Source organism: Balaenoptera physalus (genome assembly GCF_965194825.1).
Source record: "Balaenoptera physalus genome assembly, chromosome: 4".
NCBI lineage: Eukaryota > Metazoa > Chordata > Mammalia > Artiodactyla > Balaenopteridae > Balaenoptera > Balaenoptera physalus.
The window spans coordinates 79967597-80022994 of NC_138891.1; the positions used below are offsets into that span (position 1 = coordinate 79967597).

At 44.7% G+C, this 55398-nt stretch overlaps 1 protein-coding gene and 1 long non-coding RNA gene across 2 annotated transcripts; one reads left to right on the forward strand and one right to left on the reverse strand.

Annotated features, from left to right (window-relative positions):
• The first annotated feature begins 4032 nt into the window (after window positions 1–4032).
• On the forward strand, window positions 4033–54765 carry FSTL1 (follistatin like 1). The gene is made up of 11 exons (XM_082460704.1): window positions 4033–4180; window positions 4342–4398; window positions 37358–37462; window positions 39983–40112; window positions 40950–40982; window positions 42250–42380; window positions 45760–45878; window positions 47197–47309; window positions 47633–47743; window positions 48668–48744; window positions 52085–54765. The coding sequence occupies exons 1-11, from the start codon at window positions 4178–4180 to the stop codon at window positions 52127–52129; spliced, it is 924 nt and encodes a 307-aa protein (XP_082316830.1). The 5' UTR covers window positions 4033–4177; the 3' UTR covers window positions 52130–54765.
• On the reverse strand, window positions 30282–36674 carry LOC309660239. Its single transcript, XR_014263298.1, has 2 exons — window positions 30765–36674; window positions 30282–30473 (listed from the first exon to the last, which is right to left on the reverse strand). It is a non-coding gene; the product is annotated as an uncharacterized lncRNA (long non-coding RNA).
• Window positions 54766–55398: the final 633 nt, after the last annotated feature.

A 55398-nucleotide genomic window follows, 5' to 3' on the forward strand; every position in this document is an offset into this window, starting at 1 on the left:
TCTTGGCTTGGTCCCAGCATTCATTCCTGCTTTTCCTGTCAACATTACCCTTATTTTCTTTGGGGTGGGTCCTCATTGGCTTAACTTAGCCCAGCCCAGCCTCCAATCAAAGTGACTGGTATGGAGATGTCAAGAAATTCAATTTAGGCTTTCTTTTTTAAAAAGTGAACCCTAAGATTTTGTAGCAGCTCCCAAAAGAGGCTCTCTCCCTCACCCAGATGGGGTAGTCCAAGGGCATGATGAGGCTGGCACTGCAGCCAGTTTACCACCCTGAGAGCATAAACTGGAACTCCCAGAAGCCACCATATGGAACCCAGGGATGAAATAAGATTGCTGAAGGTAAAGACGAGAGATGGCAAGAAGCAGGATCCTTGCTGACCTTATTTGCGGTCCGGATGAAGGCTTTCCTGAAGCCAGACTTACCCTTGGATCTCTCAGCTACTAGGTGAATAAATTCTGTTTAACTGCATAAGCAATTTAAGTTGGCCTCTCTGTCATCTGCAACCAAAAAATTCCTCACTGATACAGCTATCAACTCCTTTGTTTTGTTGTTATCGTTGTCGGTTCATTTTGTTTTGTTTTGTGTTTATTATAGAGAGTCAAGTTAACCATACTCTGTAGCACAAAATTACCATCAGTATCTGCAAGGTCCGTCCATTGAATTATTCCCCTAGCAGCACACATTAATTATAAGCTTATGTACCAGGCACTGTTCTAAGTAATTTACATATATTAACACATATAATCTGCAGAACAACCCTACGGAATTTGTATTATTATTATCCCCATTTTACAAATGAGGAAACTGAGACCAGAGGTAAGTAACTTGCCCAAGGTTACTCAGTAAGTAATAAAGCCAAGATTTACTACCAAGGCAAATTTGAACCAAGGTAACCTGGCTCCTAAACCCATGCTCTTAATCACACAGTATACCAGAAAGGCTACACTATGCACATACTAACATTTGGCATTGTCCAACTCTCTAATTTTTGCCACTGTAATGAGTGTAAAGTAATATTTACCATTTCTTATGTAACTTTGGACAAGTTACTTAAACTCTCTGTGTCTAAGTTTCCTTACCTGTAAAATGGAGGTAATAAAATAATACTGATTTTATAGGGTTGTTGTGTAGTTTAAATAATGCCAGTGACTGTGAGCATCTTTTCTCTACTTGTTGGCCATTCAGGATTCCTTTTTTTTGAGAAACTGCTTGTTCATACCCTTTGACCATTTTTCTACTGAGTTTCCTGTCTTTTTCTTATTGATTTGCAGGGGTCACATATATATTGCAGTTATGTCCATTTTAGATATTACACATCTCCTTCTAATCTATCACTTTTCTGTGGTGCCCTTGTTTAACAGGAATCTTTAATTTTGATATAATCAAATTGATCAATTGTGTTCCAAATGTGGAGAGAATGAAGACATGAAAAACAATGTTTATGCCCTCAGCAACTTAAAATCTGGCTGAAGAATCAGGACTAACAACTATATGAACAAGTGTCAGACACCGTATAACAATATGCAATAAGATGCCAAGTTGCAAGTCTATGTAATCAACTGTTAACCTCGGAAAAGTACCCCAATTCTTCTGAGCTTCAGTTTCCTTACTTGGAAAGTGGACACAATAAAAAAATACTTTTCAGTTTGTTGTGATAATTAAATAAAATAAGACCTGGCTCTTGCGGTTAGTACCTGGCATATAATACCAACTGCAATTCAGATGCAAAGCAGATTAATGAAATAATAATGGCTACCATTTACGGAGGGCTGCTACCTGCCTGGCACTTTCTATAAGATACCATATTTAAATTTCACAACCCCCTGCAAGGCATTATTGTCAGATGCAGAAACCTAGGTTCAGAGAGCTTAAGTAATCTGACAAAGTCACACAGCCAGTAAAAGGTGGCAACAAGACTGAAAGCCAGGTTCATTTGACCTCAAACCTCATGTGCTTTCCACTATGCCAAGTTATTGCCAGAAAAGGTACTAGAAAAGCAATGAAACTTTACTTGGATCCTGAAATTTATTTTAAAAAGACAGAATTTGAATAGACAAAAGGAAGAAGGAGGAGAGGAGACCATGCCAGATTCTGAGAGGGTGCAGTGCATGTGCCAGGGATGAAAAGTATTGTGAGTTCTTACAGGGCAGAAGCAAAACTTGTGCAACATAGTGCCCTTCAGTCCCAGCACAGAGATTGGGACAGGGTAGCTGGTGGGGGAATGCCTATTCCCTACTTCTCTTACTTCCATAACGAGGAAGCAGGAGTGCATTTTCTGACTGGGAAGCTTGAAGGAGGAACTAGGGATGTGTCCCTCTGACCCCTCAAGTTTGGGAAGCAGGCCTGCCCCAGGAAGCATGTATTTTCTGCTTTTCCAGAAACTGTAAAACTGCAGTCAGTTTTATACAAGCAGACTTTCCAACCCTGTTTGTGACTGGTGGGGTATATTCCATTCTGGGGTGAAGTACAAGCAGGCCCTTGTCCCTGCAGATCTAAAGCCACTGCCACCATTCCAGTTTTTACCAGGGACAAGGCTGACATTTTGCTTTCCACCAGTCTGACTCCTGCAGCTATCTCAATGGATTCTGAACTTGCATGGGCAATATGGGTGTTATTTGAAGCCCCCTAAGGCCACAACCGTCGGCACTCAACAAACCATGGTAAAAGAGTGAATGTGATAAGTTCAGAGGACAATGAGAAGATGGCCTGATTTGAGCAGAGGACATATAAGTAGCTTAAGTAAGGTTAGATGGATGACTTACAAGAAAGGCTTTTGGATTTGACGTGGGAAGAGTGCTTAAGTTTCTGAGCAGGGGAAGAGCATGAGGAAGACAGTGTTTATGTAGAGAGAATACGGCAGTGCGCTGCAGTGGCGACTGGGGGGGAGAACTTGGAGCTGGAGGGAACCAGAGGTGGTTTCTATAATTCCTAAGTGAGGGAGGATGAAGGTCTGGCCTAGGGAAGTGGAAATGTGAACGGGGGTGAAAGGATGAAAAGGAGATCTCAAAGGAAAAACTGCCAGGATATGGTCACAACTGGGGTCTGAGAAGTAGAGATAACGTTTTTGAGGGAGCACTCTGAAAGAGGTAGATGAGCAGGCCCAGAGCTGGTGAGCACGTTAAATCTGAGGTGTCAAGTTGGTCTGCTCTCCGCACCAGGGACACCGGGCGCACGGTAGGAAAAACGCTACAGTGGGAGCAGTTTGCGGAGTCAACACTGTCAAAGACGCCGCACACATTTGAGGACCTCTGGGAAGAAGTTGGTGGAGATGTGAAGTATGAACATAGAGGGTGCCCGGGATGACCGGGGTGGGAGTAGGGACACAGGTGAAGCTGGGAGGAGGAGAGCAGGGGGACACCGGTCGCTCCTGGGCTTGAGGGAAGGACGGGATGAGGCTGCAGGCAAACGCTGGAATCAGGATCTTCTCAGCAGAGGAGGATGGCCTCCACCTCCCCCCTCCCCCCAGGAAATCCGCAGTTGAACCCAAAGCAGCTTTCCTCAGGCTGGCTGGTCTTCTGGGCCCTGCGCCCCCTTCCGCGCGCTCTGGCGACAGTGATGCCCTGGACCCGGAGCTGCGGGGGTCCCTCTGCACCTCTGGCCCTCTCTCTATCAGCCGTAGGGGGCGACTTCGGCTCCCCACGCCGCAGGGCCTTTCCTCCCAGGTTCCCGCCCCAGGGCGAGCCAGGGCCCCCAGCATTACCGCCCCACCTGGCCACCGCCGCAGCCCGCACTCGCAGCCTGCCCGAGCTGCAGCAAGCCAGCGGCCCCTCCCGGGGGTGGGGTTTCGGCTCCCCACACCCACACCCCCTCCGCCTTTGTTGCAGTGTCCCCCAGGACCACCCCCTCTGTGCCTTGGCCTCCACGTCCTGGGGGCTAAACTAGGGGCCTGGGTTTCGGGAAAGGGGTTCGGCGGCGCCAGGACGCCCGCGGGCTCCAGGACGTAGCGAGGGGCTGGGAAGAGGGAGCGGAACCTTGAGCCGCGGGGGCCGCTGCTGCAGAAAGGGGAGGAGAATGGGGAGGAGCTGGGGGGCAGGCTGTCGGGGAAGGAGGGGTCTTAAGGGGCGGCGAGGCCAGGTCGGATTTCCTCTGAGGCTGGCGATCCGCGAAGCTCCCACCTTCCCTTAGAGCTCGCTGCAGCCGCCTGCCCCCGCGCCCTCCGGACACCGGAACGGGACCATGGTGAGAGCGGGGTGCGCTGCGCGGAGCCGAGCGCACTGGCCCGACCCCTCTGGGCTGCCGAGGGTGGCCGGGCGGAGGGAGCGAGCCTCCGAGGCACGAGGAAGTTTCCGGGGTCGACACGGGGCCCGGTGCCTTCACTCTCGCTCTTGTCTTTTCCGCAGATGTGGACACGCTGGCTCGCGCTCGCGCTGGTGGCGGTCGCCTGGGTCCACGCCGAGGTAGGTGAGCCTGTGAGGAGGTCCGAACTCAGGCGCCGGGGCCACTAGGGTCTGCGCGTCGCGCCGGCGGTGCGTGCGTCCCGGGGATGCTCTCCCCGGGTAGGACTGGGAGTTTCCATCTGCCGGGTGAGGGGGGGCGTTCGGAGCAGAAATGCTGCTTACGAAACTTAAACCTTAAAATCAGGAAAAGTAGTTTGGGCCGTGAGCGGGAGCCCCCCCGCGGCTACTATGGAGAGAGAGTGGGGAGGGGGAGAGAGGACGAGCAGGGCGGATTGGGATGCAGGCGGCAGCAAGAGCAGGAGCCGAGTTCAAAAAGGCGCCTGAGTTCTTTCCTTCACTTAAGAGGAAATTGAGAATAGTTGGAGACTTTTCCCTTCCGAGTCTGTCTCCTGGGGGAGGGGGTTCGGGGGATCTCGGGAGATTCTTCTTTTAGGGCGGGGTAATTTTTTTCTCTTTTATAAAGTAAAATGATGATTCTCTGGGTTTGTTTTTTTTTTTTCTTTTTTTGTAAAGTGCCCTCGGATTTTGCGTTATTATCAGAGCCAAATAACGGCCTTTTAAAATCTCAATTTTTTTCTTAAACTGGCGTTGCGCAAGTATGAGTGATCCATTGCTCTGCTCCTTGAGGGTTCTGCGTTTCCAGTCAAAGTATTTCAGCGCCTTTTGGGTAATGTTTTCTTTTCAACTCCAGTGACCTTCCTGAGACACTACAAACAAACCAACAAACCCTTCGCTCACAAGCCCCTCCATTAACTCAAAGGTTTATGGACAGAAAATAAACAATTCTAAATTCCCTGGGCTCTAGTCTCCAGAAAAGTGAGGTCAGAAACCAAACATTTGATAATTATGGCAGGAAATGTGGAAGGAATTAAAAAGCATGAGGGAGAAGAAATGGAATGTACATTACAAAAGAAATAGCTCCCTGGTGGGTGGTTATTCTCCCTCTTTGAATTTTTTTTCTTCATATTACAGTTTAGCCCCACCCTTAGCATCACAGCTTGACTGCCCAGAAAAGTCATAAAAGCCTGCAAGGTCTTCACGATTAAAAAAAAATACACATTATACTGAACTCTCATTTAATTCACTACCACACTTTTGGTTGATCTGGAAACACGTGCTGTTTTTACTCACAATGAAATAAAAATAGCTAATATTTTTTGGATATCTACTTTGTGTTGTAATAAAACTCCATTTGAGTGATGGGGAAACTAAGTCAGAAAGGTCACGTAATTTATCTAGTTTCCTAAGTTGTTAAATGGTAGAAGTGGGATTTGAACACAGTCAGGCATCGCACCCCAGGCTCTTAACCACTGTCTCACACAAGGACTTCATATTTGCCATGTACTTCTTATATAGCAGACATTGGTTGGGCTGCATGCCTCATTTCTTTTAAAGCTTCCCAGAACCTTGTAGGGTCAGTTTTGTTATCCACAATTTACAGAGGAAGAAACAGGTTCCGGAGACTGGGTAACCTGCCCAAGGTCTCACAGCTAGTTCTCAGGAAGGATCTGAACCCAGCTCCTTCCACTGGTGGAGCTCATCTTGAACTCCAGATCTGCTTCTAATGCATTTTGTTCTCCAGGGTTTGAGTTTGAGGGAGGATCCTTCACTGGCTGATTTAGTCCTGGCTGAGAAACAGCCTTCCATCCTTGCTGTTGCCCTCAAAAGGCAGCTGTAGTCCATTGATGGATGAGGTGAATCCCTGGTTTGTTTTACTGCAGGTTTAGGAATTGCCAGCTAGTGTGTGAAATCGCTCTGTGAACTGGAATGCACATTTGAGGAGTGAGGATGCCATAGGTTCACTCGCCACAAGGCTCTGTAGCCCAAGGTCTGGGATCTATTCTCCCAAGCTGTTTGTACTACACGCCCTCCCCCCCCAACCCCCCAGTGCATTGCAGGGAAAAGCTTAGCCCTCATAGGAAGTTCCCCCAGCAGCAATTTCCTGCTTGAGGTGGAAGAGCAGAAAGTACTCTCACAGAATTCCCAAGGCAAAATCGTGGGGAAGGAGGCAAAATCAAGAAGTGCTGAGGCATGAAAACGGAGGAAGTGGTGCAGAAAGAAGGCTGTGAACTCAGGGTATGTGAGGAGTAGGTATGATGTAGCTTTCATTTCATGACTCCAGATTATTAAGGATTATTTTTTTTATCAGTACAATCTCTTGGTATCTGGCCCTGGTAACATTTGGCAAGTTTTTAATCAATGTTTTAATAATAGTAAATGAAAAGGTAAATTAGCCCTAGCAATTTGGATATTACTTTAAGCATTTTATCGTGTAGTTAATGGTGCTTTTGCAGTGGAATATTTTTCCTTGTTAGCTGCAACAACATGTAGCAAACAAAGCGAAGTAATGGTATTTACTGTTTTTATTGACATGAATCCACTTTAGTAGACTTTAGGGCTGAAATCGTACAAATATTGTTGAACTTTTAAAATGAAATTTGAAAAACAGAGTTTTCTTGGTGCTTTTTGATTTAATACAAGCGCAAGGATTCAATTCGGCATATTTTTAAAGTATGTGATTGCACAACAAATTATGTTGATAGTTGAAGAAGCCAAGCCTTTGGAATAGTAGTAGACCTCTAGAATCAGGTGTCCCTAGCTTGAGAAAAGGTGGTTGTCATCATTATTAGTGCCAGTCTGTAAATCCTGTTTGGTTAGATTCAAGAAACTATTAACAAATCTCATTAAGGAAAGTGTTATATTTTTAATGTTTTCCATGGTCTCTTGGCACCTCAGGGTTGATTTTTTGACTGCTTCCTCTCTTTCTTTCTTTTTGTCTTAATACTTAGGCAGCCTCCATCAAAATTCCATCCCATCCACTTGAGCTCACAGCCATGAACTCTTTAGAGTCTGCTTGAAAGAGGGTGTTGGCATGTCTCTTGATGAGCATATATTAGTATCTGCTATGGACGAGGAATGGGGGCTTGCAGCGGCAGAGCAAGCTACCTTGTTTCAGAATCTTTTGGGAGGGGGCTGTGTGGGCCTGCTCACTCTTCCCTCACCCATCCCCCTCCCATTGAGAATTCACTGAGAGGTGTGGATAGTGGAGGCTGGGAAAGGTTGACATGTGCCCTTGAGTCTCAGGAGGTGGGTATGAGTCTACTCTAACACCACAGGCTGGAGGGGACCCTGTGGCCCAACTGCCTGCTTCCAAAAGGCAGCGTTGGCAAGTGCCCAAGTACACTCCACTCTCTGTTGGTGGTTATCTCTGCTGGCACTCTGATTTCCAACATTCCAAGTCTATAAATTCATCATGATAAGTCACAAGTACAGGAGACTGATTCACAAATCAGAACACTCATTCCAGTAAGGGAATACTTAACCTATGAACTGTGAGTGCATCACTTAAGATAATAGCAGCAAGAACAATAACAATTATACAGCTAGGCAAGAAGATTATTAGGGCATTGTCCCTCTGAAGCCAGGTTTCATAACCTCATTTATACCCTGTTATCAACATACAGTTAAGCAACCACTAGGGGTATTACTGGCAGATGTGGGGTCTCCTCTTTATTCTTTACAATTATTCTAATAGCGGATTCAGGAAGGTCTAGAGTGTGACTTTCCCATTTTCCCTTGATTTTCTCCACATCCTCTGACTGCTTCTTGAAGCTACAGCAAAAACTAGGATTTTAATATCCATCTTGTACATTAACCACTAAAATAATCTCTTGTTTGTTTATCCTTTGGCAAATAAACCCCTTGCTGTGATTCTGGAGACCATTGTTAGAAACTGGGATGTTAAAACATGGCAGTGACTCTGCTGAATAGCCAGAACAGATGGACAGGCACCCTGCACATTGAGGCCCTGGATATTGAAAATGTCTTTAGCAAGGACACGTCACAATTCCCGTAGACGTCTCTGGATTGGGTAATGGAAAGCAGGAGTCCATTCTCAGGCTCAGAGGAATGAGTTTGGGAAGAGCTGTGAGGTGGGGGCATGGGCTGCATGAATGTAATGTCCCAAAGAAGAAGATAAAGTCTTCAAAGTCAGTGAGGCAGGAAGACACATGTTTCCAGGAGAACAGGGAAAGGGTGAGCTGTAAATGCCAGTGGTCACACATAGAGAATTGAAAATGTCATGGTGTCTTTTTCCTGCTCCTTTTCAAATAAATGGACATCCAGACAGAAATTTCTAGTAGCCACAAATAGTATTAGCTTAAGGACACCAGATATTATAGGACTGAAAAACAACTTATACTTAGATGGGTTCATTTTGTAAGCTACGTGACTGATGTCCTGCAGGTCAAATGCATACTTTTCTCTAAGGTTCCATCTTCTGTCACTTGTGACTTTGGCATGAGGTGCTTTCTCCAAGAGTGAGTCATTAACAGCACAGGCCTTCCCTTCACGGTGCCCATCAGTCAGTATTCCCTGATGTAGGCTGAGCGTGCCCTACACAGGGCAGAGTCATGGATGAAGTGCAAGACATGGTCTCTGCCCTCAGGTTGCTTACAATCTAATGGTGGGCTGTTAGATTTAAACTGTGGCAGCTGTAATGTATAATATTATAACTACATGATGAACAACTATCATTATTATTATTGCTTTTTTTTACATTAACAGAGGACTTCCCCTGATTTTTAAAGTTATTTTACATTAGTACAATGCACAAATCTTTAATGTATAGTTTGATGAACTTTTGCATATGAATATACCCATGTAGCCACCACCCAATCAAGACTGAGGGAGTTGGTACAGTAAGGAGGCTATGAACTCAGGGTGTGTGGAAACAGTTAAAATGAAAAAAAGTGAGGTATAGATATGATCAAGGTTACATTTCATCACTTGATGATCATTATCATTTAATTAGTCCAGTCTCTTAATGTCTGTCCCAACTAACATTTGGCAAGCTTTTAATTCATGTTTTAACAATAATGAACCTTTAATAATTCATGAAAAGGTAAATGAACCCTCTCCATATGAGACTTGCACTTTGGATATTATTTTAAGCATTTTTAACTTGTAGTTAACAGTGCTTGCAGTAGAAAATTGTTTTCCTTGTTAGCTACAAAAACATAGCAAACACAGTTAAATACAGTCTTTATTGACATGAATTCATTTTAGCAAACTTTGTATAGCTGACTTGACTGTTTTGCTGATGGATATTTCAGGGCTCCATATAATCTACACTGAGAAACCAAATCAAGGAAAGAAACTCAAATAATTCTATTTGACCACTTTACCCTGGTCATTATTACTTTTAAAGGGACTCTACATAAGATGCCTATCACATTATTTATGAAAGCTAAAAACTTAAAACCTACTACATACCTAACAAGAGGAGAAGAGTTAAGAGTTAACAGCAATGTATGCCACTAAAAGTTATGTTTACAAAAAATTTAAGGCTCTGGCAAATGATTATCATTTAAATAAAAAAGCAGAACACCCCCCCCACTCCAATGCCTATCCTCACAACTATGTAAAAATTTATAGAGAAGTATGACAAAATGTCTTAAAATCCATCATGAGGATTCTTGTGACATCTCACCTTTTTCGAGAGGAATTTATCCTTCTAATATATGCTATTTTATTTAAGTAAAAAAGTGTTATTTTCTGATAAAATATGGAAATTAAATATGTTCATAAAAAGCTCAGAGAATATAGAAAAAACTAGAGCAATGAATAAAGTTGCCCATAATTCTACCACCTAAAGATAAACTAGCCCTTCATCCTCCTTTCAGAGAAATTATCAAAGTCAATTAAAAGATGTATGTGATATGCCTACTAGACACTGTAAGCAATGAAAATTAGTGCCTCCCAACACTCTGATAAATCACCTGCAGAGATGGAACAAACATGGTGTGCATGTCACCACTACCCTCTCCCTTACCCATGGCAGACCTTACTAATCAATCATAGAATTCTTCCTTCTGAGCCTGGAGGAGGTTAGAAAATCCTTCTCAGCAATGCTCTAGACAGCCACTAGCAGTTACTCTGTGTGTGTAACTGTGTGAGATAAAAGACATTTGCCTTTTCTGCTGGAAAAGTCAATCCAATTTGACAGACATTGGTATATCTTCAGCCAGAATTAAGATGATTAGAAGACAGAGATTGGGACTATGAAACAACAACAACATGGGGTAATAGGTGCTGGAGCTAGGGTAGCAAATGGATGAAAATGTCGAGAAAACAGCAGTTTGTTCCTGGCTCAAGCTTCTAAGTTCTTTAGATGAGTTCGAACACCTTAAACACGTAAGCCAAACTCTCTAATATTGGCCATCAACAAAAGTATGAGAATTTTCTTGGCTCTTCTGCTGGAGTAAATAGTTGTTCTTGCTAAGGCTCTAAGAGCTGCTGCTGTCCTAGATAACAGCTTCTGCATTAGCAGCCGCCTGGCAAGAAACTGCTAATGGAAAGCTCTTTGGGTAGTTGGAGGACAGAATATATCCTGTAAATCTGCATCTTCTGCTGTGGTTGGAGGATTTCCATGTAATCTCTTTGCAGACTTTTTATATGCTCATTTGGAAGCCATCACTAGTAAGCTCTTCCCAGGATTGTCTGAATTTATGACCTTTAAAATGTTTCCTGTATAACCCCAGACACTTTGTGACCAACTAAGCTGTTGCCAAAACAAGTCATGTGACACATGGCAAAAGCATGATATGTTGCAGGCCCGGTTTATACATATGTGTGGCATGGGAGATTGGCTTGAATTGGCTTGAGGTAGGGAAAATGTCTTTTACTACTTTTTATCGTAGTCAAGATTTAAAATCCTGTGTCTGAGGCAAAATTTGTCTTATTCCACAGTCTGTCATTCTGTCCCTCAGTGATAGTAAATGAATGTAATTTATTGATCTACAGCAGTGCTAGTTACACCAGTCACTCTGCACATATACTGCTATTAAGAATAGTGTGGGCTTCCCTGGTGGCACAGTGCTTGAGAATCTGCCTGCCAATGCAGGGGACACGGGTTCGAGCCCTGGTCTGGGAAGATCTCACATGCCGCGGAGCAACTAGGCCCGTGAGCCACAACTACTGAGCCTGCGCGTCTGGAGCCTGTGCTCCGCAACAAGAGAGGCCACGATAGTGAGAGGCCCGCGCACCGCAATGAAGAGTGGCCCCCGCTTGCCACAACTAGAGGAAGCCCTCGCACAGAAACGAAGGCCCAACACAGCCCAAAAAATTAAATAAATAAATAAATAATAATTAAAGGTGCTAATAATTTTAAAAAAAAAGAATAGTGTGGAACTAAAAGCAGTACCATATTGGTCCCTATCCTGAAGTAGCTGCTACCACCATAGCTACTGTACAGCTCAAATGGACCTAGCCATTAGGGGGCCAAATCTATGGCATTCACAGAAATTACCACCCCCTTCCTCACCTCTTGCTGCTGGTGCAGAAATCCCTGACATGCAGCTGTGGGATGGATGCCTTCTCAGAATTTGAGAGGCTCCGTGGGAGCTGCTGGGGCCATTTTCAGGCTGTTCACCGTGACCACTTCACCAGTCTGTCCAGTAGGTGGCAGCTTTTTGTGTGGAACTTCATCTGAAATTGTGTCTGTTCCTGGAGTGTTAGCGCTTTTCTCTTATTTCGTGTTTTCATGTCACTCAGGCCTTCTACTGAGTTCCTTTCTTCATTCTCTTCTCTTGTTCTCATATCTGGGTGTTTCCAAGTGTTATCTTTTACGTGGACCGCGTTACAGAACTTTCTTATTATTAAGAAGAACATAATGAAAGAGTCCTTGATTTAGAAGTCCTGCTCTTCCCCTTTCTTGCTAATGTTACCTTTTTAAAGTCACCTAATTAATATCTCTGACTTGCAGCTTCAGTTAAGAGCAAGGGCTTTGGGGTAATGAATAGGTTTGAATTCTGGCCATGTCGAGCTGTGAAACCATGAGCAAGTTACTTTACCTCCCTGAGCTTACTTTCTTCATTTGTAAAATGAATAATGGCTAGACGTCTCTCTTGCCTATCAATCCAATTAGATAATAGAAAAGCCTCTTCTCCTCATAGCACACAGTCAACACCAAACACTTGCAAAAAAGAAGTGCATCTTAAGAGTCCCTACTGGGCACTGATAAAGAATGTTTTTAACTCTAATGATTTCAACAAGAGAATTCTCAATTTACACATTAACATTCACTAGGCATTGTCTGTATTTGTACAACCTGTGCACTGGCTCAGGTTGTTGTTCTGTTCACTGATTTATTGTTGAGAGGAAGTATAGCATAATGGTTTAGCACTCAGGCCTTGAAGCTACGTTACCTGAGTTTAAATCCTAGCGTAGCCCTTATTAGCCCTGTGAACTTGGGGAACTTACTTAACCTCTCTGGGTCTGTTTCCTCATCTATAAAATGGGCTTAATATGGAGTATTTACCCCGTAAGTTAGTTGTGAGAATCAAGTAAGCTATTCCATGTAAAGCAATTAGAAGAGTGGTTTGGCACACAGAGTACAGTAAATGTTAGCTATTATTATCAAGCTTGTGGCATCTCTACTTATTGGAAGAGCTCCAAAAGCTATGGTTTGTGTGTGTGTGTGTGTGTTTGCACACTCGCATGTGCTCATGGCTGGCAGAACTCCCCTTGCTTCCTTTATTCTCTCCAGAGATTAAGGATCACCTTTTAAAAGACAACTAGAATATTTATTTCAGTGGATGCTTTGACGCCCAGAATTCATATCAGAACCCTTGCCTCTACTGAGCCAATCTTGCCTTCAAACTTCCAGCATTTCCTCTGTGAAGCCACAGCTCTGTCATTCCTCCGGGAAAAAAGTTAAGGACTCACTGAGCACCTTCCATGCACAGGCAGTGCATGTTGTAAGCCAGCATAGGTTTTCCCTGAAGACTGAGTGAACAAGGCAGAGAACTGGAAGGGGAAGAAGAGTGAGAAAAGGCAAAAAAGAGAGGTGATAAAACTCCTCTGGATTCAGTTTTTCTCCTGTGCCCACCCTTCTTACACATGGAGGTGGCCACCAGATATCTTGGATTTTTTGTGGGCTTTTTCATTTGCATATATTCTTGCTGTAGTCCCCGTAGCACGGCCTGTTCCCGTACCACAAATACTCAATTTGGGGTTTAGAAAATATGATCAGGCAAAGGAATAGAACGCTTTGCTTTCACTGTTTGAAAAATAAATACCTTCTCTCAAAGACAGGGTAGGAAGTGTTCCTGGAGCAGGCTGATTTGTCCGTTTGGAAACCAAGGCAGTGCTTCGGGTGTTTTGCACACAAACTTGAGTCCTCTGCTGGGCGCTGCTGTGTCTGGCAGCCAGCCCTGACTGCAGCCTCACGTGGCCACCAATTCCCAGGCCCCGGAGCCTGGTCTCTTTATTGCTCCCTGTGTTGCTCTCTTCATCTTTTCCCTCTACCTTCTTGTCTTTCCTTTTCTTTCTCATCTCCTTCCTCCACCATAACAGAGAGGTCATCGTGGAGTGTTTGGGCTGCATTTTCGGAGCTGCCAAAACATGCACAGAGCACCAGGTTCACATTTCATGCAGAGAGAAAGCTGCACAAAATCTTGATGCCATTATTTTGCTTCACCCATCTGGGACAAAGTAACAGTTCTCCAGGTAAACTCAAGGAAGTAAAGGTTTCCTGTTGTCTGTCAGGGACTGAGTTAATGCTGGTGACTAAGACACAGACCTGTCCCCAAGGGGCTTGCAGTCCACTGGGGGAGGCAGACAGGACGGAGTGACCCAGCATTGTAAGTGCTAGGACAGGGCTGACAACCTAACCCAGCACTGGGGGTTGTGGGAAGGCCTCAGAGAGGGTGTGCCCCCAAGCTGAGCCCCAAATATGAGTGGTGTTAGCCAGACAACAGCAGGGAGAGGGAAAGAGCCTTATCTAACTCTCACAACATGATGCTGTTACTATAATCTTCATTTATCAGTGAAGAAACCATGGCTCAGAAGATTCAGTTAGTTACCCCAAATCAGTCACCTAGTAAATCGTAAAGCCAGGATACAAACCCAGGACTTCCAACTCTCAAGGAAGGCAAATACTCTGTGTTCAAGTGTGCTTAAGGTCCAATGAGTCTTATTTCTGAAAGTGACTTTGAAAACAAAGCAAAGACCTTTTCTCTAGGTTATATGGACTCAAAAACAGCTGCACAGGCTCTGTCATTTAACTCTTCATGCTCTATCAGCTGCAAGTGCCTGGATCAATACTTGAGGCCTGGTCATGGTCATTCTGGCCACATCGACATGGGCATGGCCTCAACTTGGTTCGGGTCCAGGTGCTTCTTTGACCCACATTGAAGTACAGTATAGTTGTTCCATCAGAGCACTTGCCTCATAATGGTCAGTGACTCAGGAGCTGCTTTAAAACAGTTTCTTTGTCCTTCAGATGTATTCACAACAATTCCACATTGAATAAGACCAAACTGCAAGACAGCTCTAAGACTCCAGCTGAGTGTCTGGGTATGGTTGTTCAGACTGTCGACTGCACAAAAGTGGCTGGCCAAGGGGGCCAGCTGGGCTGACTCCATCCTGCACCCTGCTTACCAGTCTCTGTGCCCTATCCTGGGCCTTGTCTGCCCACCCAGAGGGAGAACCACCTTTTTTCTAACTGATGTGCAGAGCTTCCCAGACCCCACATTTTCTCTCAGATATAAGATGCTTATTCGACTGTGGTGGCCATTTCTCCTCTGTACATTTTGTAAATTGATATCATTCAGAGTCTTAGAAAGCTTTCATAACAGGCCTCCATCAAAAGCCAGTTCTGTATTTTTGTGGATTTTCCTCATGGATTACCTAAGATGATACAAATGGAAATTTTTAAAAATCTGTCCTTTTACAACCAAAAATGTGCTACTTTTGGCTCTTGCCCAACTCAATCTAGTTTGGGAACTATGATTCCCCAGGAATTGAGAAAAGCATTCCTAGCTTCCCCCGGATTGCTGGATTAGCACAGCTTCTCTCAGCCCACAGCTGAATTCCAGCCCCGAGGAAGAAACGTCTTAGACAGAGTGAACTCCCAGCCTGGAGCCTGTCAGGGGTTGTGTCATGTGTTTGCATTAGCTGAATAAAAAGCAAGCAGGCTTTCTGGCCTTACTCCCCCTCCTCCCCACACCCCCCTCTGGAGAGGCCGGTTAAAGTCTAGACAGTGTCTGCTTGGCAGTGAGCCTTTTCAGCACAGTCTGCACAGTTGTGCAGCTCTGACTTGGGTTGCCTCTCTTCACTCATTCCCTCCCCCCTCGCCCCCGTTTTCTTAGTTAGCCTTAAACTGTCTCAGGGGACTGGCATGAGCCACACATGTAAGAAGCAGGTGAATGGATTTATGAGACCGTCAGCATTCAGCTGTCCTGAGAGGTTCAGAGTTGAGAAAATATCAGCAGTGCTGGCTGCAGCTGTGGATGAGTTTACAGAGATTCCCTGATGTGAGTCAGCTTCCAACAAGCCTCCATTGATTGGCCAGAGATGGGCTGGAGGGAACCCAGGACAGACAGTGGCACCCAGGTAATGAGCCTCGTGCCGTCCTTGGTGGAGTGAACTTGGGCAAGTCCCTGGGCCCCTCATCTGCAAAATATGGGGGTTAGAGTAGGGGAGCTCTCAAACCCAGCTCTGAAATCCTATCCATATAAAAGGAGGCAGACATTTTAGGTTGGATTGTCAAAGTATTCTACTTAATGGAGTTAGGATGTTTGATTAGCTCTTGTCTTAATTGACGGCCCAAGGAGGAGCAGTTTGAAAGAGAAGCTGGCCCAGGAATGGGAAAAGAGAATGAGTAAAAGCAGGAGGCATTTTGTGTCCCTTGCTTTCTCCTGTGTGCATTGAATGAAATATAAACGGTACATCAGGTGGCACCCGAACAGTCTTCATGCCCAGAAATCCCAGTTGCTGTCTATTCTACAGAAAGGAATCACTTGATTTTTCCACTTTAGAAAGCAGCTAATCCACAACACCGGGCAAGAAATGAAGGATGCTGGGTCTTCTTGGGGTTGAGCAAGGAATCTTTTTTTTAAAAAAGAAGACAACCCAAGATTCCAAAACGTGCAACTGGAGCTTTTACTGAACTTACAAAAAAACAAAAACAAAACTTTCTTCTGACCTTTGTAAATGTTCACATTTTCTTTTCAAAATAATGATGCAATATTGAAACAGCTTACAAAAATCATTGTCTGAAAGCATTGCATGGACCGTATTTTGTTTTCCAGAACTCTTCTTGCCTTCTCACCATGTTGCCTGGCCCATGAGCAGGATCCTGGGTTTCCTCAACAGGAATTGATGAAGTTCCTGCCCTGGTCCTCATGCCTTCTCTCTAAATCTGTTCAGGGCTCTTGTTACAGCTGAGGGCACTGCTCTTTGGCCTTGACCTCAGTGGTTAAATCAAGTGACTTGAGAGGGTGAATGCAGTAAGGAAGCAGAGGCCAATGCAGATGTTTTAGTCCTGTTTAATGCTTGGTACCTTAACTGCACTCTAGTTCCCGAATCCCACTAGACAATCCCAGTATGCTAAATTGTGCTGACTTTTGGTTCTGAATGGGGGGCCAGCCCAGTGCTGTCTGTGGCTTTCCTAATAAGGCCACTTGTACAGTGTCAGAATTGAATTCAAATTGGCTGTGCTCTAGGGTAGACTATATACACAGACACACCCATAAATTTTACTACTTAATTGACTTAAGTTTCACTACTTGGAGAATGTGACCATCTACTTATAGCTCAAATACACTCCCCTCACAAAAACAAATTCCTGTGGAAACTAAAGAAGAGAAGCATATATGTTATTAAATTTCCCTTAATTTGATTGTTGTGTTTAATCTAGTTTGGTACTTCTGTTATAATGTCCTGATTTCTTTCTGAGCCTAGTGATATAGATCAGTGCTTATTTTTGTGGTTGTGAAGTTTGCTTGTTAACTTAATCAGTGTATATCATTCATTCATTCATTCATTCATTCCCTACCTCATTCCAAGAATAAGAAGTATGTTTTTCTTCTCAAATTCTATGGCTAGCATGTCCTACTAGTTTTTGTTAGGGTCACGCTAAATAGACATATTTTCCATTTTGGAGAAGGGCTCAAGTTTATGGCATAACAGTTGCAACAGAGAAAAATAAAATGGATGGAGAACTTAAAATTCCTGATGACTCACCAGGATACCTGGCTCATCTAGATTTTAATGTGAAATTGACACACTAGTGTGGAATTTCTATTAGAGCAGCTAAAACTTTTGAAGCAGAATTCCAGATGCTCGCACTGAGCCCAGACTCAGACATACCAGAGTTCCCGTCATTGTCAGGGTCCCTATCAGGAGGACCCAGGTGTGGCTTCTGGGGGGCCCAACCCAGCTCACAAAACCTGCTTGGGAATGGTGGCAGAATTCACAAATGCTCAGAACGTTCAGCTTCACTTTTCCAAGGGCATTCCCATCTTTGGGTCTTCACCGTATGCTATGATTACAGTGCTACATACAATTAATTGGGGCAGGCTGAGGTCTACATCAGAAGCAGGAAATTCACCTGGCTTCTCCTTAGCGTCCTTAGGATCTTTCAGGAATCTGTTCATTTGTGCTTTGTCCCCCCTACCCCTCCTCTAGCCTTCTGTCCTTGGCATTTCCTATTTTCTTTCGTTTCTTAGCCTGTGTGGCCTTGGCCTTGCCAGCAGCCACATGCAGAGAAGCAGACTTCCTAGTTTAGCTCTTTATTTTAAGGGTAAAGCCTTTCACTTTATGCATTAATTGGTGTCTGTATCATGTTCAACAAAAGAGTAATTTTCTGCGTGGCATCAAGGGCTGGCTAATAATCAAAGAAAACCCCAGCACAAGGATATCCACTTCAGGTATGAGTTTGTTTGGGATTTCTCAATTTCCTTTCCTGGGGGATGGGACGAGAAGGGAGAATGGCATTGGGAAGTGTTTTGAGCAGAGGCCAGACATTCAAGTCTTTGCTAAATGTTGGGTAAAATAAATTCAGTACTCACTGCAGACTTATTTCTTAATAAAATTTTCTAAGCTGTCTGTGGACTGTATTGTTTAAAGGGCAGTTAAAAAGTTAACGGTTTTCTCTCTGAGAAATACAACTGGAAAAGAGTCTTTGTGTTTTTCTTTATTTTCTATAAAAGAACAGGTATAATATAACCTGGATGATAATAAGAAACTGTATTTTTTTTGTTTGTTAGATGCCCTATCTAGGCTTTCTCTTTTTTTACATAAAAATAAAGAAACCATGAAGGTGATATGAAATCCTGTAAGAACAACCAACGCTTGAGGATTATTAACCCTGCTGTGTTGGTCATTTGACAGCTTAGGTGATTGCATTTTCCCTCTAAATTCCCTTTACACATCTGATCAAACAGAACGCTCTTCACTTCTTGCCTAAGTTGCTTCATGGAATTGCTGTGTGAATTAGAGAGCAAGCTGGGTTCCTCCCCGGGGGCTATAGTTCAGTTGGTGATTGGGTTATTTTTCTAAGTAATGCTATCATTATTTGGCCTAGGGTAAATGGCATTGTCATTTAGTGACCATAATTACTCATGTTACAGTGGCCTGGAGTGCAAAGAACTCCTCATTCCCCAATGATCTGTTTAACTCCAGGAAAGTCTTCTCTCTAACCAGGTTGGGGAAGCGAGTGTGTGTGTGTGTGTGTGTGTGTGTGTGTGTGGCTTCCATGCAGCTGAGGACTATTATGGTCTCTACATTACCAGTCTGTGGATTTACATGTGACAACAGCCATATTCAGAAAGTCATGACATTCTCTTTGAGGGAGAGACAAAGGATTCTAAGGCCAGGGGTGTTCAAAGCATGGAACTCTCCTAAAACAGTTTCTTGTTTAGAAATGGGTGGAGTAAATAGGAAGAAGGAAAGTAGTGTTGGGGAAGACTACAGGCAGAGGGGGGAGGCTGTGGTGGGAGTGGGAGACTCTCACCGTTAGCTGTAGTTGGGTAAGTAAAGGAAGAAGGGGTGATAAAGTGAAGAATATCTGTTTTTTTATCTTAAATGCTTTGTGAGGAAATACTGTGAGTGAACTCTGCTGATACAAACGATCAGAAAAGAAAGGTGACTGTTTTTACTAAATGAATGTATGGACCACAAGCAAAACTCACAACAGCAAATGATAATGCACAAGCTGTAAATTAAAACAGCACCTGTATATAGTGCGTATAGCAAGGGAGATAATGATACAAAGTACCTTACATAAGGTGAGTGCTCAATAAATAGTAGCTGCTATTCTCTTGTTGTTGCTTGAATTCCAGGGGAGAGTAGAACTACAGGGAGAGACATACAGAGCCTAAACCCATGTTTCTCAAACTGAGTACTGAGTGATGTTAATATATGTGCTAGGTTAAACGGTTTTTTAGTTGCAAGACCTCAGAGCCTTATAATGTTCGTGTGCATTATTTATCTTCCTCTCTAAAAGAAAGTACTATGAGCAATGTTTTCCAGACATATCACCACAGAAAACCATTTCGAAAAATACCATAAATATTTAAAGACTAGTGGAACAGTTTGGAAATATGGGTCAATTCTAGACAGATTTCCATAAGCAGAGTCTGTTTACCCCAGGTCTTAGTGAGCTTGCTGAACTCACTTCCTAAACTATAATTCAATTTCATGAAGAAGGCATGGGACTCATCAGGATCCCAGGGCCAGTCTGACAGAAGATTCTTCTGAGCCTGACTCTAGACTGGACCATTGGCATGTCCATGTCTATACCTACCTAGAACTGGCTGGGGTTTTTTATTACCAGCTTGAAGTATCCAGGAATCTTCTTTTTGATTTTTCACTTGCCCCATCCATACCCAGTCAGTCCATCAGCAAATTCTGTCGGCTCTGCTGTCAGAGTATATCACCTCTCAATTGACTGTTCTGTCTCCGTCACCACCACCTTAGTCCATGCCACCATCATTTTGTACTTGGACTACTGCAGTAGCATCCTAGCTGCTCTACCCCTTTGCCCTCTAGCTTTCTCCATCTACTTCTCTGCACAGCAACCTGAGTAATCTTCATAAAGCACTTATATAATCACGTCACTCTTCTATGTAAAACCCTCCACTAGCCCTCATCTCATTAAGAATAAAATATAAACTTCTTACCCGTGCCTACAGGGCCCTACATGCTCCAGCCCTTGCTTGCTTTTTCCAACTCACCTCTCATTGCTCTCCCTGTTGGGCCCTGTGTCACAGCCACAGTGGCCTTTCTCCTGGTCCAGGAACATGACAAATTCCACCCTGCTTCAGAACCTTCACACTTTCCTTCTGTCTGAACTGCTCCATTCATCCCTCAGGTCTCAGCTCAAAAGAGTGTTTCCTAACTATTCGATCTAAGTGGTGACCTCTCTCCCAGATTTCTCTGTCAGACATGCTCTATATTCTTGTAAACATTCATCACAATCTGAAATGATCTTGTTATTTGTGTTTACTCACTGTCCTTCCTCTAGAATATGTACTCCTTCAGGACAGAGCCCTTCTTTCTCCTTTACCAATGAATCCCCAGCACCTAGAACTGAGCTTAGCATATAGTAGGTGCTCAGTAAGTAATCTGTGGAATTAATCCACTGGCCAAATGTATTGATCAATGCACTCAAATATCTCATCTGCAGTATGAGAAGATGCATAGTATCCTGCCCACCTCAATCATTTCTGTGCCAGATTCTGCAAGTATATTGTGCACCTGGGAAGGTGGTTAATAGCACGTGTCCATCAACACTTTGCTTAACCTTGGACATGGTAGTAATGCTGGGCTTGCTTAGTCTGAAACCTGGATTCTGATTCTCTCAGCTCCAGGTAAAGTTGGAATTTATACAGACACCAGCTGAATAGTAAATATTTTTATTCTTTCTTTCCATGATCAGCAATTCTGATTTAACTGGGCCTCATTCCCAGAGTAAGCAAATGTCCCAAGGAATGTAAAATAAAGCATTAAATTTTGTTATTGGTGATTCTTTGCCCCAAGGCCTCTGGTCAGTTTGTCTTCTGACCTCACCATTTGCTGAGACCTTTACTTTTTGGGATGCTTTCTGCTTTTGTTCTTTCTTCTGTTTCATTTGGATGGGACCTGTGATGTCCCCAGTATGGGTAAAACAACGTCTCTGGATTTCCACATTAGATCTCAGAGAGGTCTTCTCTCCTGGGGAAAGCTCCACCAGAGGCACAGTGACCAGTAGTGAGTGGAGTCCCAGGGAACAGACCACCCCCTTATCTGCAGTTTTACTCTCTAAGCTCTCCTGCCGTTGACCCACAGACCATGTTCCCGACTTCCGCCACATCTTGCTCCGCTTTTCAGTGAAGTCAGTTCAGTGTGTGGCATTTCTCTCGTGTTCAGTCAGTTAAAAATGAAGGAGAACAGAGCTTTAAGAACTATACCGCCACATAATACTTGGGAATGTTTTTACCACAAATGATAATCTGTGTATAGTTACTAAGCTAGTGGGTTTGGGGTAGAGTTTTCTAATGCAGTCCTTAGGGAAAACAAAATGAACAGAAAAGGAGGTCTTTGTGCATTGTTGGTATAGTTTAAGGGTCTCACAGGATTTTAATCTCTGCAAAGATAGGGAGTTTGCTACAATGGAGCAGGACACCTGGCACATTCTCACTAGTGGGCCTCCTGTCAGCTAAGGCCTGATTGGCCAGCACAAGTAGGTTTTGCCGCTCCTTCCCCCCAAGCTGTGGCTTCCCAACTGCTCCAAGGAAAGAACGCAAGGCAGGAATATCTCAAGAAGAATAGAATGTGCATGTTTTCATTGACTTTAATCTCAAGGCACTAAAAGTATGTGTGTGTGTGTGTGTGTGTGTGTGATATTATTGAAAGCTGACGGCAACAGAGCAAGTATATCAGTAGAGCGGAAAAATGAAAAAAAGAGTTTTGAGAAATATCCACCTCATTGTGAAAGTTGTCTGTGGACTTCTATGCAAAAAAAAAAAAAAAAAGCGGATTTAAGTAGTTAAGGCTCAAAATATGTAGTTTAATTAGCCCTTTAACACTGTTTCATGAGATAAGCCATACAGTCCTAAAATAAGAAGTAGCAAATTTTATCTTCCTTATAGAGGATACCAGAAGGGTGAAGTGCCTTGTCCACAGGCATTGAAAGCTGAGTCAGAATTAGGCTTAAGCGCCCACAATGCCTGTCCAGTTTCAAAGGACTAGGTATTCTTTCAGTTTCCTGGTCTCACACGCAGCCCAGCATGCTGCCTTCCCCATGTGATCAGATAATATCTGTTGACTTCTATAATACACACCACTTCTGAAACAGTCCCAGTTAAAGTCTTAATCTTTCTATCTAAACTCTCCTCCTTGACTCAGCTCTCAGTAATGTGTCAGAACTCAGAACTTACTGTTTAGAACTGTGCTGTTCAGCAGGAAAAGCCACTAGCCACAGGTGGCTCTTGAGCACTTGAAATGTGGCCAGTCCCATTAAGATGTGCTGTAAGTATAAAATATATGCCGGATTTCAAAGACTTAGTATGAATAAAAGAGTGTAAAATGTCTCATTAATAATTATTACATGCTGAAATGGTAATCTTTTGGCTATGTTGGCTTCATAAAACAAATTATTAAAATAATTTTATCTGTTTCATTTGGCTTTTTAAAGTATGGCTACTAGAAAATTTTAACTCATTTATGAGCCTGGTGTTATATTTCTATTGGACAGCACTGCTCTCGACAGTTGTCACCTAATCATATGTTGTATTTAGCCACACATTGTCTTGAGTTAGCTCTTATTAGATTGTGTCGTTCTGTTATTTAAAATTCCATCTTCTCATCTACACTGTCACCAGCTTAGGGACATGGACTAGGCTTTATTGTTCCTTGAGTCCCTAGCATCTAGCATGCTGTTTGGTATTTTGTTGCTTGATTATTCCATATTTTGCTGACTTTCTCCAAAATAGGTTTTGTCCAATTCCACTCTGGACAATGATAAGGAAGTGCAGGTTAAATTGTGTTTGGAGGTGTAGCATTTTTCAAAAGGATTGATTGTATGTAATTCTTAATTTGTTCCAGAAAGATTAACAGTCCTCTAAACTGGACTTTTAAAACGCAGGAAACATGCAGTGGGTGCTGGAATTTCCTGACACTCCTGCCCAGCAGAGAGCAGCAGTGTTAATTGATGATTAAGGGTCGTAATTGCCACCCAAAAATCTTGGGGAAGCTCTACATTAAGCTCAGAGATTTTGAGCCCCATTTTCCGGAACCTGTCGGGGTATAGGTCCAGGTAAATAAGGCACATTGGCCCCAGTGGCTGCCAACCTTGAACCAGGGTTGAGAGGAGAGGGCTACGACCAGCCATGATTGCTAAGTAACTGCCGGGAACTCTGACCTGATGGCTGTGATTCCCAGAGTCCCTGAGAAAATACTAGGGGATGCACCCTGGGTGGCCTTACCCTTTAAACATCCTACAATTTTGTAACTGAGGTTGTGGCTGGACCACATGCTCATAATTTCTAGGCTGGCTGTATTATACCTAAAATACAGCCATTTCTGCTGGTTCCCTGGGAGAGTCTGACCTTTCCCTGGGTTTTGTGACCAGAGGATCCCTGAGCCACTGCTTTTGGGTCTGTTGTTAAGGAATATTTAAGAATGCAGCTTTGGAAACCTCCCCTCTTCAGGGGGAGATTTATTAGGTCTCACTGCTGTGGAATGATCCCACTCCATTGACCACGTTATTGCCGTAAATTCATTGAGAACCATCTCCCTTTGGCAAAGATGTGTGAAATGAATGATTGTCTCTTTAGAGAAGTCATTAGAAGGATTTGTAATGACAAAGGTTTTGAAGTAACAGTGGTCTCATCTGCCCGCGTTCCCCAGCTTTGCAGCAGCAGAACCCCATGAATATCCTCATGTGACAGTTGAATCAAGGGAGATTAAAGCTACAAGAGGCAGCTCAGGCCCAAAATAGTACTTTCTTTGGGTTTTTCATCTTTCCTAGGTTATGCCCTAGGAAAACTGAGTCCCAAAATCTATAGCTGGGTTTCTAGGGTCTCATAGACACCAGGTAAGAATTCCCACATTATAAAATGAAAATAAGCATTTTCCACTTGGGCAGCCTAATAGTTAAGGTGACCATGTGTCACAGTTTATGCCTGCTGTCCAAGGAATCTATTTGAAAGTTCCCCCTTTTACTCTCAAAAAATGTCCCAGTTTGGCTGATAAAAACGTATCATCGTCCTACTGTGAGCACATGTTCCCCCACTCAAGCTCACATACCCCTACTTGCCCTCAGCACTCATCCAGCAGCCCCCTCATAGAGGAGCTAGGCTCCACAGTGATATATAAATGAAGCCTGCAGCTTCCTTCACCGGTCCTCAGACTCAGATCCAGAAAGCTCCTGGGGCCAGAGACTGCCCAGAGAACAGTATCACCTGCACAAACTCTTCTCCAAGGATCAACTTCCTTTGGATGCCATCTGAATGTAGCCCTTCATTTGCATTTGGAATTGCTCTGGGTATGTACCCGGGCAGTGGGAAGTGAGGAGGAACTGGGTAGGGAGAGTCCTCAAGAGTCTGGGAGTGGGTAGGCTAGAGAAACAGACCCTGCTTGTGGAGCCTGAGGGTGATGACCACCACCTGCCTCTGGCATTTCGTTGGAAGATTGTATTCCTCAGACTCCAGGTTTTCCCCCTACTTCCCCCCAGTGCCCCCCCTCCCCCTGCCCCTGTCCGGCAGTTGCCATGACAACACAATGTCTGAGCACTTCTAATTACATCTGTCCATTTCTCCTAGAACCATACCGAGCCACACGTATGGAGACTTCATTTAGTCCAGAGTTTCTTGCTGGGTTTTAACCCCTTCTGCATACCCTGGGCTGGAGAATAATTGCCAGGATGCTGCAAACTTGACAGATGCTTTTCAGCTACACTACCCCAAAAGAGTCCCAGGGCTTTGTCTATGTCTTTAAAGAGGAGACTTAGGCTGCTCTGCTATGCTGGGTCTCTGGGTCTCTCTGTTCTATTTTGTTCCAATCAACCCTGCCTTCTTGGCTTTCCCCCCACTCTCTTGCCCTCTCCATCCTGTCAAATGGTCTCAGCTCTTGGTTGGACATCACAATTCCTTTTCCCCAAGCACCAGGGGAAATAAATCACTTGGGCACAGCTAAGTCTTTGCCCTGCCCTGGCAACTCACATTTCAGTGTATTCCAGCCCACTGCAAGGTCAGCCTAGTGGATGAGCCAGAGGGGAGTGGCTAGAGATATTCTCAGACTGGAGGAGGGGTAGAAGAAGGCAAGAAGCCTCTTTTTCTCATCTAGGAAGACTGACCATCTTGCCTTCCTTCTACCTCATAGCGCAACGTCGGGTGGGGTTCCTGAGAAGAGGTAACACAAAACAGCTGCCTTGATAACAAGCCCATTTTCACAGTTTCTCTTGGCCTCTTCTCACGTGCTTCTCTTCATCTCCACTTCTCCCTTTTATAGGCCACCTTGTTGGGCTGCTCTTGGGTGGCCTGTACGCTACACTCTCAAGTCCCACCCAATTTTGCCCTCCCTGAGGGACCTCATATTCCCGCATCACCTCATCTTCCACCCTCCCTCCCTCCACCAAGTTCTCATTCCCTCAGCGTATCAGCTAGTTTATACATTAATTGTGAACAAGGACATGACTGAAAGTCATTGCAGTCCCCCATTGTTCTCCTGCCCACTTCATCAAAACACACACACATGCACACCCCAACGTCTTTCTGTGGGTCTAAGACAATCTCTAATTAGTGAAATTCCAAGCTAAATATTTATGGCCTGGTGGAAAAGAGTGGGGTCTTGAGGCTGTTTCCCCAGAAAGACTGGTCCTGGAAGGGGGCAGGCCCAGGAGGGAAGCTGGCACAGGGGCTGGCTTTCTGCCTCTGCTCCAAGTCCTTAGGGCAGTGGGGTTCAGTCCCCCTTTCATACTTTCAACAAAGGTTGACTGAGTGTCACAGGGTGCTATGCCAGGACCTGTGACAGAACTCTAAAACATCATCCTTGTCCTTTAGGAACTTACAGTTCAGCTGGGAAGACAAAATCTGCACAATCAATTAAAAATTTTTAAAAGTGATCAAAAGGAGTTCATACAGAGAGGAATGAAAGTTCAGAGAAGGAAGGAGAAATTCATACCAATCAAAAGGAAAAAGTCACTGAGGATGGAGTGGTGTAACTTGAGCTAAGCTTTGAAGGACAGGAAGAATTGGGGCAATCCAGACGATAAATCAGACTTCCCAGATGGTGACATTATTTTTTTAGCTGGTCCTGTGGGACGTTCTTTGCCCATCTGAAGGTTAAAGAAGCAGATAACAATACCTCATGGTGTTGACATTTTCAAAGGGTAATGAGTTCTCTTTTCAAACGTAGAACCTTAGGTGCCCCATACCCTTTATTTTAGTCTGCTGTGGCCACCTGCTCTACTCACAGACACCTCCTGAAGTGCCTATAGCCAGAGGACCTGAGAAATGAGGATTCCTGGAGGTGAGAAGGCCAAGTAAACAATGAAGTCACCCAGAAGAGAGGAGGAAGACTGAACCACGTGCCAAAGACCTGTTTAAATGTGGCCAAGTAGATGACAGTGTTGGCATTGGTGCCAGGTCATGTGAACCACCTTGGAGAGTAGTGGATTGCCTTTCAGTTTTAGGGAGAGCCATGTGCAAACTGGGGTGATGGAAAGGAGCCACAAATGGTTATTCCCCAGATCAGGGAAGGTACCCAAGTTCTCTGCCACTTTGGATTCCTTCCTTAGGAGTTATGTGATATCAGGAGCTACCTAAATTGAGAAGAGCCCAGGCCAAAAGGGCTGGTGAGGAGAACTTGTAGGTCTTAGCCTGTATTCCTATCTCTTCTGCCTTCCACCAAAGCAGGGGAATAAATCCTATATTCCACTCAGAAGTCCAAAGAATGTGAATTCTCTTTTGTTCAGGGCTTGGGAAGCCTGGGGAGGTGGAGGGTTGGCTTGCTCGGGAAGGAGTGCCGGGAATGTGTGGGGATGTTGGTCCAGATGTGGCCAGCACTGCAGGGGACACTTCTAAAACTGGCTCTCAGAACTCTTCCACAGCTGCCCTAGAGCTGTCTCCCCTCTTTAGTTGAGGGAATTGGGACTTAGGTGTGTGGATTTTTTTTTTTTTTTAACCTTTAATCAACCATTTTCCTTGAACTACATGTGGAAATAATTAGAGCATGAATGCTGAGTAAATGTAAGTCCTGGCAGTCCCAGACATACTTCAGTGACAGGTTCTTGGCAGGAATGAAGAATTGTGAATCTCATGTGAATTTCCTTTAGCCATTCTCTCCCTTCTTTTCTTCCTTTTTTTTTCTTGCAAGGCAAACACAAATAGAATAAAAATGTTATTAATGGCATTCTAGGGGAGTAGAGGGTTCCAACCAGTTAACTAAGAGTGAAATCAGGCCGCTCAGTTGGGGTCCCATTACTGCTCCCCTGATTTCCTCTGCCATGATCCAGGAGGGAATGAAAAAGCATTGCTTAAGAAAATCCTTTGACAATGAAATCCAACTTTAATTCCCCCACCAAAGCCCAGCAAAAACCCTGAAACACCCTCAAGAGGGTCTATACATAAGCAATATCTTTAGTTTAGTTTAGGTTAGTTTCCTTGGGAGATTAAAGTTTGATATTCAGGAACATCTGAAATGGTAAATTCCTGGCTTACTAGGTAAGAGAATTCTAACAGTTTAAGGGACTTTGGCATCATCAACAACACTTGCGTTTTATAGGTGGGGAATCTGAGGCCCAGAGAGGTCAAGCACCTTGCCCTAAGTCACACAGTGTGTTAGAAGCAGAGATATGTCCAATGCCTCTCTCCAGGCTCTTGCACCAATTCTCTACATAGGACCTCACTGTCTCTGCCTGGTCTGACCCCTGGGTTACTGAATCAGGTTTTAGCAGAGGTTTAAAAGGTTTTTTTGTGGGTTTTTTTTTTTGCCTACTTCCCAATGTTTGCCAAAGCATTTCTCAGGCAGTGCCATTCATCATCCATTTCTAGGAGCTCTCTAGACTTCCTGGTTTTGCTCCCAGTTTTCTGAATGTGCCTACTCTGCTTTCTTGGCTGGTCTGCCTTCAGAGCCCTCATACAGTTGTGCAGGCTCTTCACCACACAAGGAGGTGAGGGGGGCTGAAATCCAACCTGCACTCTGCTTGCCAAGCCCTGTAACCTGGCCCAGTGTTGCATCTGCCCAAAGGGGACGACATCTTTTCTGATTTGCACAAGGACCCCATGGGCAACCTGCCTTCCTTCCTGCTCCTCTCTGTGCTCATCTTGTCCCTTTCTCTCAGTTGCCCTCAGCCCTCCATTCCCACCCTTTCCTCCTGAGCTCATTTGTTCTCATCATCTACACAGATGATGTCCAGATGTGCACCTCCAAGCCTTTATTTTCAACTTAGTGGGATGTTTTACTGTCCCTTTGGACTAACGTCCATAACTGGCTCATCATTGCCTGCCCCTCTTTCATTCAGCCCCTTCCCAGGGCTCCACTCTGACAGACACACCAGCAGCCTTCCAGGCCCTCAAAGCCAAAGATCTTGGCAGCTCCCTAGATTTTCTCCTTCCTCTCTTCTGTCTGGTATGTTGCCAGATCCCCTTGTTCTTTAGAGATCGCTCTTGGATTTCTTCCTTTCTCTGAATCCATGTCACTACCTTCCATGAGACTCATCACCCCAGACTCTTTCTAGCTGGTTTCCTTGTGCCCCCAATTCCTCCTGACCTATTTCTTCCCATATACCACCACCCAACTGTTCTTGAAACCCTCCTGCTCAGAAACTTACAGATTTTCTGTCCAGATCCTACCATTCTTCAGGACGAGTCCCACCTCGTCCATGAAGCCCATCTCCTAAGGTCAGCCCCATTTACTTCAGGACTGCGTCGGTCTGTGTGTGTTAGTTTCATCTCCCGGACTAGGTTAGAAACTTCTGTGAAGGCAGAGGCCACATCCTGTACTCTTTTAGAGTATATGCCACAGGACTTGTACCATGCTGGTCACAGGCTGTTATCCTTTTTTTTTTTTTTTTTTTAAATAAATTTATTTATTTTTGGCTGCGTTGGGTCTTCGTTGCTGTACGCAGGCTTTCTCTAGTTGCGGCGAGCAGGGGCTACTCTTCCTTGCGGTGCACGGGCTTCTCATTGTGGTGGCTTCTCTTATTGCAGAGCACAGGCTCTAGGCATGCAGGCTTCAGTAGTTGTAGCACGCGGGCTCAGTAGTCGTGGCTCACGGGCTGTAGAGTGCAGGCTCAGTAGTTATGGTGCACGGGCTTAGTTGCTCCACAGCATGTGGAATCTTCCCGGACCAGGGCTCGAACCCGTGTCCCCTGCATTGGCAGGCAGAATCTTAACCACTGCGCCACCAGGGAAGCCCCTGTTATCCTTCTTGTTTGTTGTTATAGGCATTATCAAATATGCTTTCTGAGAGGTTTAAACGCCTTGCTTTGGCTTTCACTGAAGAAGACTAGAGGACTATCCATACCCTCTACTTTGTCCTTTAGAATGGACAAGTCTCAGGCAGATGGTTGGAAAACAGAAATGAATACCATGCTCAAACCTAACAGACTAGTTCAGGGTGGAGAGTGGTCTGGCTTAAAAGTTTCCATTCAGGGTTCTGATGAAACTGAAGGGTGAAATTGTGAAACCAGGGAACTTACAAAAAGCACCCTTTAGGAAGACTGCCACGCTATCTTGGGAATTCCCAGGGGTCACTCTGAGGACTATTGACAGATAGTGGGGAGCCCAGTAGCCCCTGTCAGAGTGGCGTCACTGCATGTGCCTGAGTTGGGGAGAGAGCATGGCACTCCACAGGAAGACACCCAGCTCACTGCTGTGGACCGTGACCTGAAGGCATGAGAGCAGAAATGCCTACCTACCTCAGTCACAGCACAGCTCAGTTACAGCCTCCTTACTGCCAACGGGGATGAATACTCCACCCTCATAGACCCTGGTGAGATTATTTTCAGTCCATGTGAAAGGGCCTAACATATTTCTAACTCTGTGCTTACTAAATGCCACTATTTGCTTATGCTATGACTGGACAAGACCATTGCAGAAAACTGAACTTAGCATTATATAGAAACCAAGCCTCCAGTCTGCCATGCTGTATCTGGGCCACCTCAAAAAAGTCCTAACATATGGAGGGGGAGGCATTCTAGAGATGGCAGATGAGCAGCTGGGAAGGTGAAAAGGCTTCCATATGAAGAAGGCAGTGTAGATCCTTGTGTGACAGGGCCAGCACTTAAGAGAATGTGACAGAATCTGTAAAATAACAAAGACAGTAGTTAAGGTAAACAGCTTTGTCCCATTTGAAATTTGAAAGTAGGCATTTCCAGGCACACAATACATTATCACATAATGAGTAGAAAATGTGCTATCCTGTGAGCTATGATAGAGGCTGAACATAGAAATTAATACAATGAAAAATTAGATAATTCTTGAATGACAGATCCATAATAGAGGTTTTTTGTTTTTTTTTTTAATCTTAAGGCTAATCCTCTTGGGAGTGATACAGCCCTTATTTTGATATCATAAAGCTTAGCCATGCCTTACCCCAAACATCCTGAGTGCATTGTCACTGGCCACTGACACTGACAGCAACCTGAAGAACCCCAAATTACATTTAATGTAAAAAACGTTTACTGAGCATTTTTCTCTGGCAAGACAATGTGGTGAGTCTGTGGGAAGCCAAAATGTGCAGGCGTTTAGTCTACTTGAGATACGCTTTGTGTGCATAAAATATTAAATAGGGCTCTGACTAATAGACTAAAGACCTCAAAGCCTTCTTGTTTATGGTGAGTCAGATTGACTGAGAAGCTAATTAAGATTCAGTTTCGGTCCTTTTACTTGTAAGGCCCACTTCCAAAGCCCTGTGCCCAATTTTGCAGTCATAGTTGTGTATTCTTTTTCTTAAGGGGGGCCCCTCAACTTGTTTAAGCTTCAGGCCCCACAAAACCTGGGTCTGGCCCTGGTGCCTAAACCTTAAGATGAGGGATTGGTTGTAAGCACCCAAGAGGGAGGGACAAACACAGTGCCTATTGCCAAGCGCATCAGAGCAACCGCTAGAAGTCACTCCTTCCTCCTCTTTCCTGGAATATGTAGGACGCAGCAACACACTCTTCAGAGAAAAAGAATCAGAGACTTGAGCAAGGTCACATGATGCTCCAGCCATATTTCAAGGTCCTGAAGTGGCCCTGCTTTCTTCCTGGCTTTCTCAGGCCTGTGCTACTGGGTTCCATTCCAGAACGCCGTCCCAGCCTGTGCCCCACCCAGGTCTCCTGCTCTCCCCAGTTCTGTGAATTCCTTTGTCCCCAGCTCTGGTGCTCAGCGTATCTGAGGGGCCCTGGTGTTCCTGTGAAGTTTCCATGACTAATTCTGGCACAGCAAGGAGAGCCTTTCTCATGTCAGCAAAGCCGCTCTGTCACAGAATAGTGGCAAGGGGAGCCAAAATTCCACCTTGGCATACATAGGGCCGTTTTTTTCAAAAAGAAAGTTGGGAAGGAGAAAAGGGATGGAGGGGACAGAGCCGACCCAGTTCACATTAGTGAAATGATGGTATATTAAGCTGACAGTTTTATGGCTTTGCTTATAAGCTTCCTCCCCTGCCAAAGCACACTGTTCTTCCAGAAATTGTTTTACTTCAGAAGACTTCTTTTAAACATTCAAAGCATATTTTATATTCAGGCTTAGTGCTGGTCAGCCCAGAGACTCAGACACCCTGTCACCTCTATTGGTGGTTTTTGCAAATGACTGGTTTTCCCATGGCTTGCAAAGGATCTTTTTCAAGTGCAAAAATAATTTCTGTTTTTTTTTTTTAGACCTTGGATCCAAGACAATACCTTTTCTAGCTTTGATTTGTAGAGAGGCAAAGTGGTTTAGTGGAAAGAGGGCTGGAATTAAAGTCTGGAGACCTTGGGCCAGGACCCAGGTCTGTACCCATGAGGTCTTGGACCAGTCAATACAGCTGTGAGCCTCCATTTCTTCTTTATCACAGGATGTTACATCTGGAGGGGCCTTAGAAGTAACCCCTGCCTGCCTATCCTAAAAGGTTTTGAAAATAAAAGTAATAGTAAAAATTACAGACTCGTCAAAATTGCTGTTCAAACAGCAATTATCACCATGCAGTGGCTCAGAGAGGACGTTTTTCCCTGGTAAAAGTCAGCAATGTTCCCGGCCATCTTTTACCAAGGGGAATTTGAATTGTGCAGATTAACATGAGACCAAACCCCCAGAGCATGGCTTGCAACACATAATGAAAACAACATAAAAGCAAGTCAGGGAGAGGATGTAGAAGGATAAAGCTAGAAACTTGATGTTTCTCCATAGGGAGCAAGTATTTTGTTGATTTTTCTCAGTATATCATGGTGGCCTCACTTCCAGAATACACTCCCTCTCTCCACTCAGTCACACTCTCACAGGTATATTCAGACTACCGGTTCATATACCTGCAACCTCACACTCACTCCCAGAGAATATTCAGATGCCATACCTGCGACCTCACACTCACAGAGAATATTCAGATGCCAATGTAGTTATCTCTACGTAGATGAAATTCTCATACAGCTTTGGGACCTAATTCCTAAAATTGTTATGGTAGTAAAGCAAAAAATTTTCTTTCCATTGTGAGAACTGCACTGCACCTGTGACCTCGCCCTGTGCCAGCCCTTGTAGCTGTACCCTCTCCCTGCAGCTCATTTGACTGTTCCCCATAAGGGATTATCAAGACCGTGGGGTCAGGCTGACCTGTGTTCCAGTTCTGACTCAGCTCTCGCTAGTTATGTGGACTCTGCACATCACAGAGCTTTTCTGAATCTTATAATTCCTCCCTGTCTGTTACATGGAACTAAAAATATGGAAACCTACACAGACGTTGTGAGGACCAAGAGATCTGTGAAGAGCCTCACTCAGTTGTAGGTGCTCTGATTAATACTAGCCCTAGGTCCTGGTCACCCCCCACAAGATTGCGGCCTTACACCTGGCAGGTTTTTGTCTCCAGCCTCTCTCCAGGCTGCCCTGCACTTTGAGTCGGTATTTCCAAGCTGGAAGGGACCAGATGCAATATTCGAAAGCACCACCTTCATCATGTCACCTGCCCTGTCCCAAACTTCCCAAGGTCTTCACTGTGCATCAGATCCGTGGAGAGCCCCGTGGATCACCTGGCCTGACCCGCCCCCTGCCACCTGCGAGCCCCACCTCATCTCTCTCTTCCTCCACTCACACACCAGGCAGCCATTGTCCTGTGCCTTGAGCATGTTCCTGCCATGTTTATCCCCTCTCAAGATGTTCTCCCCCACTCAGAATCAGTCACTCAGCAGACAGGTAAGACCACCTACCACTCTTGAGGAACTTTTCAGGAGCCTCAAGGATGCTCCTGACATCCCTGCTCCCGGAGAACATGGGGCTTGGAGAAGGGCTTTCAATGACACAAACAAAATTTTCTTCCTTACTGATTTCTACATGATAGCACGCCTGTGAATGGGCAGAATAGGGGGCTGGGGTGCCGTGAAGGCTTCAGGTTAGATGTTTTTTCCCAAGTCAGCAAATCCCTGGTTCTTGGTGTCCTGATGCCCGCAGGGCCCCCGCCCATTCTCCCACCCCGCTTTGTCACATCTCCACTGGGAGGACAGAGCTGGGAGGAGCTGCTGAAGCCAAACCTGCGCTTCTGCATTGCGGCTCCAAGCTCCGTAAGACAAAGAGAGAGATTGCCCCCTATTGACAGATGTGCCACCTGCAAAGAGGAATGCTGTTTAGCTAGCATTTCTCTGTGGTCTTCAAACACGATAACAGGGTTGTTAGGCCCTTGGTTTTTTCCATTCGGTCAGTGCTGCTCTCAGTGTTATCATTCAGTGTAAGGAAGAATGGTTGGGGACTTGACAGCCCAAGGTGATGACAGCATCTCGGTGGGAAAATTGTATGAAAATCAGTTGCCCACTGTAATAACGGCCGCTTCCTGTTGTGTGGCAGGCACTCTGCCGCATGCAGTACCTCTCATATAACCCTCCCACAGTCTTCATAGGGATTAGTGTTCCCATTTTACACACTAGAAACTGAGGTTTAAAGAGAGTACCTTGCCCACAACCATGGCAAGTAAGGAGCAGAGGTGGGAGGTGGACATCAAATCTAACTCTGTCATACCCTTAAGCACTTTCTCCTGACATTTGCTAATTACGCAAATCAAATCCCCATCATAATTTCCTTAATCTTCAATCTTATACATATGAAAATAAATCAAATATAAAAGAATAGTTTTCCCTTTGGTTGGGTAGAATCCTAACTCTGCCACTTTCTACTTATGTAACCTCTTAAGGCTCAGTTCCCTTATCTATAAAATGGGGATAGTTATGATGTCTGATTTATGGTGTTGTCGTAGAGCTTAAATAAGATCCTGTAAAATGAAAATCACTTAGCAGGGCGCCAGGCATTTATAAATAGGAGCTTAGTCATCTGTTGTCTGAAGATCTGGGTTGGAATCCTAGCTTCTCATTTTTAGCTGTGGGACCTTGGGCAAGTTACTCAACCTTCCCATTTTCAGTTGCCTCATCTATAAAATGTGGTTAATAATACGCATGTTTTTGCAGGGCTGTCCACAGTAAGATGAAATTGTATGTATGAAAACGCTTTGTAAATTTTAATAGTACTATTCAAATATTAGTCGTTATATTTTATGTAAAGGGTATCTGTTTCTTTAAATGGATTTTTGAGAATTATTTCTGAAAAATGACTTGGGTTGAGTTCGACCTATCAGTAAAAGCTTTTATTTTTAATACTCACTAAAAGCATAAGATGAAAAGAGGCTCTGTAAATGCCACAGGTTATTCTGCAGGAAACTCTATAATCATTAAAATGAATAATACTTAACAAGCAGCTTGCTTTACAGTTTATGATGCAGTTCCAAATATATTATCTCATTTCATCTTCACAAGGTAGGGCAGGTATTTACCCCTATTTTACAAATGAAGAAAGCAAGGCTCAGAGAATTGAAGTGACTAATTATGGACATACAGCTAGTAAGTGGTAAAGGCTTGTGGGACTGTCTGCTGGTGTGTCTTTGAGCGTAGGCATATGTCTGAGCATGCTTTTTTATGCAGTAGTGTGTCTTTAACTCACGTGACACACTCACTGGGGATATATATTTGTCTGTAGCCCTCAGCATGTTGTTTCATGAAGGGGGAGAGGAGAAGGTAGTCTTATCTGAGATTTTTTTTTACACTGGTCAGCAATAGCCTTTTCCTCTTCATTTTTAGAGCTGCTTGCCATTCCCAGGGAGTTTCCAAGAGGGCCCTGCCTGGAGAATATACTCGATTTTATCTCCACTCCTGGTTTAGGAAACCAGCTCTCCAGTACCCCCAGCCTGCTGGGAATTACTTCCTCTTTCTTTGCTCCCTGCCAGCTTTATTGAATTCGCCTTAGCAACATCCAAAAGAGAATGGGTTTAGCAACAGCCTGTGAACCAATGAAATGTGAGCATGGCAAGGGTTTCTAGACCAATGGGAGCCCTGCATGACCGGCAAGCTGGCTCAGAGAGAAAATAACCTAGAGTTTGCAAAGCAGCCTCCGGGTGGCAGCAGACCAACTTGTATTGGACATACCCTCTCAGCTCTCAACATCCACTTTGTTTATTGCTTCCTTTGACCTTTTCTTGGATGTAAAACATTTACCGAGTATAAGAATTTTACAGTTACAAGCTTTGTGGGTGTGAGTTCTCTGCATAACACGGCAGACATGGCCTGAAGGATGGAATCTTAGGTTCAATCCCCAATCTTTACTATAGGCAGTCCCACGACCCCATCCCAGCCTCTGCCATCTTTGCTGGTTCTTCCACGGCCAATGCTACCCCAGTGGGCAGGAGCCTGGAGGCACTGGTGACTGCCTGCCCATCCAGTCAAGAAAAGGGCTCAAGAAATCACATTCTCCTTCGTTCAACCTCCACTACTGCTGACCTGAGTGGCAGATGAGCTGGGGCCAGCTTTCTGCCACCAATTAATAGGAGGGAAGGACTGTGTCACTGACAGATTAGTGCCTGTGAACATCCACATTCTCAGTGGCACAGACTGGGACCATTCCCTGCCTTGTCAGTTTTGCTGCATATGTCTGAACACGAATGTCTGACCACAAGTGGTTTGAGAACAGTTCTGTCTGTCAAGTGATTCTTCGGCCCTCTTGGTCTTGAAGCCAGAGGCAGATATGGACAGGGGCTGCATAAGACCACGTCGAATAATAGCAGATCCATGTTTCCATGGTTTAGCCATCCTTCTTTTGCCTTTTGAGATGGCAGTGCCTTGAACACTGCTCAGTGAGATTTTGGTCCTTCAGATATCCGTATTTCTCTCAAGCATTTCCGCTTCTGCCTGGCTTGCTCTTCTCATCCTTTAGGAGTCAATTAAGGCATCCTATCTTCAGAAAGTCTTGTTTGAGTCTCACCTTCCTGTTGTTAACACTTCTTCATTGCTTTCTAGAGGTCTCTTAATTTTATTTATTTATTTATTTATTTTTGGCTGTGTTGGGTCTTCGTTTCTGTGCGAGGGCTTTCTCTAGTTGCGGCGAGCGGGGGCCACTCTTCATCGCGGTGCGCGGGCCTCTCACTGTCGCGGCCTCTCCCGTTGCGGAGCACAGGCTCCAGACGCGCAGGCTCGGTAGTTGTGGCTCACGGGCCCAGTTGCTCCGCGGCATGTGGGATTTTCCCGGTCCAGGGCTCGAACCCCAGTGTCCCCTGCATTGGCAGGCAGACTCTCAACCACTGCGCCACCAGGGAAGCCCTCGAGGTCTCTTTATTCTGTTTCCTTGGATAGCCATGGAGCTTCTTGAGGACGGAGACTGTGCCTTTTCATCTCCAGTCCTTAGCCTAGTATTGGCATTTCATGGGTGCGCAATAAACGTTTTAGAAGAAAGGAAGCATGCAAGAAAGAAGCTCTTGCTCTTTGAGAAACAATCTTAGAGATTCCTAGGTAGCTGGGCCTGAGAAGGAGCAGTGCCAGCAAGACTGATGCTGGCTGTTGGGCAGAACTTCTGGCTGTTCAGGACCCTTCAGCACCATGAGCCTCAACTCTAGGCCACGGCCCGAGCCTGAGAGATAATCACCACCATTGGCTCATCCGGAGACGGGCTCATCTCACTGACAGGGTTTCCTTGATGATTTTGTGTTTTAGGAGGAACCAAGGAGCAAATCCAAGATCTGTGCCAATGTGTTTTGTGGAGCCGGCCGGGAATGTGCAGTCACAGAGAAGGGAGAGCCCACCTGCCTCTGCATCGAGGTAAGTCCTGAGGGTGGGAGCCAGAGGACGGTGGCCAAGGCCAGGGTGGTTACCTCGCTGGAGCTACCAGTCTGCAGAGCAGTGCCAACGATTTCATCATCTTTATAAAAGCACACCTTGTCTCTCTGAGAGAAGTGAAATTTTTATCTCAGAAGTTAAAAATCAGATGTGAATGTAGGGATATTTTTCCTTTTAAAAAATGTTTAGCTTTATAAGAGTTTTAAATTACAAAATTAACAATTGCTTTTTATAAGTCAAGTAGTACAGACATTTATGCAAACATAAAACTAATAATCTTCCCCATAACCCTCAAATCCCATTAGTCTGAAATAACCAGTGTAAACAGTTTGGTGTATATTTGTTCCACAGGGTTTTTTTTTCTATGCAACTATAAACATATAGGGTTTCCCCCTATTTTATACAAAAATGAGATCATAATATAGACAGATCTAGATATATGCAACTTGTATCTTATACTCATTAATGTATAACAGCAACCCTCTAGGTCAGCATGTATAGTTCTAACTCGTTTTTTAATAGCTCAATATTTAGTGATATACAGGAACCAGATTTATGTAATCATTTTCCTATAGATGGACATTTAGGTTGTTTCATGGGTTGTTTACCACTACAAACAATGACATCTTTCTACAAATATTCTCACATGCTGCTGGCTTTACCTCTGTAGGATTGAGTCCCACTGGGGCATGCTAGGTCAAAGGATATGGCATATTTTAAAATACTAGATGGAATGCAGATTTCTCAAGTTTGGTTTTGTTTTTAATGAAGTTTAAAAAACAAAGTGACCTTTTAAGAAATACTTCTTTTGTAGGCAGGATTCTCACTCTTGGCAAACATAAATAGCCTGGATGTGTGCCCTTTTTTCCCCTTTCTGTCACATGAACCCAAGACTGGAAACTCATCTGTAATTCTACAAGTAAATACACCCACCTTAGTCCCCTGTTGAAGGATCTTGACTTATTGTCCCAGAAAGGAAGTCCCTCAACTTAGAAACTTGCAAACCAAATCTTCTGGGGACTGTGAAAGGTCCTCACTAGTGGTGTTCCTGGCCACTATGTGGCCATTTAGGGTCCAGAAACCTGGTGTCTAGCCTCAGCTCGACCACATATCATTGTGTGATTTTAAACAAATTAGTTGCCACTGGATGCCATAAAGACAGACCATGTTTGGCTTTGCTCAGGGCCAGCACATGGTAAGAACCCAGTGATAAGTATTGGTTAAAAAAAGTTGTCTTTCTGGGCTTTGGTTTTCTGGTCTATAAGTTGGAAAGGTTGGGCTACTTTCCAGTTCCAGGGTTCTGTGTTCTTTTACCACAGCTACTCTTTTTTGCTTTAGTGCCTTTATTAGGTCTGAGCAGAACTTGCTTCCCCCTTACCCCTTTCAAAAACCATGGAAGTCTCGGGCTTCCCTGGTGGCGCAGTGGTTAAGACTCCTCCTGCCAATGCAGGGGACACGTGTTCGAGCCCTGGTCCGGGAAGATCCCACATGCCGCAGAGCAACTAAGCTCGTGTACGACAGATACTGAGCCTGCACTCTAGAGCCCACGAATCACAACTACTGAGCCCATGTGCCACAACTGCTGAAGCCCGCCCACCTAGAGCCCGTGCTCCGCAGCAAGAGAAGCCACCGCAATGAGAAGCCCGCGCACCACGATGAAGAGTAGCCCCTGCTCACTGCAACTAGAGAAAGCCCGTGCACAGCCAAAAATAATAAATAAATAAATAAATAAATAAAATTTAAAAGAAACAAAAAAAAATCATGGAAGTCTAAAGAAATTGAGCTTGCCTGTCACAATGGCACTTTATATAGTATAGCCAAAGTAGAATCAGGTTGCCAAGTGAACCTTAGTTCATTTACTATCTAATACTTCACAAAGACCCAGGCAACCCCTGCCCCTGCCTCACAGCAACTGTTGTGAGATTAGGAGAAAAATAAAATACTAAATAAAGCAAGAGAGCAAAGATTCTTGTAGCTAGACCCTGGAATAAGTGAAGAATTGGGGTGATGGGGGTAGGGAGCTGTATGTGCCTGCCTTTCAGTCTCTCTGCATTCCCAGCTCTGGCTGTTTCGTGTCGTAGAATGGGATCTTAGATCATCCAGAGACATTGATTGACTTTCTACAAAGTGATAAAGTGATAGATAATCCAAATTCCTGACTTCGAATAAAATGCCCTTCCTGCTAATTTGATAGGGTTGGAGTAGGGGGGATTTATTTCTTTTCATTGAGTAGAAGAGATGACCCTGGGCCAGGATCAGCACAGAGCACCACGAGGGGCTGCAAGGTGATGTGGTCCCTCCAGCAATGAGTGGGGGTAGGGTCACTGATGCCAGAGCTGAGGCTCCCTGTTGCCCTGGCAGGATAGAAGGCATCTCTGCTGGTGGGGACTCCCGTCACAAGATGGCTCTGTGTGCGTGTGCGTGCGTGTGCGTGTGTGTGTGTGCACGTGCACACACAAACTCAGCCCTAACTGCACCAACGTCCTCTGCGGTCTGTTTCAGCAATGCAAACCTCACAAGAGGCCTGTGTGTGGCAGCAACAGCAAGACCTACCTCAACCACTGCGAGCTGCATAGAGATGCCTGCCTCACTGGATCCAAAATCCAGGTCGATTACGATGGACACTGCAAAGGTAAAGAGTGCTCTCATCACCACATCACAGCTCCAGCCAGGGAGCCAGGGAACAGAGCAGTGTGGCCTGGCTTCCTGGAGTCCTTTCCACCCTGAGCATAGTGCCCAAAGCTGTGGAGACCACCCAGTTGCTTGGAGAGGCATCTCCTTGGTGCTCATGAGCCTGCTGGGTTTGCCCTGGGTGGCCCAGGCCTCTACCCTGTGCTTCCTGCATCAGATTCCCAACGTGGCTTCCAGCGCTGTCTGGAGATGGATAGTGGATAGGGAACCACATCAACAGTCAATAATATGGTAGTATTTAACTGAATTCTGTACCTTTTTAGAAAGCAGATAAATTTCACATATCCTATGCTTTTTAAATTTGGGCACCTCTCAGCCCTGATAATATTATATTTCCTCTAATTCACACTCAAACCATTGCTATTATGGTAAGAGGGAAGGGGTCCCAAGCTTGTTGCTAATTAGACACCAGCCGCCTGGCCAGCCTTGAACTTCCTTGGAGAAATAAGAAGCTGTTTCCCACATTTTGGTCTCCATTTCTTTGTCCATAACGATTCTGTATGAATTCTCAAACTCCCAGCAGCACCGCCCCCCTGCAAGCTAACAGTAGGAGGTGTGAGATCAGGAGGGTAACTCAGTGGCCTCAAAATGTCAAACAAAGCAGGGAAACAAAGATCCCCAAACGTGGGACCTGGAAGGAGAGGATACAAGGACTCAAGATGAAGTGATGGAAAGATATAAGTGGCCCCCTTAATGTGGGCAGTTTTAATCCTAGCAATACACAGAAATTTGTTTTTTCTTCACTTTGCATTATGCATTTTCTCCTTTTGTCTTGCAGAGAAGAAATCTGTAAGTCCATCTGCCAGCCCAGGTGAGTGCCTGTTTTTTCTACAGTGTGCATCTTACGGAGGAAATTCCATGTTCCATAATCCCTGCCAAAGCTCACAAGATCTTCAGTGTGTCAGAACTTGTGACCCAGAACTGGTCGCTCCTCAACATAGCTCACAAAAGCTGCAAAACTGCATTTTTTTGTGCTTGTCGCGGAAAGCGGCTGGTTGGGTCAGAATGTTGGCTGTGTTTTCCATTTTTGCTGAGTAATGACTGAACTGCAAGGATGGGAAAGCCACCAAGTCCCTCCGTCAGTGCTCTGTGAGACCTGCGGGTGTCACAGGACAAGGAGAATCAGACAGGACAACTCTTTTTGAAAGAGGTGATTGGAAATGACAGTGAGGCTCTTTCCATGGTTTTCTATGAATACAAATTTTAAATTTCCTCATGATTTATAGATACCAGACTCCTTTAGCATACACTTTTCCTTAGATCCTCACAATAACCTTGTGAAGTAGCTTTTACTATAATTACCTTATAGATGAGGAAATCTAGGCTCAGAGAAGTTAAGTGAATTTCCCTGAGTCACACAGCTAGGAAGTGGCAGAGTGGGGGAAAGTGCCCATAGTTTCATTTCCCTGGCTCAGTGCCCTTTTCACATCCCAACATGTGTTGCCTCCAGGAATTCCCTTTTGCCAAGGCTTTCCCTTCTCTGCTTCCCCATCCACTGGACTCTCAGCCCCACCTGTTGTTGCCATGTGGCTTACAATGAACAGCTGTCCAGAGCAGGGCTTCAACATGCCCTTCCTTGGCCTCATTTTCTGTTGTTCATAATAAAGGATAAAATTTTAAGTGGGAGAGAGGAAAAGCTATATAGAAAGAATCAGAAATCCAGTGCATAAAGAATTGTAATGTTCTCACTTATTCGTTTATTATTTCAGCTCATCTGTGAGCCAAGAGAGCTGTTCTATTGATTGGTTGATTTTTTTTCCCCTGAGCTTCCTAAAGTTAATGAAAATGTCCTTTATTTTTCTTTCTTTTCTCTCACCTTAGCAACATAATCTCTGTTTCAGCATTCTCGAACTTTATATTTTTAGACATGAGCTTGAATCCTGGGTTAGATACTTTCTAGTGTGTACCCTGGGCTGACTCCTCTGTAAATGTGTGTGATAATCCTGTTTCCCTGGATTGCTGTGAGAATTCAGTGAGATGACACATGCAGACTCCTGGGCACTGAGTCCCCACGTACGGGGTGCTGGGTGACATTGGGGTCCTCACTGCTCGGCTGGCCTCCCTCCCCTTTCCTGCAGTCGTTTGCTATCAGTCCAACCGCGATGAACTCCGGCGTCGCATCATCCAGTGGCTGGAAGCGGAGATCATCCCAGATGGCTGGTTCTCTAAAGGCAGCAACTACAGTGAAATCCTAGACAAGTACTTTAAGGTAATCCAGAGTTGGAGTCAAAGACCGTTCAGCCCGGAGAAAGGGAGACTTCCTCTCCCATTACCTGATCACATCTTCCCAGACCACAAGGAAATATAAACCTGCATAGAGTCCCTGAGTTTCTTCATAGATCATTCCATGAAGCTGTGACAGACAGTGGGACTCCAGGAGTCCAGCCTTTGGGATCTAACACACATGGGCTGCTCCCTTTGGGCAATTAAAGCCACAAAGGTCTTGGAGAGCCTGTCCGTGAAAAATATGTCCAGGCTGTATCCCCATCCTCCATACGACACCTTGTAGAGCTGCCTGCCAATACCCAGACCCAGGCCACTTCAGCCTCTTTCCCTCCCAGTTTGGCTTTTCTCTAAGTCTTTAACTTGACCATCCATGGCCTGCAGAGTTTCTCTTCATCTGAGAAGAGTCAATGGACTGGTATTTCATGGGTCCAGAATTCTACATGAACCTAGATATTGCTCTTCCCATTGTGTTTAGTTGAAGAGACAGATCGTTCCAGTTAGAGGGAGGAGAGATGCTGCTTTCAAAGAGGAAAATGAGGGAGGAAATAGTATTTAGCAATGAGTAGGGCTGCCATGATGTGGAGATCTTTCGGAGAGCTTGAGACAGTTGTTGGAAGAAGCAGTTAAGGGCGCTCTTCCTGCTGACTGATAAGGACATAGTCGCACACATAGGTACATCACACTCAGATAAACATACCACACACAGAAACACAGACATACACACACCACCTACAGAGATGTGCATGCCACACAGAGACACATCCTACACACACGTTCAGGTGCCCGCATTCCCGCACCTGCGCAAAAGCCCCCCTCACTTACAGACACACACATCTCTGGGTAGATGCCCTTGGAGGCTCATCCCCAGACGGACGCCCTCACATGCCCCCAGGGTGTGTCGCAGGCCTAGCCAGCCCGGACTCAGGGGCAACGCACACACACAAGGGACTTCTTGGCACCTCTGTGGCCACTGAATGTGGTCAACACCTGCCTAGTCTGTGGCTTCCTCTTTCTAACTGGCATCATGGACCCCACAGATGGAAACCTACCAGGTTGGGTTGAAATAGGATATTGGTCATTTAGGACTTCATTTGCGTTACCGTCTTTAGGTAGACGTTTCTCTCTGTGACAGAAAAGTAAATCTCTCTGGATTCCAAGTGTTTGAGAAGAGAAAGCACAGCCCTCTCACTCTGTCTTCTCTCTCAACCACTCCCACAGTAGGGAGCCCTGGGGGCAGGGGTGTTTCCTTGTCTACAGAAAGGGGCCAGGAGAGTTGGACAGGAGCAGAAGGTAACTTAAAAGAAAATGATTTTTCAAAAGTCAAGTGAGCAGCACCTGCTCGGTCAGTCGTGAGCAGTGACTTTGCCATGGTCATTACAGCCCAGGAGCCGTGGGGCCCAGGACGCTCTTTCCAGGAGACCTCCTGGGACCTTGTAACCGTTCGTGGTGGCCCCTTGATGGCACCCTGCCTTGGGCATCGCTGGCAGCTGCTGTTAATTTGATTCTCAAGGACCAGGGCCACACACCCCCTCCACACATCGCCACCTCCTCTGGCAGTAACTCTCTCTTAGCCTCCCATCTAAACACTGCAAGGCCCCTTGAGAAAGTAGCTTTTCTCTAGGGCATTCTCATGCTAACCAAGAAAGCTTACTCCTGACTGACAAACAAATGCTCGCTCTTCCCTGTCTTCCGAGAAAACAGGGTTTTCACTATCTACTTGTTGATGATTATCAAAGAACCATATGGTGCAATCTTCAAAGGGAGGCTTCTTCCCACTAGGCAGACAGCTGCCTGTTGCTGAGAGATCAGTATCTCACAGAGACTGTTTCTGAACCAGTGAATTGCCCTCCAGCCCAGTTGGCATTCCTTACATCAAAATCAGTTGCAAAACAAATCTAATTGGAATTTGGATGAGACCAGAATCAGACTCTCATCTCAACTGGTGATTCAGTCACAATTTTTAGACAAAAGCATAACAGAGTGAAGAGGGGAAGACCGGGTAGAAAGAGCCTTTTATGACCGTGTCACACACACACACACACACACACACACACTGAATTCTTGGTGGCCAGGGCTGAAATTGGAGCCAGGGTATAAGTATAGTGACCAGAGATCTGAGACCTTTTCCTAGGAATTAGGATGAGAATGATAACTAGGGATTAAGCAAGGGCCTACAGAGTTGTTTTATACATACCTGTCATACATACCACGGAAAGATTTACAACCTTAGAGTGGAATGCACATGACACACGACAGTCATGCAAGGAGAGTCAGTAGCTGTATCTTTCCCTTCTACCTGGAAACCTAGTCAGACTTTTCTTCCAGAATCCCTTCCACCGTCTGGGAGCCACTTTGAAAGTAACATGGGGGTGCTGATTATTTCCCAGGGTAGCAATATGAGGCAGCCTAGGGAAAGAATTTTGAAAAAAAATTTTTTCCACTAGAACTATTTAGGAGAGCAGCAGTATCCAACTTGGACTTTGATCAGAGCCTTGAAATTGCCACCCTCCTCCTGCAGCTAGGGCCTGGGCATCCTGAATTGTCCCAGATGGCTAAGGTCTCAGTTTAGCATCTTGCCAAAGGGAAGACAGTACTGAGCTCACTACACCCTTGCCTTGTGCTCATGGGGTGTGAGCTGGGTCATGAGGACAGGCTGCACCGTCTACAGTGTAGCCTGCAGCACAGGGGGGAGGGGTAGGGGGCTTGCACCACCTCCACGGGCAGGTTATCGATGCAGATAACATTCAGGGGCCTTTGCCTTTGACTTCTCACTGATGAGGTCAGCTAGGTGTACCAGTGTGAGAAGTAAGCACTGAGAGCAAGCCAGGGAGGCTGGAAATCAAGCAGCAAGAAATGGTCCTGTGATTCCCGAAGTGAGCTCTGAGGGTCACCTGCATCATTGTTCCCAAGCAGCTTGTTAGAAATACACATCCTGGGCTCCGACACAGATTCTGATTCACAAGTTTGTTCCATGATCATTAGGGTTTGAGAACATGGAGTGGTGGAGTGAATTCAAGAATGTCTGGAACAGGGTCAGGGATGGGGCTACACAGACCTCTTAAGCACCCCCAGGCTCCTTGGACAGTGCAGGCCTAGGTACAGGCTGCCATCCTGAGCAGGGTCTAGGATTGAAAGGCCCTCAGTGACCTCTGCCCAGACACTTTGACTCTCTCATCTTGGGGCACAGGTGCCTTCCTTCTCTGGGTGCCCCAGGGCTTCGAACCTTTTTTGCTCGAAGGGCAGAGCAGGGTTGGACCGTGTCAAGAACAAGATGAACCAGAGATGGGTCAAGCTGAATGGGGGAATGATAGAACTGGGGTTTTACAAAACGTTCCTGAAAGATCACTTCGTCCCCTTTCTAGAACTTTGATAATGGTGACTCTCGCTTGGACTCCAGCGAATTTTTGAAATTTGTGGAGCAAAATGAAACCGCCATCAACATCAGCACCTATGCAGACCAGGGGAACAACAAGCTGCTTAGGTGAGTGGAGTGAGGGGGTAAGGGAGAGGTCCACGAGGGAAGGCTGGATAAGAGAAGGGATTTGAACCCCTTCCTACATGAAAAGGAGCCACCAGTGTCAAAGTCAATGTGAAGTAAAAAGCAAAATAGGGATTCTGTCCTGGTCTCTTCTGTGAACGTTATGATATCTGATCAAGTAGTTACTGTTTTTGGCCAGAAACCGCAAGGAACTTAAGAATGTAATTTTAAAATAAATGATCACATCAGACCAAAGTTGTTTCTGAGTGTCGTGGGTGATGTTTTAATGGTTAATTTTCTTAAGGAATTACTTTAATGTTCTATTTAACGATAGGTCTAAAATAGCTTTAGATTTGATTTTAAGATTATCAGTGCTATTTCATGTAGAGAACTCTGTTACAAATGTAAGCACGTTCCTCTCCTTTTCTGGTATTATTCCAGAGTAAATATTAATAAAAATTAACCCGTAAGAAACTTCTGGTGTGGTTCTAGTATACTGGTAAAAATTAAAAATAGGAAAAGCACCTATTTGTTCAAAAAACTTCAGAGCATGAAGCCCAGATTCTAGGATTCTTTCCTAATAATAGCCCATGATCTTAAAGTATAATATCTGTAAACCCTTCTTATTTTGATAACCTGAAATGAGGTAATATTTTACAAGTTCAACATCTGATCCTCATAATATCCCAGTGAAGGAGGGCTCCTCGTTCCCATTTTACAGATGAGAAAACAGGTGTGGGAAGATTGAATAACTATCCCAAGGCCATTTGGGTTGTAAGTGGTTGAGCCAGGACTCAAATCCAGGCCAAGGGGTGAGGGAGGGAGCTGGAGTTCTAGAAAACTTTTCTGAAAGATCTCTTTGCAGAAGGGTGATAGTGGTGATGCTGGCTTCAACTCATGTTCTTTCAAACCACACATGCATTTCATAGCATCTGTTCCTACCGCTTCTGTTTGATTTTTCTAGTTGGGTTGACTTGACACGTATAGCATGGGGAAAGGCAACTGCTAGTGGAAGGTATGCAGGTGGTGAAACATTTGCCAATCCAAGTGGACAAAACCATCCAGGAAACTTTAGTCATCTTGGGCGTATCATTTGAACAGCTTGAGTGATCTGACATCCCATATAATAAACTAAAGGTTGGATGCTTACAGGAGTCGGGACGCATAATGGTTGTAGGAGGTCAGTGTAGAAACGTTCTCTTTAAATAGTCCCCTTGGCCGCCTGTGGAGGCCTAGGTCTCTGTAATCCTGATGCTTAATTCCTTTCTTTGGGGCTGAAGCTGAGGTCTTGCTGACACGTTTCTCCTGTGTTTCGTTTCAGAGGACTCTGTGTCGATGCCCTCATTGAACTGTCTGATGAAAATGCTGACTGGAAACTCAGCTTCCAAGAGTTCCTCAAGTGTCTCAATCCAGCCTTCAACCCTCCAGAGAAGAGTATGCCTAACCTAAGAAATAGGGAGGGGGTTGTAGGGAGTGGGGGCATTTAGAGGGGGCCAAGATAGAGGGGATCGTGGAACCCTCCAGAGCTTACTAAGAAAATTCCCTTCCACGATTCTAGACTGGGCCCCAGCCCAGCATCTCCGAGCTGAGATTCAGGCCCAAAAATCTTCAGGTTGATGGTGGCGTTTGCTCAGATATGGTGCCTCTGGGGGACAAGCAGGTCTTGTCTGGGAAAGGGGTAACATGCACAGACTATAGCCAAGACGTCCTGTTCCACCCTCGCCCTAAACTCTTGCCTGTTATTTCTGGTCCCACAGAGTGTGCTCTGGAGGACGAGACATATGCCGATGGAGCTGAGACCGAGGTGGACTGTAATCGCTGTGTGTGTGCCTGTGGAAACTGGGTCTGCACAGCCATGACCTGTGACGGTGAGCTGTGCGCCTCACGCAGAAGGAAGGGACGGCACGGAGACAGCCTCCTTCGTGAAATCACCATGAGAGAAGTCAGGGTGGGGATGGTGGGGAAGAGTGCAGTGGCTGGGTCCCAGCAGGGAAACTGGGGAGCAAGAGACTGGCTCATACTTGTAATGTCAGAGCTCTCAGGGGGCAGCATTGAGGGCAGAGCACTTATGCCAGATGCATTATGCTGGAAAGTCACTCCAGAGGTTTGGAACAAGAGAGGTTCAAGACCCAGGACAAGATCAAATGTTGATAAGAGGTTAGAATGGTAATAATAATAAAGAAAGCAAATGCGTAAGAGTGAGAACTACATGCCTTTCTTCTAAGCACTTCACATATTAACCCACTTAATCCTTATGACAGCTTAGGAAATCCTATATATCAAAGACTTAGGTGGTTGGAAGACAAAATGACTCTTGCTTGCCATCCATGCCAAGCAGGAAAAGGAGGCATGTTCATAGACATGTTTGAATTAACAGCACTGGGTCCCCAAAAAAAAGAGAAAGTTGAGGTAGTTGAGACATGGGCAGGGTGGGTTGGGAGATGGAGATGTCAGGGAGAGTTTGGGGAGGAGGGGCCGTGCACAAGCCGGCATCACCACTATCACCCTTCTACAAAGAGGTGTTTCAGAAAAGTCTTCTAGAACCCCGGCTCCATCCCTCTCCCCTTGGCCTGGATTTGAGCCCTGGCCCAGTCACTTACTACCCACACACATTACTTTGGAGGTGTCCATTGCACTGGGACACTTTATAGTTAGAGAAATGTGGGTAATTCACCTCGCCTTCCATATGTTAAATGGGAAATGAAATTGAGAGCCTAAAAGGTAGATATTAGTGGGGTCCCTAACTGGCCTCCCTCAGCCACCACTGCTCTGAGCCTTGGTTCTTCTTACAGGAAAGAATCAGAAGGGGGCCCAGACCCATACAGAGGAGGAAATGACCAGATATGTTGAGGAGCTCCAAAAGCACCAGGTGAGTTGCAGCCTCCATGCTGGTTCAGGTCTCCCTGTTGCCACCAGGCCCTTCCACCACTCAGACACTGCCTAACTCCCCAGGTGACCAAGGAGATGTGCTCTGTCCCATACAATAGGTCCCGAACGATATACCTGTATACCTGTATACCTTTGTGGGGCCAGTATGCCCCAACAGATGTAGGTTACAACTTGGTAAATTGCTTTATAAGTTAGAATCAGCTGAGTGGTGGGTTGCAAATGAGTTGGAAGTGGTTTGCAAATGAGCATAGTCTAAAAACGCCTCCTGTTTCTTTTCACAGCCAGTGCCCAGACCCAAAGACTATGAGGCCATTGAGGGCAGGCTCTATGACTTGCTCACCATTGTAGCCCTGCATTTAGCACAGGGTCTGGTGTATAGTTGGCTCTCAGTGAGCATGAAATTCGTGGATTTGGACCGCAGCGGAAAGGATTTAAGTTAAATGCCAAGCTAGCTAGAACATAGCCTGGAAACTTAGAGATTCTGCTTCCTAGAGACTTGAGAAGATAATAAATCAGAATTCTGTTCGGGTTCTATGTCATTAAGTTGAAGGCCTTCTTGGGGAAAAGGTTCTTAGCAGAATAGTGATCCACTGACATACTTTTCTGAGGGCCTAGGGAGAAAGCATGGATATACTGGACTTCTAGGCCTGTCTTTCCACTGGTTTACCTGTAGTTTTAACAGAGGATGTTGCTCCTTGAATCATCTGTCTGTAAACTGGGTCTGGTAATACGGGCCTTCTCTCTGACATATAAGTTTTTAAGGAATATAATGGTCACAAGAACTATTGAGAGGAAATATTTGACTTGAAAATCAAGAATTATTAGTATTGAATTGGGCGATTGGGATTGACATGTATACAGTGATGTGTATAAAATTGATGACTGATTAAAAAAAAGTGAAAAAAAAAGAATTATTAGTATTAATAATAAATGCTCATATTTATTGATGGTTTTTCATATGCATTGTCATTATTGTCACTGATAGTGTAGAAACCTCATGTCATTTTTTTAAACAAATGCAGAAGCTCCTAGCCCTTTGTTTTTCCATATTTCAGCAGCCTTGAGCTTCCAGATGAGTATAAACCCTTAAAAGCAAAAAGAACTTAATAGGAATTCCTTTCATCTAGGGTGGAGAAATGATCAGAGCAGACAGTGGGGAGTGAATTATAATAGCTAACATTTTTTAGCGTCTCTGTTTTATGTGAGTTGCCTCGGAAGCAGACGCTAAGGCAAGGACTCAAGTACAAATAGTTTATTTGGGAGGCAGTCCCAGGAAACGGCAGAAGGGGAGCTGGGAAGAGAGCCCAGGAAGGGAAGGAAACAATAAAGAGTGTGTATCCAGGCATATTACCACTGGGAGCAAGTGGAGCTTAGTCCTGTTGCAGAACTCCAGAATAGTTACTGTGCACAAGGGAGCGGGGAGCTGGGCTATGCCTGTATGAACTCCCATCCGCCACTGGCTGAGAGCAGCCACCAGCAAACGTGAATTCCCTGGCACTTCTGCCCTGTCAGCATGTGTGGGCAGAGCAGGCTCCAGCAGCCAGAGAAAGCCTCAGGCAAAGAGATGCAGCTGCTAGCAGTAAGAAGCCAGGCCAGTGTACTGAAACGTTAAAGGCACGGGCTATGGATGGGGCACCGACAGTGTGTACTAGATGCCAGACACTGTTGTTTTTTATTCCCTATTTAATTTTTTTATAGAGATGTAATTCACATACCATAAAACTCACCCTTTTAAAGTATACAATCCAATGGTTTTTAATATATTCACAAGATTGTCAACCATCACCACTGTCTAATTCCAGAGCATTTTCATCTTCCCGAAAATAAACCCCATACCCATTTGAAGTCACTTACATTCTCTCCTCCCCCAGCCCCTGGCAGCCACTAATCTACTTTCTATTTCTATAGATTTGCCTATTATGGACACATATAAATGGAATCATATGATATATGGCATTTTCTGTCTGACTTTTTTCATTTAGTGTAACGTTTTCAAGGTTTATCCTTGTTGTAGCATGAATCAGGACTTCGTTCCTTTTTATGGTGAAATAACATTTCATGGTGTGGATATACTACATTTTGTATATCCGTTCATCAGTTGATGTATATTTAGGCTGTTTCTACTTTTTGGCTATGATAAACAATACTGCTATGAACATTCGTCTACAAGTTTCTGTATGAACTTATGTTTTCAGTTCTCTTGGGTATATACCTAGGAGTGAGATTTGCTGGATCATATGGAAACTTTGTGTTTAACTTTTGAGGAACTTCCAGACCGTTTTCCAAAGTGACTGTACCATTTTATATCCTCACCAGCAGTATTCCAATTTCTCCACAAACTCACCAACATTTGTCATTGTCGTTATTTTTTATTAGCCATCCTAGTGAGTGTGAAGTGGCATCTCATTGTAGTTTTGATTTTCATTTCCCTAATGACTAAAGATATTGAGCATCTTCTCATGTGCTTTTTGGCTATAAGTAAGAATGTCTTCTTTGGAGAAATGGGCCACTGTTATAAAAGGTAGTACTAATTTTGTAGTTGAAGACGTTGAGACACAGAAGATTTCATAATATGCCCAAAGTCCCCCAGAAAGTCACACGCCCATGATTCACGCTCAGGCAATCTGCCTCCAGAGCCTGTTGTTTTTTATTATTATTATTTATTTGTTTGTGTGTTTGTTTTTTGGGCTGCATTAGGTTTTCGTTGCTGCCCGCGGGCTTTCTCTAGTTGCAGTGAGCGAGGGCTACTCTTCGTTGCGGTGCGCAGGCTTCGCAGGGCTTCTCATTGCAGTGGCTTCTCTTGTTGCAGAGCATGGGCTTCAGTAGTTGTGGCACGTGGGCTCAGTAGTGGCTCATGGGCTTAGTTGCTCCGCAGCATGTGGGATCTTCCCGGACCAGGGCTCAAACCCGTGTCCCCTGGGTTGGCAAATGGATTCTTAACCACTGCACCACCAGGGAAGCCCCGAGCCTGTTGCTCTTAATGCTTCTCCCAACTTGGGTTCAGAACATTTTGTAGCACCTCCATTCAGCATCCTTTTCTTCATTTTTAAAATGAATATAATAATGTCTGACGTTATTGTTTCATAGGAGTTTAAATGGGGTCAGCTTTTAATTTAGCAGCAGTCCCTATACAGCCGTGTCACGAGTAAGACATGATCCTTGTCCTCAAGTTGTTCATCATCCACAGAGGAGATAAACAAGTAAACAGAACTCAGCATAAGCATGTATCTGTCAATGCTATGTAAAGTTTTGAAGACTAGATAAATGCCAATAATTTTTTTTTAAATTTCATAACGCTTATTTTCTCTTGCTTCTCAAAGGAAACAGCTGAAAAGACCAAGAGAGTGAGCACCAAAGAGATCTAATGAGGAGGCATCTGGGAAGGGCGTCCAGAGCCTGGCACCTTCTCTTCCACCTCAGCGCTGAGTCCAGTATACGCAAGTGTCTGCTACAATCGCCAAATCACCAGTATTTGCTTGTATAGCAATGAGTTTTATTTTGTCTATTTGTTTTGCAATAAAGGAAATGGGGGTGGCTGGCTAGGAGGGCAAGGGCCATAGCCTTCATTTCTAGGAGTACTTTGAGAGAAACTGTAAATGGTGCTCGGGGGCTGGAGGCAAGCTAGGAAACTGCATCGGTGTTGGGAGAGTGTACCCAGATCTGGAACACTTCTGAGCCTACCACAGCTGTGAACATGCTACAGGGGGTGCAGGCAGTGAGAAAGAGCTTAGCAGGCTGTCCCCAGAGGAGGGATTTGGGAAGCTCGGTGGAGAAGACTGCATTCGGCTTCCAGCCCTTCCTGCTGCCATCAGCATAACAGACCTCTAGCATCTGTGCTTCTCCTCATGGCCCCAGCCACTGGCTCTAGATACACGGCCATCCTGCTAGTTACCCAGTGTCTGGAAGGGTGCACCCAAATGATGCAGATACTTGTAGACTTTGAGCCCCTTAGAGACCTAACCAAATTTTTAAAATACTTTTTACCAAAGGTGCTATTTTTCTGTAAACTTTTTTGGCAAGTTGATTTCATTCTTCAGTTATTATCATTATATTATTGTTGTTGTTGTTTAATATTTTATTTTCTTGACTAGAAATTAAGCTTTTGTAATTATTTTTCATTAGTCCTGCCATTTCAGAGGTGGGAGAGTTTGGGGTTCTTCCTTGTGCAGGGACTGCTATCACCCGGACTCCCCCCAACCCTGCCACATACTAGATGCAGCCCAGAGTTTGCCCCCTGGCTTCCAGTGGGTCAGCAGTCTGCCAGAGGAGCAGGGAGTACCTCAGACAGAAACCAGAAGTGTCTCCATACAAAGCTTGTAAGATCCAAAAAGCTAATTTGTTTTCATTCATTCTGATAGATCCATGCAAATCAGTATTCCAAAGGATTGAGACCAGTGCAGCTAAGCAAGGCTTCGATGTCCCAGCCTATCAGTATGCTCATTGATCCTCCACTAACTAGGAGAGTGACTCTGTCCCTGTCTCTTCCTATTTCTGGGCCTCAGTTTCCTCAGCAGGTAGGAATGCATTAAACTTTTGACTTGAGAAATTGTAAATTCTGTGGTTCTGATCATTGGTCCAGAAGGAGACAATGTGATTTTCCTCCTTCTCCTTAAGATAAATGAAACCTTGTTGTTATATAAGAGTCAGACAGCCAAAAACAAGCTGACCAAATCTGACCTCGGTCTGAATGGCCCCACGGGTTGTGCTGTGATGTAGAGCCTTCTGGTTAAGCCTGCCCAGGAAGAGAGTGGGAAAGAGAACCACTTCACTTTGTCTTCACTTTTGCATTTCACCTTTAACCTTCTTGGGAACAGAAATGGCTTTCCCTTTAGAGATGAGGATGAAAGAAGGTTTCACATTTCGAGAGGGAAAAAAATGGACATTGAATCTTAAAACTGTGATTGGGGAGAAGTCAGTCATTCCTGTGTCTTTTGGCCTCTGTGATAACTAACCCCACTCAATACCATGTTTAGGATGCGTTTGGAATAACAAAATTAAAAACTTGACATAAGATCTCATTTTCAGAAAGCAGATTACAGACCACCAAAGGGAAATGATGTAGGCTATACTGCACAGGCAACTCTGAGACAGTTGTGCTGAAAATGGAATTCCTTCTAAACAGGTTTCCTTTTTCTCCTTTGAAAACATTCCACTTTGTTTAGAATTCTGAGCTTTTGTAAATCATCCCACTTAAAAGCTGTCTTCCAACCCAGCTTGTGTGGTCTGAAATGCACCTCCCTGTCAAAGTGCCTTGGAGAACCCCCAACAGCACGCCTTGATCAAGATTTGCCAGCCCTTGGACACTATGGAAGAGAGGGCAGGAGTACCAGTCTGTTTAAAGCAAGAAGGCAGAGTGTCTCCTCACCAGTTACATTTAGGTCAGTGGTTGCTATCCAAGACGACCCTACCCTGCAACATTGAATTCCCAAGAGCAAAACCTGCATTCCTCCTGTAAGTAGGGAAGCTACTGTCTGCACCATAGGATCATGTGATCTGACAATCATTCACGGAAAGCTGCTAAATAGCCTAGTCTGGGGAGTCTTGCATGAAGCTTTGCATGGAGCAAATAAACAGGATTAAATCGGGTTCAGTTCCTCCAGCTCTCTAAAAGCACAGGGCTTAGACTGCAAGCTTCCTTGGGCTTTCTCTGTGTGTGTATGGTTTTTATAAACATATTACAGCATCTGTTAAGATTCAGTGTCCATGGAAACCTTCTTACATGCCATGACTCTGGACTCCATCACTGCTTTTGGAAAGCAGGGCTCCTCCACCTGCTAATAAGCCCATGTGGACCAGTCTGAATGTCTTCCCTTTATACTTGTGTTTTTAAACAGTCAAATTCCAAGAAGCAATTTGGACAGGTTTCTGTTGCCTGTGTATTTGTGAAATGTATTTGTATTTAGTAGGCTTCCTTATTGCATTTAACTTGTTTTTTGTTAACTCTTGATTCTTTTTTTTTTTTTTTGGATACTATTGATAAATAAAGAAATTAAAATAATAATTGTATTGTTTTCTTTCCCCCAATCAAGGCCAAATAAAGTTGCAAGAACATTAACCATTTACCTCATAAAAGTAGATTTGAGTTTCAGGAGGCTTAAAAGAGGCCTGAAAAGTTTCTGCTAATCTTGGGACTACAGCTGCAGGGGGAAAGGTTTACTCAAGGACTGATAGAACAAGTTTATTTAAAAGAATCACCAGTGGTGGGTCTGGGTAGGAAGTAATGAGAAGTCAGGGAACAGTATTGGGTAGAGGTTAAACTAAATGACTCCTAAAACTGCCATGGATCTTATGAGACTGAATGGCATCGGGTGAGGCTGGCTGCGGGTAAACCTGTATGAGAAGCCAAACAAACCTGGGAAGGTGGCACAGGGAGCATACGAAGATCTGGTAGGATAATCTTAGTGGCTGTTTACCAGATACACGTGTATACCATAGGGGTAAACATATCCAAGTGGACTGAATGTTGGCTAGTTAAGACCCTCTGTTTTGCTCTATCTTGGAGACACATGACCAATACTAGTTCTCCATCTCCCTTTCCAAGTGATTCTTACAGATATCATGTACTCCCCACCAGCAATAATTAATTCTGTCTTCCAAGAGAGCTCATTACAGTTGGTTTAAGCTTTCTTAATTT

Coding starts and splice junctions, on each gene's coding strand:
- FSTL1 (XM_082460704.1), top strand. Junction 37,463..39,982: donor CCACCTGCCTCTGCATCGAG/GTAAGTCCTGAG, acceptor GGTCTGTTTCAG/CAATGCAAACCTCACAAGAG. Junction 42,381..45,759: donor TCCTAGACAAGTACTTTAAG/GTAATCCAGAGT, acceptor TCCCCTTTCTAG/AACTTTGATAATGGTGACTC.